The sequence below is a fragment of the Camelus ferus genome, chromosome 19, assembly GCF_009834535.1.
Source record: "Camelus ferus isolate YT-003-E chromosome 19, BCGSAC_Cfer_1.0, whole genome shotgun sequence".
In the NCBI taxonomy this organism is placed as follows: Eukaryota; Metazoa; Chordata; class Mammalia; order Artiodactyla; family Camelidae; genus Camelus; species Camelus ferus.
This window is the reverse complement of record NC_045714.1, coordinates 2,626,141-2,688,199: the sequence shown is the minus strand read 5'-3', so window position 1 is coordinate 2,688,199 and position 62,059 is coordinate 2,626,141. Positions and strand designations below refer to the sequence as shown.

The following is a 62,059-nucleotide window of genomic DNA, read 5'->3' as shown; positions in this document are numbered from 1 at the left end:
ACGACAGCAAGAAGCTGCTGAGATCAAGCCCTGAGGTCCTGACAGTTGGGGAAGGGAGGCTCCAATGTGATCCAGTTCCAGATTGCCTTCCTTCCCCGCCAAGGCCAAGCCTGAGCTTTTCAGAGACCCGGTTGTACAGTTTAGATAACACTCAGGCGGTTTCCAAGGCAAGGGGCCCCAGCCCTAGGAAAGCTGTGGAAGGGAGGCTTCCACCCTGAGCTGTGGTTTCCACAGGGAGTGGCTCTCTGGCCATTCTGGGGGCAGATGAGAGAAGCCATTTAGTCCAAGAATAGATGAGGGAAACGGGGCGTCTCCTCTGGCCTCCCTGGCCCCGCAAGTGTCTGATGTGGTCTGATGCTCCCTTCCAGTTGGTCACTGCCCGAGATGTGTTGAGTGAGTTCTGCCCCTGAACCTTGAGAAGCAGTGATAAATAAGACAGGCCCTTTGTCCTTAGGGAGCCCATGGAAGAGTAGAGGAGGCAGACACATAAATCAACCCCCAGCTCCGAGGAGACAAGGGCTTCACTGGGATGACCAGGGAAGTGGGCGTGCAAAGGAGAAGGCTTCAGAAGAGATAACAATGAGGTGAATTTTGTTGGAAGAAGAGGATTTTCCAGGTGGGCAAGGAAGGGGGAAGGGTATGGCCTGTGCTGAGGCCTGGAGGTGTGAAAAGGTGTATTTCATCTGGAGAAATAGTCAGCCCAAGGATAGGGGCTCACAGATGGAACCTGGGCTCTGGAACCCAAATTCAGTCCCTGTTCTGGGTTAGAGCCCAGCACCGCCAGGTGGTATTTGAGTCACCTCAGGATGGGGTAGGGGGCACCTCTGGTGGTCCCCTCCAGCCTCCCATCCATTCCCTCTGATGCCCATTTTTCTACTTTGGGCAGCATGGCCAAGAGCCAGGATGTTTATACCTATACCAGCTGAGTCTGCAGAATTAGATCCCAGACTTCTCCAAAAGAGAAACCAGGGTGTCAGCTAGCAGCTTCCTGAAAGTCTGAGACCAGAGGAAATGCTGACCTGCAGAGAGGAAGGGGAGGACCCTAACTGATCCTGGGTCCCAGCTGAGGGGTTTCTAGAACAGTTGGCTTCTAACCCGGAAAGCTCAACTCTGGCTGGTAAACCCTTTTCTAACAGCTTGATTTGGCATGATTTACATACCACAAGATTTACATACCACTGGTTTCAAATAACTGTTCAGTGATTTTTGGGAAATTTAGCCAGTTGTGCAACCATCACAACTCAGTCTTAGAACATCTCCCTCACCCCCACCAAAAGATCTCTCGTGCCTGTTGGCAGTTAACCCCTCTTGCCATGCTCCAGTCCCAGGTCACCACGAATCTGCTTTCTGCCTCTATAGATTTGCCTTGCCTGGACCTTTCATATAAATGGAATCATACAAAAATATAGTCTTTATGTCTTGGTTCTTTCACTTTGCAGAATGTTTTTGAGATTCATCCAGGTTTTAGCACAAATCCGTAATTCATTCTTTTTTACTGCTGAACAGTATTCTGTCGTACAGATATACCACATTTTGTCTTTCTGTTTACCAGCTGATGGACATTTGGATTGTTTCCACTTTTTGGCTGTTATGAATAGTGCTGCTGTGAACACTCATGTATGCATATTATGTGAACATATATTTTCCTTTCTGAGTGGAATTGCTGTATATATAGAGGATTTATGATTAACTTTATAAGAAACTGCCAAATGTTTTCAAAACAGCTGCACCATTTTACATTCCTAGCAGCAACATATGAGGGTTCTGGTTTCTCCACATCCTTGCAAATACTTATTAGTGTCAGTTTTTTATATTAGAACCTGCCAAGGAACTTTTTCAAAACACCCACTGATGCCCAGACTCTATCCCAAAGCAATTAAATCAGAATCTTGGGGGATGAGGCCCAGGAATAGGTATTCTTAACATAAGAAAACAAAGCAGAAACCTCCCTACTTTAAAAGCTACTGATGTGCAGAAGGGTCGAGAACCAGCGATCTAACTTGAGGCCTGAACTTCTATCTGACTTCACTGAGAGGGAGCTCCAGCTGGTCAGCAGCCTCTCCCACACCAGGAAACATATGAACTTGGAGATGAGAACCAAGAAACCTCCCAAGAAGGCACATGCAGCCCCAGAGCAGAGGGGCTTGTTGGAAGGTGAGGTGAAGGAGCCTGGGGGTGGGTTGGGTTGGGGTCCTGATTTCTGCACAGCCAGCTGACATCCTAAGGGGGCATCTTAGGGATTGTTCAGGCCTCTAAAGAGATTAAGGAAAGTATGCCATTCTTGGCTGCAGACCAGCTCCAGAAAACCCCCAGGAAACCCAAGGAGGTGGGCAGTGCCAGCAGGAGGTGTAGAGAGCTTAGAGGCTCAGGGGGGAATTAGGCCAGGGCCATACTTTGTGATAAAATCTCCTCCTCTTGAAAGATCTGCAGATGATAATAACTGCCCACTTTCTGTGTACCAGACCCTGTGCTAGACATGAGAGACAGCCACAAATGAGCTCACAGTCTACTGGAAGAAACAGACAATAAAGAATTAAATAGAATGGTGGGTAATGATGGGGAGGGGGCCTCTGAGTGGGGGTGGTGTTTGAGTAGAGCTCTGAGCCAGTAAAGGAGGCTAATTATTGCAAAAGTCAGTGTGCAAAGATGTGGCTGGTAGAGGGAAGAGTTAATGGAAAGCTTGAGTCTGCCTGAGTTTGGTCTGTTTCGAACAGTAGTGGAAGGTGGAATTGGAGAGGAAGGCGGGCAAGAGCTAGATCAGCTAGTCTCTCGGGGGTCATGGCCAGAGTCCAGGTTTTATTTTGCATGCAATGGGGAGCGAATGGAGGGTTTTGAGCACAGTAGGAGATACTACAATTTCTACTCTTAAATGATCAGTTTGGTTGGTGTAGGGAAACTAGACCTATAGGGGCAGTAGTGAGGCCAGGGGACGAGGCAAGTTGTCCAGGTAAAAGGAAAATGACTTGGATCGTTGTTGATGCAAATGGAGGGACGTATGGATGTGGGACATCGTTTGGAGTTAGAGACACTAGGATTTGCTGACATGGGGTAGAAGGAGGAAAGAGGGACAAGAACAACTCCTGTGTCTGTGATTTGGGCATCTAGGTAAAGGATGGTGCCATGAACTGAGACGGAGAACCCTGAGAGAGGAGTGGAATTGGTACCAAAGGTGGGGGTGCTAAAATAGAGCTCTAGCTCTGTGGAGGGGAGGAGGGAGGCCGGAGCGCTGTGCTGTCCTCTTGATTCCTGGCTGGGGGGGTTGGCCATCCGTGTTAGATCAAAGCCCATGCTCTTGATAGCTTGTGAACTCCAAACATCTAGACAGCACCACTGCAGACCCTCCACCCCTTCCTCAAATCACTGAGAGGCTGGGAAGCCCATGCTGAGTGACAAATGCAGCAAGGATAGGAGGCTGAGAGGACCATCGAGAGAGAGAGGCACCCATGAGTCAGAGTCAGCTCGCAGGCTGCAAGAGGCATAGAAACTGGAAAGCAGGGTGGACCATGAAGAAAACAAAGAAGAAATCAGGGAGAATGAGTGAGCTGCCCGAGGTCAATATCGGAGCTGAGCTGGAGAGGTATCAGGGACCGGGGGGCAAAGGACCCAGGAGCTGGGGAAGCAGCATCCTGCGAGAACTGTTAGAATCCTTGTTTCCAACCTGGAAGGACCTTCAGGGACCAGGTGGTCAACTCCTTCCCCAAGAAAAGGAAGAAATGAGAATGAAAAGGAGAAACCAAAAAGAGCAGGTCTCCAAGTTTTAGAAGTCACAGAAAGGCAGTCAACAGCTCCATCCTGGCTGAACCCAGAAGGTCCCAGTCCGTTATTTCCCCCTGTCCCTTTGATAAATGTCCAGCCCCCGTAGGGGAAGTTCTGTCCAGCTGCATGCTGGAAATAGGTGGTTTGAGTAGATGTAATCAGGGCCTCCTGATCTGACATCCGTTCCCCCCACCAACAAATACCCCTCTGCTCATTCCAACTGGGCCACCATCACACGTTGCCAGGCACACAGGCTGCAGTGCTCACGGGCTCAGGCAGAGAGAGAGGGAGGGGGGTCATGTCCTGAGGGGTAGCTTGGGTGGGCATCAGGGGTGGGGGAAGGATCAGGAGGGGAGATGGGCTGATGCAGCTTCTCCAAGCCATGCAAGGATCCAAAGAAAACACAGCTGGAAGCAGGGAGAGGGAGGGGGAGCCAGGCGACGCATGTGTTGACATCTTGGGCAGAAATCCAACTTGGGATCCTGTGGTCAGTGTATTTATTTACTGGGAACAGTTACTTCCCCCTGCTGAACTTCAGTTTCCCAATCTGTAAAACAAGGGCCATACCCGCTACCTCAGGGGATTGCTGTGAGGATCAGATGGGACCATTCAAAGAGAAGGGCAAGAGAGTGGAGTGGTTAAGAGCAAGGGCTCTGAAGCCAGACTGACCGCAGCTAATGACTTCACCCCACTGGGCCTCAGCTTCTATATCTGTAAAGTGGGGGTGATGATACTGTAGAGGGTATTAGGCGGCTTTAGTGAGTTCATATTTGCAAAGCACTTTTTGTTAGACAACTAGTTCATACTAACAATCAGAGACATTCACTGAGCCCTTTGGTGTGCCAAATATTAGATCCAGCACTTAACTTTATTTAAATTTTTTTGGGGGGGTATTTATTTATCTACTTATTTATTTAAATGGAGGTACTGGGGATTGAACCCAGGACCTTGTGCATGCTAAGCACACACTGTACCAGTGAGCTATACCCTCCCCTCCTAGATTCAGCACTTTATATACTTTATCACATTAAAATATCACTGCCACCCAGAGAGGGAGGCAGGTACTAGAGCATCCCCATTTTACAGATGTGGAAACTGAGGCTCATAAAGAGCTTTCCTTTTATTCCCCCCTTTTTAAGTATATTTTTGTTTAATTGAAGTATGGTCAGTTTATAATGTTGTGTAAATTTCTGGTATATAGCATAATGCTTCAGTCATACATGTACATACATATGTCCTTTTCAAACTCTTTTTCATTATAGATTACTATAAGGTATTGAATATAGTTCCCTGGGCTAAACAGTGGAAACTTGTGGTTTAGCTATTTTATATATAGTCGTTAGAATCTGCAAATCTCGAACTCCCAATTTATCCCTTCCCACCCCCATTCCCCCTAAGTTTGTTTTCTTTGTGTGGGTCTGTTTCTGTTTTGTAAATAAGTTCACTTGTGTCATTTTTTTAGATTCCACATATAAGTGATATCATGTGGTATTTTTCTTTCTATTTCTGGCTTACTTCACTTAGTATGACGATTTCCAGGCCCATTCGTGCTGCTTCAAGAGATCTACTTTTTAATTTATTCTAAAACAGGGGTAGGCAAACTACAGGGGGTAGGCAAACTACAGCCCATGGGCCCACTCCAGCAAGCAGCCCATTTGTATTAAAGTATCATTTCTGGCTTCTTTCCTGCTCAAGTGGCAGAGTTAAGCTGTGAGAGAGATTGAAGGGCCTGCAAAGTCTGGAATATGTACTCTCTGGCCCTTTACAGGAAAAGCTTGCTGACCTCTGCCCTGAAAAATAGCAGAAGCAGGATTTGAACCAGGTCGGCCTGGATCCAAAATGCTTAGCAGCTCTGCTGTCCTGGTTTTTTGCAATAAGGCTATAAAGGCTAGAAAAGCATTTCTTTCCTGTCACTTTGAGTGCTGGGAAGGCTTCCCTTAACTTCTCAAAGCCAGGGGTGAATGTGGAAAGGGATTTGGGGATTCTGATCTCTCCATCCCTCAAGCCAAGTGGCAAGGACTCAGGGAGGCTGCCAAAGCCCCTCCCTCCTGGGCTGCACATCTGCCAGCATCAGTCTGAAGTGTGAGGGTTGGGCACATAAGTTGTGGGAGAAAGGGGAATCCCATGTGACAGAGAAGGGCAGGCTGAGCAGGCGAGCCCCTGGAATCCAGGTTAGAGACACACCTTCTTGGCCTGCAGCCCAGGTCAAGGCTGTGTTTAGAGTCAGTTGGACTGAGACTCACAATGTGCAGGAGTTGGTCAAGAATCCCAGGGTGGTGTAGGTATCGCCTGCTCCCCAGGGACACTCAAGGGCTCCAAACCAGGTCAGTTACTCAGCAAATATTTCCTCAGTATCTACTCTGTGCCAGGCATTGTTCTAGGCACTGGGAATAAGCGGTGAACAAGATCCCAGCTCTCATGAAGACAGACAATAAACTAAGATTAAGTAGAAATAAGATCTATAAAGAAAAGAAACCAGGCTCATGTGCTTGAGAGTTAACTTCTAGATAAGCAGGGAAGGCCTTTCTGGAGAAGAGCCATTTAAATGGAGACCAAAATGACAAGGAGCCAGAGGGAAGAGCAGAGGGGAAAGCATTCTAGGCAGAGGAAACAGCAAGTGCAAAGGATCTGAGCAAAGAAGAATTTCACTTGCATGTTCAGGAACCAAAAATCAGTGTGGCTGGAGCAGAATGAAAAGGGTGAGAAGTGGGAAAAGAGGCAGGGAAAGGCCCTTTCCCATGCCTAGAAATCAGGGCGTGGAGGCAGTTTATTCCAGGTGTAATGGAAAGCCACTGAATGATGGTTAATGATGCTAATAATTGTAGCTAACAGTTTTTGAGCCCTTACTAAATGCCAGGTGCTTATTAAGCCCTTGAAATGCATTAACTCATTCCTAAGAGGGAGGTCCTTTGATTGTCCTCAGTTTATAGATGAGGAATCAAAAGCCTAAAGAGGTTGCCCAAGGTCACATAGCTACATTTAAAGTTCACTGAGGCTGCAGTGGGGACAGTGAGTTACAGGGGCCAGGACTCTGCAAGAGATAACAATGATACAAAGACAGCTTGCATTCCAGTTGAGAGGAAAGGAAACCAGCGTTCACCAGGTTTTCTGCTAGAGCCAGACTCCAGGAAAAGCAAAGGTTACTAGAGTTCAAAGGCACAGAGGCACTTCCTCCTCTGGATAGCCTTAGCACTTTCTCTGTTCCCCTCCTACACCCTTTCTGCCTTGTTTGCTTGTGATCCGTGCCCCTAATAATAGCTAGCATTTATTTGGCATTAATGGTGTGCCATGTATCATGCCCAGCACGTGCGCTGTGCCTATTTCATTCATGCTTGCAATTACCTAATTGTCCCCATTTTAGGATGGGGAAATTGAGGCTTAGGGCGGCTAATGTAAGGAGTCCAAGGTCATACACCTAAGAATTGATAGCCTAGGATTTGAACCCTGGTCTGTCAGATGCAAAAGTCTAAGCACTTAACTACTGGGCTGTAAACACCCCTTCACATCCTGCCATGAACAGTCTGTGGGTTCCCCAATAGCAGCCAAGGATGATCTTTCCCTCTAGGTTCCTGCTAAAGAGGGTACATAGTAGTGCTGACCTCATAGGTTGTTAAGAAGATTAAATGAATCTAGATCTAGGGTCACCAACCATCATGGTTTGCCTGGGACTGTAGGGGCTCCCAGGAAAGAAAACTTTCAGTTTCAAAATTTGGGAAAGTCCTGGGCAAATCAAGATGAGTTGGTCATCATGCCTGGATGAGTGCTTTGTGCTAAATATGTGTTCAATATTGTTCTTCTTTCCACTTTAATGAATTTGATAACAAAAGTAGCAAGCACCTGCGCTGTGCCAGTCCTAGGAGCTGGAAACACTGGCAGACAGTACATGGGGGTACTGCGCAGAGACCCTGGCGCCAAAGGTTCACCCCAAATCCACAGTCCCTGAGGAAATGCCAAACCTCCCTCAGGGTGATTCCAGCAATCTGGAATGTCCTCTTGGGCTGGTAGCACTTTCTCGAACCCCAGTGGGAGAGGTCTCTGGGCTCTTAAGGTCTGCAAGTAGTTGACACAGAAACAGTCGGGTGGTTCCCAAAGTGAAACCTGACAAGGAGAGGTCTTGAGATGACAGTGGGTGGAAGGGAAAGGAAAAACGTGCCTTGGGCATCGACTTTGTGAATTGCCCTGGATCTAAGGTAGTTCCTATTATCACAGCACATTTTGCTTGATGAGATAACTGAGGCTCAGGGACCGAAGTGAAGTGTCTTGCCCAGGATCTTGCAGGAAGAGATGGGTAACTGGACTCTGAACCAAGTTCCCAGCAAATCAGGGATTGTTGGGGTTGGGCCGTCTAACTTCTGCACTTTCCTCCCTCCTGATGGGCTTGGGTCCCCTACTAGTCTTGACAGCAGCTGGGCTTGTCACGGGGCTCCGTACAGCCCTCTCCGCCCTCTCTGCTGCCAGCGTCCCGCCCCATCCCTTCCCAACTCCCGAGGGAGGAGGGGAGAGCGAGAGAGAGGGGGGGGGTCGGGGAGGCCCAGCTTTATAAAGGCGGCAGGAACAGCGCTGCCCCGCCAGACCCCGCCGCCCGGATCCCCTGCGCTGCCCGCCGCCCCCACGTGACCGAGCCGACCACCAGCTCCACCGCAGAGTAAGTTGGGGCGCGTCCCTATCTACCCTCCAGACCCTCGCGCAGCCGCATGTTCTACTGAACCCGGGGTGGGGAAGAGATACCCTGAAAGAGAGCGCTGAGATGGGGGGCACCAGATAAAATCCCGATGACAGAGATTTAGGACCTGGTGGAGCAGGCTGCACCCTCTATTCCCCCGGCGCGGGGCCTAGGAGACCGCAAGCCACCCCCCAGGAATGCGCGTGCAGCAGTTCCCATGGTAACGTGCAAGCCGCGCCCTCCCTCCGCCGAAGGAAAGGGGAGGTTGTTGTTGGGGGTGGGGGGTGTTGGTCCCCTGGAGGTCCATACTCGTCACGTGGCGGTTGCACGAGGAAACCGAGGATATTCCCTCCCTCTCCTTCGTGCCCCAAATCCTTTGGGAGCCAGAGGTCACGTCACATGGCCTCTCTGAGCCTCAGTTTTCGCATTTGCCAAATAGAGGCAATGTTACTGGTTCTAAGTTCCCCGAACAGCTATCTCAAGGGTAACGATAGGGGCCAGCCCCCTATTCTGCTTGGATATCCGAGGAGTGGGTTTTAGCGGCCCAGATGACTCCCGCGACCCCACTCCACCCCCAGGCCCACTCGCCATGGCCCTCTTCGGGGCTCTCGTCCTAGCGCTGCTGGCAGGCGCTCACGCCGAGCTCCCCGGCTGTAAGATCCGCATCACCTCTAAGGCTCTGGATCTGGGTAAGGCGCGGGGGCGGGCGAGGGCCTATGTGGGTGGAGTCGCCCCAGCCGTCAGTGCAGGATCTAAGGGTCTCACTGATACTTCAGTGAAGCAGGAGGGGCTGCGCTTTCTGGAGCAAGAGCTGGAGACCATCACCATTCCGGACCTGCGGGGCAGAGAGGGCCACTTCTTCTACAACATCTCTGAGTACGTGGGGGCGGGGCCTGGGAGGGGCGGGGCTTAGGAAATACTACTGAGTCTCGGGAGACTGGATGCCCATGTGGAATGGGGGCGTGTCCAAATCGACGAGGCAGGATTTAAACAGAATAAAGCCGGAAAAGATAAAGGCCAAGCCTGCCTTCACAGGCGGGACCAAGACAATGGGCGTGGCCTAGAAGATGTGGGTGGGACCAAGAAAAGCAAAGCCAAACCTGTGGAATTGAGGCGTGGCCAAAGAGCGACAGAGAGGCGGGGTCAAGAAACTTGACAATGGATGAGAGTGGGGTTGTCCGGCACCGGGGTGGAGCTAATGCCAGAGGTCCGAGGAACAGGAGATAAAGGCCTGTGGTTTAGGATCCTGGGGACAGGGTCTGGCATTCCCAGGCTCGGGTAGGGAGGGGAGTGCAATGAGACTTATAAGAGATTGGGTGAAGCTGACTTTTAACACCTGGGTCAGGAGAAGCTAATCTCTGAGCCACCCAAGTCCAACTTTTAGCCACCCAAGTACAGGCTGGGCACATGAGGGGCAATGGAAGAATTCATTCCACACCACCTCAGTTTCCTCAACCTGGACTGGAGGAGAAGGGAATTAATTTACTGTGACTGGTTGGGGTCCCCTTTTCTTGGTCCTGCATCTGACCTTGAGGCCTCCCGCAGCGTGAAGGTCACGGAGCTGCAGCTGACATCCTCAGAGCTCCATTTCCAGCCAGAACAAGAGCTGATGCTACAAATCAACAATGCCTCCTTGGGGCTGCGCTTCCAGAGACAGCTTCTCTACTGGTTCTTGTGAGGACCTGGTACTGCCGGGAGAGGGTGGATTAGGAGGGCTGAGGGTGCTGTGGAGCTGTGGGCAATCCTATAGCCTTTCTGAGCCTCAGTTTCTTCATCTGTACAATAGAGACATTCATACCCACTTCATAAGAGTTGATGGGATTTGGTAGAATGTCTGGTAAATTGTTCCAAAGTGAAGCCTTATTAACAGGGGTCATGATGTAGCGGAGTGAGGAGGGGAGCAGTGACAACTTAATTAAGCTCCCAGCTGGAATGAACATTAACACCCCTACCCCTGCCGCAGCTATGATGGGGGCTACATAAACACCTCCGCCGAGGGCATGTCCATCCACACGGCTCTGCAGCTCTCCCGGGATCCCACTGGCCGGATCAAAGTGTCCAATGTCTCCTGCCAGGCCTCTGTCTCCAGAATGCATGCAGTCTTTGGGGGAACCTTCAAGTAAGCCCCATCCCCAACCCCAGTGCTCCCCACTTGAGCCCCACAGCCCCTTTGCCTAGTGCAATGCAAAATGCACAAGCTTGGGAGTCAGACTAGCTGAGTCCAAATCTCAGCACCACCACTTCCTGGCTGTGTGACCTTGGACAAGTCACTGAAGCTCTAAGATGGGGATGGTAATAGAACCTATTTTATAAGATGTTGGTTGTGAGGAGTGTTTGTGTTAATCTAGGTAAAAATATTTAGGAAAGTACCTCGCATATAATACGCAACTAGCCACTTAAGAATAATTGTGAGGACTAGTGTTTACAGTGGGCATGCACTGGGTTCTCAGTAATTCGTAGCTCTTACTACAACTAATAAAAATAGTCACATAGTTCTAGGTTTAGGGCTGAGAAGGGGACTTTGTGCTGGTTCTGGAAAAGGGTAGGGGAGAGAAGATGGTGGATTTATTATCTGGTGTTGGTACACTGTCAATTATTTTATTTATTTAGCAAACAAAGTGTATGCCAGGCCCTGAGGACTCAGAAAGGAGCTTAAAGCCTGGCTGGAGGGACAAAACATTTGTCGTCAGGGCTTTGAAAAAGGGACCAGGAAAGTACTCTGGGGAGTTCAAAGAAGAGTAATCTGGCAGGACTGCCTGAAAGAGGAAGCATCTGTGCCCAGACAGGGGGAAATACAGGGTAGGAGCATTGAAGGTGGGAGGGAGGGCATGAATAAGCACATAGAGGTGGGGGCGCTCAGAGTAAGTTTGAGGAACTCTGCTTAGATTAATTTGGTTGGTGTGGGGCAGGGATAGGAAAAGTCTTGAGAATCAGCCTGGAGAAGGGGATTTGAGCCCAAGTCATGGAAAACATCTATTAAAGAGGTAGTAATTTAAGTTGAAATGGAGGTATTTAGCCCCAGCCCCAACCATCTCCAGTCACTGTGATTTCTCCCAGACCTGGGTTGGTGTAGGGACAGGGGATGGGCTCACCTGGCCTCTCCTCTCCTCACAGGAAGGTATATGAATTCCTCTCCACATTTATCACCTCAGGAATGCGCTTCCTCCTCAACCAGCAGGTATGGGCCGAGGCAGGTTGGGGGCGAGCTGCTGGGGCCAGCAGGGGTGGGCATGCCCTCTCTTTGGAAGACCTTGACTCTGGCCCCCACCTACCAGATCTGCTCCGTGCTCTACCACGCAGGGACAGTGCTTCTCAACTCCCTTCTGAACACGGTGCCTGGTGAGTTGGCACCGCTGCGGGGCTGGGAGGTCTGGGCCCTGGCCCTGGAGCTGGAGTAGGGGTGGGGAGGAGGCCGGGTGAGCGCTGTCACATAGCACCAGAGTTGGCCCCTTCCAAGCCCTGCCATGCAACAGCCCTGGGTTCAAATGTGGCCTCTGCCACCAATTTCCTGTATGTCTGGAAGTAAGTACTCCTCTTACTTCCTTGGTTTCCTTGCTTGGCTGATGCCACTTCCACTGGGGTTGCTCTGAGTGTTAACTGAGGGCGTGGTTGTCAAGATCCTTAATATGTGATTGCTGTTGGGGCCTCATTTGGGTTCATCACCTGGCACTTAATAGGTGCTCAATTAAGGTGAATTCTCTTGTCTGTGTTCATCACCTGGTACTCAGTAGGTAATTAATGTGGGTTCCCTTTTCTTAAGCTGTGAGCTAGATCGTCACTCCGCATACATAGGGCACAGGATGGGAAAGAGAAGGCAGGGGAAACCAATGAAAGAAGGGACTCCCTTGCCATCTTGTTTAGTGACTTGATGAGATCTCTGTAGTAGTAGTAGTAGTAGTAGTAGTAGTAGTAGTAGTAGTAGTAGTAGTAGTAGTAGTAGTAGTAGTAGTAGTAGTAGTAGTAGTAGTAGTAGTAGTAGTAGTAACAATGACAACAACAACAATAATAATAGCTAACATTGTTGAGCACTTATGGCACGCGAGGCACTAAGTGCTTTCCACAGAAAACCACTTTGATCATCATAACAACCCTGTGAAGGGAGTATTATAATCACCATTTTATGCACAAGCAACTGAGGCCCAGAGAGCTTAAGAACCTTGCCCAGCATCACACAGCTTTGAGTGACTCGAGCCCCTCCCTGCAGTGCGCAGAGCTGTGGACAAGCTGGTCGGCATTGACTATTCCCTCCTGAAGGACCCTGTGGCCTCCACCAGCAACCTGGACATGGACTTCCGGGTGAGCTGCCCAGCTGGTGTGTGTAACCAGAACCCCCTTCTCCCCGAGGTTGCTGGTTTTAGTCCCCTAAAGCAAAGCTCTGATGCAGCCAATCCATTGCTGGGGATGCTCTGGCTCCCCGTTGCCTACAAGATTAGGCTCAACTCCTGGGTGTGATATTTGAGCCTTAGTTAAATCTTGTCTGGCCCCGAATCTCTAACTTCATCCTGTTCCTCTGCAGCTACTCTTTTCCAAACATGCCCTTCACTTCCTACCTCAGGGCCTTTGCTCATGCACTGTCTTCCCCTATCTCCCCTGAAGGAATTAAATATTCAGCTCTATGCACATAATCTTATTTCATCTTTTCACAACCCCATAAGTCTGGTACTGACGTTATGCTCATTTTAGGGATGTGGAGACCTGCTCGGGGAGGTGATGTCACTTGTCCAAGGCTGCACAGCTAGTTATGTGGCCATTACCATTGCTCCTCCCAGTGGACTGGAGCAGTTTCAGAGCACAGACTCTGGAGCTAGAATACCTGAAGGTCAGCTCTGCCACTCTCTAGCTGTGTGATCTTAAGCCAGTGGCTTAACCTCTCTGTGCCTGTTCCCTAATATGTAAATAGAAATAATACAGTAAGAAGACATACCTCCTGGAGAATTGCGGATTAAAGGAGTTTGTCTAGGTAAGGGGCACGGAAGAATTGCTATGTATACGTAACCACCAGCTACGATCATTGCTGCCATCTAGCTTTCAAGGCCCACTCAAATGCCACCTCCTCCTTGAATCCTTTCCTGAATCTCCTTTCTCCAGTTTGATGGAATTGCTCCTTTCTATGCTTTTTAAGAAAATACCTGGTTGGGGATGGGGTAATAGCTCAATAGCTCAGTGGCGGAGCGCATACTTAACCTGCATAGGGTCTTAGGTTCAATCCCCAGTACCTCCATTAACAACAAAAAGTACCTGTTGAGTCCCCCAAGGATAGCAGCTGGGTCCAAACTGATGCAGGACCTGGAGACGTCTGGGTGCTGGGCCAGTCTGCCTTGCCCCTGACCCTGATCCCCCAACCCCAGGGGGCCTTCTTTCCCCTGGCCGAGGGAAACTGGAGCCTGCCCAACCAGGCGGTGGAGCCCCAGCTGCTAGAGGAAGAGCGGATGGTGTATGTGGCCTTCTCTGAGTTCTTCTTCGACTCTGCCATGGAGAGCTACTTCCGGGCAGGGGCCCTGCAGCTGTTGCTGGTGGGGGACAAGGTATGCCAGGGTCTGTTTGTGGGATGGGAAAGAGGAGGGCCTGGGATGGAGCTCCTGCCTTACCCTCAATTCCCCTGTCCAGGTGCCCCACGATCTGGACATGCTGCTGAGGGCCACCTACTTTGGGAGCATCGTCCTACTGGTGAGTGTTGGCGGGAGGTAGGAACGTGGCCAGTCTTCCTATTTGTGTCTCTGGGCTCCCTGAGGGTAGAGTCTGAGTCACCCCCTCCACCCCGGGGACTCACCAGGGAACAGACCTGGGACTTAACCCGCCCTCCCTGTTCTGTCCCCAGAGCCCAGCAGTGATCGACTCTCCGCTGAAGCTAGAGCTGCGAGTCATAGCGCCACCTCGCTGCACCATCAAGCCCTCTGGCACCACCATCTCCGTCACTGCCAGTGTCACCATCGCCTTGGTCCCACCCAACCAGCCTGAGGTCCAGCTGTCCAGCATGACCATGGTGCGGGCACCAGAGTGGGGACTGCGGAGGGTTGGGGAGAGGTGGGCTGCAGACCCTTTGGGTCAGTAACACCGCCCTCCCCACTTGCCTACACAGGATGCCCGTCTCAGCGCCAAGATGGCACTCCGGGGGAAGGCGCTGCGCACACAGCTGGACCTGCGCAGGTGGGCAGGTGTCTGAAGGTCTAGGGCCAGCCCGTAACCTCTCTGAGCCTCAGTGTCTTCAGGATAATCACAGCTGCCCAACAATCCTGGGGAGCTAAAATTCAGTCCTACCTATAAGCCACTGGAGAGCTGGGGTCTTTGTCAAGGCATAAAAAGTGCTTCATCATAGTATAACTTTTCTGCCTTCTCTCCACCCAGAGGCAGGCAGAGCAGAGATGAGACATGTCCGTAGTCACAGCAAAGCACATGAGAACAGATTTTGGTACAGCTCAGCTTTGTGATCTTAAGACAACTCATTTTACCTTTCTAAGCTTCATTTTCTTCACGTTCTAAATATAGATAATAGCATCTATAGTAGTTTCTCAGGCTGTGCTGTCCAGTGTGGCAGACACATGTGGCTACTTACCTGTCACTAATTATAATTCGGGAGTTCCTCAGGTGCACATTTCTGTGACCACATGGAGCTAGTGGCTATTGTGTGGGCGGTGCAGATACAGAATGTTTTACAGAAAGTTCTATTGGACAGCGTTGTTCTGGGGTTAAATGACATAATGCAGGGTTGTGGTTAAGAGCCTAGATTCGAGAGACAGGTTCTGCAATTTATGAGCTAAGTGACCTCATGCAAATTACTTAGTCTCTCTGGGCCTCATATGCCTCATCTATAAAGTGCAAATCCTAAAAGTGCCTACTTAGGGTTGTTATGAGGCTTAAATCAGGTGGCCTTTTAAAATATTTTAATATTTAACCTTTTTTTTTTTTTTAACATGCATAGTATCTGGCAGGGAGTAAGCACTGTAAGTTTTGCTAAAGAAAAACAAACAACACTGGTAAAGCTGCCAGCAGAAGACTGGCATATAGGAAGTGGGCCACGAATAAAAGTAGGTGACTTGGAGAATAGGTGGTCCAAAGAGGGAGAAATGACTCACCCAAGGTTACACACCTGGCAAGTGGTAGAATGCCCTGGAAAGGTGTGTGGGAGGAGCATGTGGGACTGAAACTCTGGAGGGGAGGCCTGGGTGGCCTGGGGAAGGGGGTGCTTGCAGGGCTCCTGCCCACTGGACCCTTCCTTCTCTCCCATAGGTTCCGAATCTACTCGAATCAGTCTGCGCTGGAGTCGCTGGCAGTGAGTTGAGAATGGGGGTTGGGCAGCGGAGGCAGGCCCACCCCCTACTTGCTGCCCTGACTTCAGACCTCCTCCTTCCCAGCTGATCCCGCTGCAGGCCCCTCTGAAGACTATGCTGCAGATTGGGGTGATGCCCATGCTCAATGGTAGGGGTGGGGGATGTGAAGAGGGAGGGGGAAAGGACAGGGGAGCTGGGTGGGTCCAGACTGAGCCGGCTGTTCCCACCCACAGAGCGGACCAGGCGTGGGGTGGAGATTCCACTCCCTGAGGGTATCAACTTTGTGCGTGAGGTGGTGACGAACCACGCGGTGAGTAATGGCGCGATAGGGAAGGAGGGCAGAGCCTGCCCCTCCTCTACAGCTCTCCAGTTGCCCCTTCTCATTTTAATCTTAATCAGACTCCTCCAGCCCCTTTGCACAGGCTGTGTCCTCACCTTGGACCACGCTTCCCTGACTCCACCCCCAATGTCTACTAATCTTTCCGGTCTTAGCTAAGAGCTCACCTCCTCCAGGAAGCCCTCCTTGACCTCTACAGGCTGTGCTCCTGCAGCCTCTATTTCAGTACCCTTCACAGGGAGTTCTAAGAACTGTTTTGCTGTTCTGTCTCTCCCACTTGATTGAGGCCTAGGACTCAATCTCTATCTCTAAACTCTGGTCTCAGTAACGGAATGAACAGCCTCCCTTCTCTGCCCTCCTGCACAGGGCTTCCTCACCATCGGGGCCGATCTCCACTTTGCCAAAGGGCTGCGAGAGGTGATTGAGAAGAACCAGCTTACTTACACCAGGGACCCCCAGGCATCCAGTGCCCCATCCCCATCCACGGCAGCTGTCTGAGCCCTCATCTGCCACCCTGGCAAGCTGCATTCAGGACTCCAGTGCCTCTCATCCCCTCCCTCACCCCCTCACAGCCTTTAGTGTCCTCTCTAACCCCCCCGAGTGCCACAGAGAAGACGGGTTTTAAGCCTTACCCAATTTAATTCCATAATCACAGTCAGTTCATCAATTACAGTCCGTCCACCCTCCCAGTGGGCTGTCCTGAGCTCTCTTGTGTTCCTAGAATGCAGATCAGTGCGCTGAGAGCAATCTTAAAGCAAAGAAGAGGCCAGGCCCCACCCCAGCCAGGAATAAAGTGCGAATTTCCCCCCAGACCATCTATGTGAGGCCTTGGGGCCACGTCTGGGATGCACAGGGCAATGGAGGTGGGGTGGGAGCAGTTCTGGAAGCCGAGACCTGCCCCACAGGGGCATTCTGCATAGAGAAGACCCCCTAGCAGGAGAGGATGGGGAAGTCTGGACCCGGCAGTGAGGCGCTGGGCCCCGTAGTCATCAGTACGGCTGCTTATTCAGGAAGCGGGAAAACATGGTGAGGGCAGCCTGGGGCTTGTCGGTGGGGACCATGTGTCCGGCGCCCTGAAGAGCAAAGCTTTGCGAGGTTCCCTCCCTGTACAACCCCTGCCCCTGGGCGCTTCCTTCATCCTAAAGGTCACTCTAGCCAGTGACCTTCCTTCTCCCCAGTCCTTCCATTTTCCCCATCCCTCCAGAAAACTCGCCCTTCCAGGGTCCAGATGGTAACCCAACATCAAAGGAGGCCGGAAGGAAAGGACAGGTGGGTCCTGCCCCACCAGTCCTCACCAGGCCCAGGCCCTACCTTGATGGTGAGAAAGGCGATGTGGGAGAATTCCTTCACGAAGCCAGCGATCTGCTCCCCGCTGTCCCCGTAGTTCACTAACCAGGGCCGGCGCTGTACCTCCATCTGCCCCACCAGGAAAGGTTAGCAGCCTGCAACCGCCCCCTCATTTCTGCTCATAGCCACTAGCAAGACCTCCAGGGGCCCGGAACTCCTCCAGGTTCGCCCTCTATCCGCCAGAATCAAGCTGCCCTACCCCCCTGCACCCACCCTACCCTGGGGCCAGGACCTCCGCCTTACCTTCTGGTTGAGGGAATCCACAAACCACTCATCCCCCATGAAATTGCAGGCCATGTCCACATCTCCATTGTAGAGCAGGATCCGGTATTTCTGGAGCAGACCAGGGGGATAAACACAGTGTGGAACAAACCCATACCCCAGCCCTTCCCTGGTTCAAGCCTGACCCCTCAGGAAATTCAAGGGGCCCAGCTAAATAGCATACACCAGCAAATTCTTGTGTTTTCTGACCACTTCCTACATGTCTAGTGCCCTGCTAAACGCTTTACCTATGAAAGTAGTAGATACCATTACTAACCCCATTTTACAGATGGAGAAATCAAATCTCAAGATATGTGAAAACCTTGCCCAGGGTCACGTGGCTAGTAAAGGGACCTGAACCCAGGCCATCTGACCCCAGAGCCCAGGCTCTAACTGTTGTACAGAACCTGGTCCTAACCTAGCTCTGCCAGTGTCTCCCTTGGACAGGGCCCTCTCCTACCCTAGACATCCGTTTGCCCACTTGTAACACAATCTGACTAGCTCTTCTCACCCTCAAGGCTCCTCCAACAGAGCGGCATAAGGCAGGGAGAAAGCCAGGTTCAAATCCTGACCTGGCCAACCACAGGACCCCAGGCACAGGACTTCAGTTCTTGGAGTTTCAGCTTCTCCTGTCCTGAGTGGCACCCTAAAGGTGCCCCTGCCTTGCCAGGCTGCTCAAGTGCCGAGGCTGCTAGTGGACCCAGCTGTGCTGCCCCCACTCACCTGGGAGGTGAACAGCTTGAGGTACTGGGAGGACATGCTGTTGTAGAGACGGCGGTATTGAATATTTACCAGGAAGCTGCAGGTGCACGTGGGCAGGAAGACCAGGTCCAGGTTAGGGGAGAAAGAGAAACAATTGATCAGTGCTCCTTCCTTTTCCCCTCCTATTCCCAAGCTCCAGCCTAAGAGGCCGACAGCTGGGATTCAGTCCCTTCTTGGGCGTGTAACCTCTCTGGGACTTACCTGATGGGGGGCTGGAATTCAGAGGTCCCCAACCCACCCCCATTTAGAACTAGGAATGGTTTGTTACAATGACTGGGATGCAACTGGCATCAGTGTGTAGGGGCTTGTGGCGACCAATCAGAATGGACCTGAGTGGCCCCAGCTGTGTCAGGCGTCACCCTCTTACTTGCAGGGGTAGGGAGTGGGAGAGTCTCTCTTTACTAAACACTGTGGAAGTTGTTGATATTTTAACTAGTATGGCCATTTAAGAATGAAGTGGCTGATTATCAATCAACGTAGGGGGTCAGGGATCTTAACATCCTATTGAACAATTCACTGTCACACCCTGAACGCCCAGCACGCCCCCATTGGGAAGCCCTAGCCAAAGGACCCCTGGGAACCTTGCCGATGCCCACTAGCCCCAGGCCAGGAGTGGCCACAGAAACCCACTTGCACATGTCCCATTGGGGCAGCTGCTCAGGGATGTGGAGGGCCTTCCGCACATAAGGATCGTTGAGGTAGGTGGAGGCGGCTGTGGTGTTGGTGCAGGGAGGGTCCAATCGCACCGTTCTCTCGGAACGCAGGAGTGTCTGGGGAGTACAGACAGAAGGTCAGGATCTTTACGTCCCTACCCTGTCCCTCCCCACCCTGCTGGGAGGAAGGCCTTGAACACCTGATGCCACATCTGCTTGAGTGGCAGGAGGGTGAAGATGTTGCCCAGATCCTGGACCACGACAGTGTCCTTCTCGTACCTGTAAATGAAGTGGAAGATGGAAGCCTGAGCCTCCAGATGGGGCTGGGGTTGGCCCCAGGGGCTCCCAGCAGGGCCTACCTTAGGTGGCTGGGCACCCCCCCAGCACATGGGGCGTAGAGGTTGTAGATGTTGAGGCCAGAGCTGGCCACGATGTGGGACACTTCCTGAAGCTGTAATGACACACCAAGCCACCATGCTTTACAGAAGCCTGTCCTCCCCACGACCTCACCAGCGTGCCCCAAGATTCATTGCTCTCCTACTTGGACTTGTCATTACCCTTCCCCGACTCTTCACAGGTAGGGAAGCTGAGGCTCGGTGGAAGGCATCTGCTAGGCCTGGTCCAACTCCCAGCGCCTCTACTCCCTCTCACTGAGACTGCAGGCAAGTGACATCAACATTCTTGGTCTCAGTTTCCTTATCTGGAGAATGTGGACCATATGATCTCCCCTGAAGGAGAATCCTGATGAAGAAACAATCTACACTGCCACAATTCAGCACAGTCCTGGCACATCCCAAACGTCTGCTAAGTGAGACGTCCTTTCTCCTCAAAGGGGTCACAAGATTTGCCCAGGAAGTGGTGGTGGGAACACAGACATATTCATGTGTCCCAGAGAACGCCCGACTGCTGAAGGGTGCAGGATAGGAAACAACAGGGGATGGGGAACAGGGAGTCCCCAGGGAGGGTGTGTGGTCCTGTTCTCGATGGGGGCAGAACCTCACATTGGTCACGCATTCTGGGTCTTTGTTGTCATAGAAGTTACACTTGTTTTGAGAGCAGCAGTGGGTCTGGAGGGAAGACCAGAGCCTGTAGGAGATGAGTGAAAATTCCTGAGACCCATCTACTCCACCTCCCAGCAGGGCCTGAACCCAAGGGACCTGATCCCAGGAGACAAGGACATATATCCCAGGACATGGTGGTACCTTATCTCCACCTCCCAGCAGGGCCTGATCTCAGGGGACCTGATCCCAGGGGACAGAGACATACCCCAGGGCATGGTAGGTAGGTCCCTAACCCAGCTGCCCTGGTGCCATACTGCAATTCTCCTTAGTCCCTTTAAATTATGATATTTATTCTTTAGCCACTCAGCCCCAAACCCTTCTGGCAACCCCAGCCCCAACCTTCAGCTCATAAACCAGAGTAGAGCCTGGGATATCATGTGCCTGGAGGACAGATTTGAGGTCCCATGACCTGCCCCACCCCAGAGATTGCCCAGCTGTCCCCTCCCATACCTGTTTCCCAGAAGGCCATGGTAGTAGGCGAAATAGACCAGGGAGTTGTCATTCTGCTCATAGGAGGAGAGTCCATTTCCTACAGCCAGGCCCTGTGAAACACTCAGGATGTTCAGCTCAGCTGGATGGTGAGGAGGAAGAGCCTCCCTTGACCTCCACCCAGAGCTTCAGCAATCTGGAAGCTGAAACGCAGGCTGGTTTGTGGGAGTGGTTGGGTGGGGGAGGCCACTCGACATAGTAAAGAAACAGCTGGCAGCCTGACAGGTGAGCTTCCGGTCGTGGGAGGCACACAAGCAGAGGCCAGCTAGTGGCAGGGATGTCATGAAGGAAGACTGGGTAGGATGGGGGAGTTGACCTGTTTGACCTTGCTAACTGCAAGGCTCTGACCTAAGTTGCCTCCCCTCCCTCCTGCAGCCTCACTGCACCTGAAGGTTCATGCTGGGGTCCTGCATGACCAACACAGCCAGGGTGGGGATGTAGATGCCAGCATAGCTTTCTCCTGTCAGGAAAAGCTCATTGTCCTTGTACTCCGGGAAAAGGCGGAAGAAATCTTTAAGGGCTTCAAAATTGCTCTCGGCGACCTGGGGATGGCGGGATGGAGGGAATCAGGAAGCGCTGGTGTTGGTGTCATCATCTCGGAGATTCTTTCTAATTCAGATAATGACACCAACCCACCCTGTTTGTGCAAGAGCTGTTACTTGTCTGAGAGCACACCACAGTAGCATGCAACAGAGCCAAAAATGGACTCCAAGACCATGCTCTTTCTCTCCCTGCACCATGCCAACCAGGGAGGCTAGGGCATGTGGGCAGGCACCGGACTCACCGCTGTGTCATTAGTTGCATAAGACTTGTCATCAGAGTAGGAGAAGCCGACCCCAGCTGGGGACTCAAGGTATAACACATTGGCGATCTAGAGGGGAAGTGAAAACAGGCTGAAGAGGGCACCCCACCCCATCCAAGTGCCCAGACCACCCTCATAAGACCCACAGTGACAGTGATACCAGGTTCCAAGAATAGGGGTTGTACTCCAGGGTGGTACCATCTGGCTGGACCTGCAGAGGAAAGAGATGGCTAAGTCCCAAGGGCCAGGTGGGTGGAGGGAAAAGGCCCCCATGCTGGGTACTTTACAGTCGGGCAAAACCCCTGAAATGCATTGATAGTCGAGCCAATGGTCCAGGTCACAAAGTCCTTTTCTCCCTCTTCCCCGGCCCTTGCTTCGGGAACTGTCCCGTTGTTCCCCCTTACCAGGGGTTACGGAGGCGACAGCGGCTTTCCACTCACCAGGAAGGGGCCGTGCTCCGTGAGGAGGCCGTCTAGGGAGCTACAGCCTGGCCCTCCATTGAGCCAAAGAACCACAGGGCTGCTCTTGGGATCCTTCTGGGACTCCACAAACCTGGGAGGGGAGTCAGGCTAGGGTGGGTGCAGGTGGAGGGGCTCCTTCCAGCCCTCCCTGCTCCCAGGCTCCCTCAGGGGTCTTAAGAACCACCCCCATTTTCTCCCTAAGTGCACATCACAGTGCCCCTCTAAATCGCGCCCTGGGAGGCAGGGCTGCAGACCAGTAGTGGAGGTGCTTGGAGCCGGAGCCTCTGAGGTAGCCGGAGAACTGGCGGAAAGACGGCTGCTTGGCCAGGCCGGGCAGGCAATCGATCTCGTCCTGTTTGGGGGCTGTCTCGCTTCGGGGCGCCCAGGAGAGCAGCAGCAGCAGCAGCAGGAGGAACGGCAGAGACAGCACGGTTCGGAACATCTGCGGCAGGAAACCGGTGCCGGCTGTTTACTGGCTCCGAGGCTGCTTAGCCGCCCCTGGGGAGGAGCTGGCGGCGCAGCCTCGGGGGAAGCCCAGGCCTAACCCCAGCTCCCACCCGCTTAGCCTTCAACGCCGCGCACCGCCCAGGGGCCCCGGGATCCCTTCCAACCTCCGGGATCTCTTCCAGCCTCCGGATTCCCTCACCTCTGCTGCCCTGCGTCCTTGCTCTCCAGGAGGTGCTCGGCGAATGGAAGTCATGTGTATTCCGAGTCACGTGTGATATGGCGTCACGTGACAGTCTTCCTCCCGCCCTTCTGCGGTCTCTGCGGACCCGGCGCAAGGAGGGGGCGGTGGCAGCGGCAGTTCAAGCCGGGTGAAGGTCCGCAGGCCTCACAGGTCGTATCCCGCGAGCCGGCGATCACATGACCCAGGTGTGGACGGCCAGGATCCCCCAGACTCCCGGGCGCCCTGTTCTAGGCTGGATGGCTGAGCCAGCGGCGCTAGGACCCCCAGGCTGAGCCTCGGGGAAGGGAGTCAGGGGGGCAATACCTTACGTGGTCACCCTGTGAGCCTGCTGCCCAAAATAGCCCCCGGCGCTGGCTGGCCTGCCTCATGGCCGGGAGATGGCTGCTGTCTCCGACCCTGTGGAACTGGGTGCGCCCTGGGGACCCGTGCGCTCCGAGCCCCCTCCCACCCGCTTCCACCCAGTGCACGGTGCCAACATCCGCGTGGACCCCTCGGGGACGCGGGCCACTCGCGTGGAGAGCTTCGCCCACGGCGTGTGCTTCAGTCGCGAGCCGCTGGCCCCCGGCCAGGTATTCCTGGTGGAGATCGAGGAGAAAGAGCTGGGTTGGTGCGGGCACCTGCGTCTCGGCCTAACGGCTCTGGACCCCGCCAGTCTGACCATCGTGCCCGAGTTTTCGCTGCCCGACTTGGTCAGCCTCGGCCACACCTGGGTCTTCGCCATCACGCGTCATCACAACCGTGTGCCCAGGGAAGGCCGCCCGGAGGCGGAGGCAGCGGCCCCCAGCCGACCTCCAGCCCTTCTGATGGAACCGTATTTGTGCATTGAGCAGTATCGCATTCCCCGCGACCGCCTGGTGGGCCGCAGCCGGCCCGGGCTGTACAGCCACCTCTTGGACCAGCTCTATGAACTGAACGTGCTGCCTCCGACCGCGCGCCGTAGCCGTCTGGGCGTTCTCTTCTGCCCGCGTCCAGACGGCACGGCTGACATGCACATTGTCATCAACGGCGAGGACATGGGCCCCAGCGCCCGGGGGCTACCAGCCACCCAGCCCCTCTACGCAGTGGTGGACGTCTTTGCCTCCACCAAGAGCGTGCGCCTGGTCCAGCTCGAGTACGGTTGTAGGTATCCCACCCCCTGGGCAGCGACCCCTTCTGGCCCAGCCACTGGACAGGAACCTGCTAGAACTCTCAAGGCCTTGGTCTGTCCAGCATTACTGTAGAAGTTGGGGAATCTGACTTCAGGTTCTGCCTCTACTTGTGATCTTGGACAAGTCACTCCCTGGCTCTGGACCTCAATTTACCCATCTTGGCTGTGATTGATTAGGATGCCCTCTAACTTCTCTTCTGGCTTTGCCAATATTCTCTTTATTAACCTAGGGCATGGATTCTAAACCGATTTTAAATTTTGGTCCTCTTTGAGAATTATGTGCTCTTTTATTAGACAAATGCTCATAGATTTGGGCACACCAGCTGGAAGGCATCACTGACCCCAGATGGGAGCTTCTTAATCCTGAGGTCGGGTCCATGATAGCCCTATTAAGCCCTTTATTTATATCTATGATCACATTTTATGAATTCAGTGAACTGGAATCCACTCTGTGTCAGATCTGTGCTGGAGGTTGGGGTCGCACAGGAGCTGCTAAGTGAGCATGCGGGCTGCTCTCAAAGAAACAGGGCTGCGGCATTATGAACGTGTTGCAAAAGAGGTGCTTATCTCAATTACATGAAGAGCCCTGTGCCAGGCTGAGCCTGGAGGCCAGAAGGGACTTGCCCAAGTTAACAACAAAAGGGAGGGGACCAAGACCTAGATCTTCGGGGCCTCAGCCTCAGCCCCCACCCTCCTGTTCATTTTGCCTTTGACAGCTTTCTTTTCACAGTGCCATCCCTGCAGACTCTGTGCCGCCTGGTGATCCAGAGGAGCGTGGTGCACCGGTTGGCCATTGATGGGCTCCACCTGCCCAAAGGACTTAAGGATTTCTGCAAGTATGAGTGAAGGCCTGCAGCCACCCTGAAACAGGGCCATAAGAATGCTTCCTGGCCCTAGCACTGTGGCTGGTCTGAAGCTGGCCATACTGCTACCAGCCAGGATGGAAATAAACACAGCCGATGCTGACACTGATCCTTGCAGGGTCTCCTTGCCCTTGAAGCCTGTGAGAGGCACTTCTTTTACAATACTAGGGGTCAGTAGGTCAGAGCAACAGAGAGCATTTTGACATCACTTAGACCAGGGGTTCCTAGCCTCGCTACTCATTATCTGGGATACTTAGAGTGCTGATGCCCCGGATCCCATCTCCAGAGATTATCATTTGATTTACTGAAGAATTAGGGCTAGACGTTGTTTTTGTAAAAGCTCCCCTAGAAAGTCTAAGGTACAGCCAGGGTTGAGAAGCATGTCCCTAGAACAAGATCTCAACTTTGGCACACATTATAACCACTTGAGGAACTTTGAAAAATACTGATAACTGGGTCTGCCCCTGGGATTCTGATTTAAATGTTCTGGGATAAGGCTGGGCATCAGGATTTCTAAAAGCTCCCAAGAGAATCTAACTTGCAGCCCAGTGTGAGAACCAGTGCCCTAGACCAACTACTTCATTTCATGGATTGGTAACTGATGCCCAGAGATGGGAATGTATTTGTCCAAGGTCACACAGCAAATGAATGAATGCAGAATATTCCTTCTCACAATACAGGGCACAAAGCACTAGGCTCCTTTATTTGTATCTCTAATCACTTGCTTCCATACAAAGGATTTCATTCGATCCTCATAACTTCTGGTGAGGTAGTGGGCAGTCACTACCCTCATCTTACAGACAAGGACATCAAGGAATAAAACTGTCCAGGTGACTTGCCCGAGGTAAAGGCAAGAACCTAGAATGCCCAGGTCCTGGTCCAGCACTCTTTTAACCCCACCCATTGTCATATATAGGTTCTAGAATGAACAGGCAATTCTGTGAGGTGGGTTCCAGGTGTAAAAGGGAGGGACTATGAGGTAACATTCTGGAAGGGTGGAGAAGGTAGGACAAGAGGCAGACTGTTCCCTCACAAACAGGAGCTTTGGGGCAGCCATGTCCTATTTCGTGTCTCCACAAACTCATCCAGCTCTTCTGCCTTCTGGCCAAGGTGAGAGGGGACTCCTGGGCTGGAGGGTGTACTACAACTTCCCCTGAGAACTTCTTCCTGGCTCGGGGGAGATGGAGGTTCTGCTGGGCATTTTGGGGCTGGCCCTGGAGTCATTTCTCTTCAAAGACAAGCCATTCCAAAGTCCCTGCCAATAGCTCCCCACTTTCTCATTCATTCATTCATTCACCGAACACTTCTCCATCAGCTACCTGCCTTAGGGACTGACTTGTGGTGTGGATAGAGTAAAACCTAGTTCCCAACCACTAAACAGCCCTCTTGGGCTGGTCTTAATTGCTTCAGTTCCCAATGCTCTGCTCCTGTGCCCTGCCCCTCAGGGCCCCCTCCTCAAAGAGATCCAGAATAACATGCCATCTCATTCCTGTCTCTGCAGGTGGGGCTGCTTCTCCGGGCTCATCCCTGGGCCTCTATAGTCCTGTAGAGCCAGTGGTGGTGACCTCTGGTGGACAAGGCCCACTGAGCCAGAAAGCTGAGCAGGTGGTACCTGCTGCCCCAGCCTGGGGCCCAGCCCTGGCAGTGCTGGAAGCCAGAGGCTGCCCTGGGGGGGCTAGCTGGGAGACACTGCAGCAGAAGGAATACGGCCGATACTGCCACAAATTTCCCCACGCGAGGCAGCCGGAGAGCTTGGGCTGGGAGGATGGCAGGTCCAGGGGCAGAGCTCCCCGCCTGGCTGACCCCAGCAGGCCTGGGCCCCTTCTGCTATGTGGGCTGCCGCCAGGTGCTCTGCCAATGCCCTCTGAGGCAGGGGGGAAGGAGGCCAGCTCCCAGCCTGACATCTGCATCCTTACCCTGGCCATGATGATCGCTGGCATCCCCACTGTGCCTGTCCCAGGCCTCCGGGAAGAGGACCTGATCCGGGCGGCTCAAGCTTTCATGATGGCCCATCCGGAACCCGAAGGGCCTGTGGAGGGGGTGCGGTGGGAGCAGGCGCACACCCACACAGCCCCTGGGCCGATGGCCCTAGTGAGATCCAGGAGGGACCAGCCTCCTGGCGCCTGCTTGTAGCTGGATGAAATAGCACCAGACACACAGGGTGGCTTCTCTGTATGATTTTTGGGCAGGCAGGGTTGGAGGTGCCTATGGCAGGGATGGGGATAGGGTGGTGGTTGGAGCCACTCTGATGAACACCAGTCCTACATCAGGGCCCAGACTCCAAGAAACATCCAGAAACCATGAAGCCAGGAGACAGGTCTTGTCAGAGTAGTGACCATGAAAATTAATTACCTGAGGCTGGGTGCCCTGCTGAGAGAGGGGAGGCTTCTTTTGTATTGTTTTGGTACTGAGTCAAAAGTTCTTGTGTGAAGTCCCAGGCAGTGTGAATTTTCCTCTTACCTTAAGTTTCTCAGCCTGCTGAGGGCAGGTCATGGGACCACAGGCAAAGAAGGAAAATTAACTTATTTGAGCACCAACTGGCATTGGGCCCATTACAGGCCCAGTCTCCTTTAATCCTACCAACCGTAGGGGTCTCTGTTTTCACAGGTGAACAAGTTGAGGCTTAGAGAGGTGATTTGCCTGGAGTCCCATAGCTAGGACAAAGCAGAACCCGGCCTCACAAATCAGGCTGGGAAGAAACCAGGATGTAATGTCAGACGCCAAAGTCTATTCTTTCCATACTATTTCCTAAACTGCCTTCTACAGGACAAAACTAGACGAATGCTAGAACAGGCAACATTCAACTTTAATGACTTCAGGATGGGGCGGGGTGGGGCGGGGTGGTGAGGCTGGGAGCCTGGATGAGCCACTGCCTCTGAGGGGCCTCTCCTCTGTGGGTCAGATGTCATCTCCCGACTGGGGAAGCTGTTACCAAGCCCCAACCCTTGATCTCCACCCAGTGTCTTATCTTTTCTCTTAGAGCAGGGGTCATCTGTTTTTGTAAGGCCCTTGAGCTAAAAATGGTTTTTACCTTTTGAAAAGGTTGTTTAAAAAAAAACAAAGCAAACCCATAAAAACAAAACAAAACAAAAGAACCAGGAATATACAACAGAGGCTGTACATGACCAGCAAAGTCTAGAATATTTCCTCTCAGGCCCTCTACAGGAACGGTTTGCTGACTCCTGTCTTAGGGAACTAGACATATTTTAGGGAGCAGGCTGCAGAATAGAAGACCCTTGTCCTCCTTTCCTGGAAGGAGGGCCGGTGGAAGTACAGTGTGAGTGTGTGTGTGGGGGGGTGCAGGGGTGGATGTGGACGTGTGTACATACATCTGTATGAATTTCTCCGGGTGCTGAGGGTAATCAGAGTTGGACCTGCTCATAAGGGCCGATCCAGCTGTCAGCCAGCTCCCGCAGGGTGCTGTACCGCCGTTCAAACTCCTCCTGGCTGCAGTGCTGCAGAAGCTGACCCACCTCCTCAGTGAGGAGGGCCACAGCCAAGTGCTTCTCCAGGGTCTCACTCCACTTGCTGCCCAGGATGTCATCAAGACTGGTGGCACAGCCTGCTGGCCACTGAGCTGGCAACATGTCAGGTTGGAGCACCTGATGGCGGGCACTGAGCATGGCGAGGATGTGGCGGCAAGGCAGATGGAAGGCCTGGTTAAAGTAGCAGCTGCAGCTGGCCGGGGGCTGGGGCTGCACCCTATGTGTGTCCTCCAGGATCTGTATGTTCACCTTTTCTGAACTGGAGCCGATGAGGTGCATGGATTTCTGGACCACGGCGAGCTCACCCAGGCAGAGCTGCGCTGCCGGGCCTGTACAGATGGCATTGAGAGAGTGCTGGATGTGGGCTTCTACCAACTGCTCCACTTTGGGGCTTTCAGGGCTGACGTCTGAAGGCGCATGATGGTTCAGGGAACTCAAGCCCAGGCTGAAACTTGCCTTGTCTCCAGAGTTCTGCTGCATGTATCGGAGCAGAGCAGTCACGCCTTTTTCCACAGATGGGGTGGTGCCAAAGGACTGGCTGAGGACGCGGGTGGTGACTTCCAGGCCCTGGAAGTAGCGGCTGCTCTCGGCTCGGCTTCTCCAGCGGTGGGCCAGCCAGATGCGGTCGTTGAGCAGCCAGTGTAAGTGGAGCTCTGGCAGTTGGGCCGGGGGGATGTAGGTGCTCAGGAGTGTATACAACTTTCTCAGGTTCCCAGCTGTGGCCGAGCACATTGTGTTCTGCAGGGAGGTCAGGAGCGCCCTCTCCATGGGCTGCTCAAGGGACAGCTGATAGAACTTGCCCTGGAGGAACTTACAGACATGGAAGGCAGAGAGCAGGACCTCAGCTGCGGGGAACTCCATAGCAAGGGTGGGCAGCGGGAGAAAGTGGGGATCCACCAGGATGGTACAGACTCTCTCCCATGCTGGGTTAAACTTCTTGAATACCTGGAACATCTGGGCCAAGCCTTCAGCATCCTCCTTGGCAGGAATGGCAAAATAGACTGCCCGGGCAAGATGACCCTCCAGCTGTACCCGAGGTCCGTCCACCAGGAAGGTATATAACACCTTGCCCCTTGGGTTATAGGTCCGGTGGATAAATAAAACCTCAGGGAAATGGGCAAAGACACCCTGCATAAAGCAGCTCTGATAGTTGAGGGTATCTAACTGGGCAGTCTTGCTAACCTGATAGAGCAGCAGAGGTGGGCTTGGGTCCTCAATCAGGAGCTCATTCAGCATCTTCAGAGCCATGGGGGAGATGGGAGATGTCTAGACGCCAAGGTCAAAATATCTTCAATGTGAGGCTGCTATACAGAAGGCTCTCAGTCTTTCAAACTCCAACTAAGTTGAGGCTTGAGGCTGGGCTGTAGTTCTCAGATCTTGTTCCAAAGATGGGCCTATGGAGAAGAACAGAAGTTTTAAGCAGACAGAAGAGGCTTGGCTCTTCAATTATTCATCCAGACAACATTTTATTGCTTACTATGTATCAGCACTGTTCTGGGGGATACACAATAAACACGTAAATGAACAAGGATATATCAGATAGTGAAGTCTGGCAATAACTTGGTTCCATGAGATTTAAATGGATGGGAAGGCCAGAGTGACCTTTATTTTTCCTCCTTGAAGAGCATTTAAAATATTTGTATAGCACTTTATATTTACAAATTACTTTTTGGCATCCATCCTTTCATTTGGTCCTGGTATACTATATACAAGAGAACTGCAATTGCCCCTGATTTGCTGTGTGATCTTAGGCAAGTCAGTGACACCCTCTGAACCTCAATCCCTTTAGCCATAAAATAGGTTTAACAAATGTGCATAGCCTCTCCAACCTCTACGTAAATCCCTCTATTAACTGCAATACTTTGTTCAAATGTTTCCTCTATGTAGCCCCCAAACCAGGTTATTGTCCCCACTTTACAGATGAGAAACTGAGGCTCAAAGAGGTTAAGTGACTTGCCCACCATTACTCTGTAAGTAGCTGGAAGCTGAGTCTTTGGCTTGGGCTCCTGACTGCTTTCCACAGTACCTGAAGTCCAAAAACTGGGAACAGAGAAGGGACGCCGCCTCTGACCTCTCACCTCTAACCTGGGTGGGAGGATGCGGCTGTCTGACGTTCCCATTTGGAGTCTGCCCGGAGCCAGAAGAGAAGTCAACCTCCCAACCCTATGGGAACTGTGTCATGGTGACTGCGGTTACCAGCTGCCTCACACCTCCACCCCTTCAGAAATTACTCACCCACACCTTGGCTCCGTCGCCATTTCTCCCTATTTGACCCTGTCTCTGACTCTGACTGACCTCTAGGCTCACCAACCGCGGCGCCAGCTTCGCCGTGACTCGGGCCAATGGCCTGAGGCGTTCGCTTTCGGTCTTTAGAGGGCCGACCAATCGTAGCCCGGCGGCTCGTAGGCGGGCACTGTTACCAGGGTTACGAGGGGGCTCGGCTGGCGGCAACCAATGAAGGCCTGACGACACTTGAATCCAGGGGAGTCTGAGCCCTGAGGCTGAAACTCTGGAGCCTAACACCTGAGAAGAGCACGTTATTATGGAAACCCCCTCAGCCAAAAAGGAAAAAAGAAAATAAATATCGGTGTTTCACGGATTTTTTTTTTCTTTTTCGGTCAAATTCCAAAGCCCAAGGGATAGGAAGGGGTGTCTGTAATTGTACTGTATCTTCTGCCTTATGGGGCAACAGAGGCCCAGAACAAAATTATGCCTCTCCAAAAGGGTCAAGGGGCCCAGCCCTTGGAATTGAGGAGCTCCAGATCTCCTTGAGAGCGCAGAACCTCAGCTCAGCCCCCTCTAGTATTTTACAGGAGAGCGAGAGAGAGATCCAGAACGGCTCTGTGACCATTTAAGGTCATGGTGAACTAGTGCAAGAACCAAGCCTGACTACTATCTTTTGATCTTGGTTGCCCCGAAGATGGCTCCTAGCAAGCTGGGTGGCTACCAGGCTTCACCTGATTCAGATTACAAACTAGCAACAACAACAAAAGTCAGTGTTGGTGCTTAAAACTGCATTGAATCTAGAGGGGAAACTGGAATTAGAACAGGCCAACTAATTTTTACAGATGAGGAAACTGGGGTCAAAGAAATTAGGGGCTTGCTGACAGGCCCTGAGCAAGTTGCTGGCTGTTGTTTCGGACTCAGGTTTCTTCCCTCCCAAACTACCTGGCTTCTTCCTGCCAGAATATGAGGCAGCCTAAGGTCAATGTTGAAGGCTTGGTGGAGGAAGAGGATGAAGTACTGGGCAGACTGCTAATCACTGGATTTCAGACATCAGGTTCTATTAGGATCCACAACCCCCATTAGTTCCTTCCCTGTCCAAGCAGCACACATTTTCCCTGCTTATTTTATTTTATTTAAAAAAACAAAACAAAACGAAAACTTTAATATGAATAAAAATAAATACAAATAACAAATTCTTTGTAAAGAGCAGCAACAACAGCCAAGGATCACCCTCCTTCCCTTTGTCCCTGCAAACTGGCCCTTTTCCCAGGTGAATCTTATCTCTCCTGATAATATCCTGGGGGCAAGGTTTCATCTCTGTAAAGTGGTAAGACCAGACCTCAGGGGTTGAGGGAGAAAGAGGCATGACCTTTCAGCATGGAGATAACTTTGGCCTTGAACAATAAATGAGGCTCCCAAGGAAAGCCAAAGGTAGGGCAGAAAGGGGGTAGATTCAAAGGACTGTCACACAGTGAGGTTCCTCTTCTTCCCACTGTAACGATTTTCCGAACCCCACCTAGGAAGACATTGGTTAAAATGCTAACCCCTTGCATGTCCTGCCCACTATGACCTCTCAGACTTCCAAGGAGAGGGGTTAGTGACCCAGTGCAAGTGTTTCAATTGTGAATTGTGGCTCCAGCAAGAGCAAGTCCCTCCCCTTCCTCCTGCTTTCCCCAGAGGAAAGGGAGGCGGCCCACATCCTTGAAATCCCCAGGCTGCTGACAGGGCTCAGGCGGCTGGCAGGGGGCAGCCCAGATGTCCACAATCTTGCGCAGGGTGGAACAGCGCTCTTCCAGCTCTGGTCCCTCGCTCTGCATCAGTAGGTTTGCCAGCTCCCTGCTTAGGTCCTGAATCATGTCGTGCCTGGTGTGCTTCCCAGGCTGGCCTGTGTTTGGGATCACAACAGGGTCCTGGAGCTCCCCGCTGGGCCCAAGGAGATGCTGGTACCTCTTCTGCCACCGGCGGCACACCATGGCTTCGCCCACCGGCTTCTGGCTGGTGTGCAGCAGGGCCAAAATGTGCCGGCACGGCAGGTGGTACCACTGTTGAAAGGAGCAGCTGCAGCTGCAGCCGTCTTTGCTCACCTGGTGGGAGTCCTCTAGCAGCTGAACGTCCACGGAGGAGCCAGCCATGTCCACCAGGTGGGTGGAGTTCTGTACCACCTCCCACTCATTGTGGCACAGCTTGTAGGCCAGATCGGAGCCACTCTGGTGTAAGGAGTCTAGCATGCCACCCTGGGAGGGCTGCAGCGGCTGCAGCTGTACCTGCTGTGGGTCTGGCTTTGTCTCTTGCACGGGAAGCCTGGTGAGGCTCCCTCCACACATCCCAAAAGCCTTCTTGGACTTTGGTGCCATGCTTGCTGACCGAGTTCTCTTTAACCTGGGCGGAGCAGTGGGCAAGTTCTTCAAGCCTTTGGTATTGAAGAAGTCTATGTAATCCACAAAGCGAAGGATGCAGTCCAGCAGGGACTGCTGTTCCCGGAAGAGGCTCGACACCTTGCTGGTGACGACATCCAGGCTGTCCATGTAGGTGTTACACGCGTGCAGGCCCTTCCTAACATGCATGTACCACAGCAGTTCACAGGAGAACCAGTGGGCCTGCAGGAAGCTGAAGAGCTGCTCATCCAGCAGGGCTTGGGACATCTGGCAGAGATTTTGCAGGCTAGCCTCGGAAGTGACAAATACAGCCTCCCGCAGGGCTTCCTTCATGAGCCTTTTAAAGGACGGATCTGCTGAACTACGATGCAGCTTCTTCTCCAAGAGTCGGGTCGTGTGGTAGATGGAAAGGAGGATGCGGGCAGCAGGGAAGATCTCCTGCAGGATGGCACGATGAGGGAAAGATGGGTCCACAAAGACCACCTTGACCTTGGACCAATCGGAGTTGAACTCTGTAAAGGTATTCAGCATCTTGGCCACAGAGGTGGCTGTCTCAGCCTTGAGCACTGCAAAGTGTACCACTCGCCCCTCTCGTTCCTTGTTTTCCACCAAGAAAGCATAGAGGATGTGGCCCTGGGCGTTCTCCACCCGGTGCAGCAAGAGATTCTCTGGGAAGCGGGTGAATAGGTCGCTCATCTTGCTGCTCTGGAAGCTGAGCCGGTCCAGGTCTTGGCTGCTGCCCACACTGAACGAGGCCATGGAACCCATATCCACCTTAAGAAAGTTCTTCATCACTTTGGCTATCTTGGCGAGGTCAGAAGGAGTCATGCCCTCCTGTTCTGGCTTTGAGGGTGCATGGACCTTATCTAAGCAAAATGACGGTTCAACTGGGGACTTCTTAGCCGTGCCAAGGTCTTTCTTGATTGCGGGCTGCACAGGCTGGAGTTTCGGCGGGCATGTTGTCTTCTGAGATTTGTTTCCTCTAGGACCCGCAGTTTTGGTGTCAACATGTACATGCTGCGTGTTGAGTTCACTGATAAATAGTCTATCCAGTTTCTCATTGTACTGCAGGAGCAAGTATGCTGGGCACAAGTCCGCCTCCAGTGTTTTCTTCCTGTTTGACTGGGTCCGAATACAGACAAATTTCACCTGCACGTATCTAGGGAAGGCAGAGGTCACAATGAAAAAGGTGCTGATCACCTCTTTCTCTTATAAGACAAGCCCCTGTAGGGACTTAGAGCTGCTGTTGAGTTTCCTGGAGACCACAGTGCGGCACAGGAAGTAAGAAAGAAAGACTTACATTCACTCTCTAGTCCTGAAGCACTCAGGCCTTTCTTCAAGACCCCTCCAACTAAAACACCCTTCATTTTCATCTGTAGCACTTCTAAGCCCCAACCCCTTTTATTTACTCTCATTTGCCCATCTGTAGTCGTCAACAATTCAGTCTGAGGCAAGATACAAGGGAGGATAAGCAGCAGCAGCAGAGCTGGTTATTCATTGTTTAAAATGTCCCCTTTGGGGTGAGGGTAGAGCTCAGTGGTAAAGCACACACCTAGCATCCACGAGGTCCTGAGTTCAATCCCCAGTACCTCCATTAAAATGAGTAAGTAAATAAATTTAAAACAATAAAATAAAATTTCCCCTTCATTCCTGCCTTTTGGAGCCACCGCCTCCTGCTCCAGGCAGCAGAGATAAAAGAGGACTTCAGGGGTTCTGGGCTCCCTCTCTAAGAGGGAAGATCTGTGTTCATCTTTTTGTAAAGAAAAACATCCACATCCTAAGGGAGTGAGAAGCCCTGGGCCAGACGGTCTGTCTGGTGCTGCTAGCTTTGCCATTCTAGGCTGACAGTGCTGATTCAAAGGAGAATGGTGATTAAATTGAGTATCTGCTCTTTTTTCTCTCCTAGCCTCATTCAACCCATGCTCCAAGGCCCAAAGCAGGTCCCACCTTCTCCAGGAAACCTTTATGGATGCCCTCAAGCCACAGTAAGTGCTCCTTACTTCGGATTTATAACATTTATTTAAAATAAAATGCTTAGCAGATTTTCTGGGTAGCAGTAGTAGTTAACAGTGGGGACGGACGCTGGGGGCTGACTTTCGGAATTTGAATCCAGACTCTACTATTCAGAAGCTGTTTGACCTTGGGCAAGTTACTTCACCTCTCTGCTGCAGTTTCCTCATCATAAAGTCAAACTATCTAATTGGGGTTGTCTAATTATGAGAATTAGCCACAGTCATAATATTTAGCACAGAGCCTGGTTCAGCCTTTTATTTATTCTAAATAAAAGTCATCTACTGTTGTTACAGCCCCTAAACCTTGTGACCTCTTGGGTGTTTACACAGTACCTTTCCAATTGGTGGGGCTATCTTCAAGTGGCAAGAGTTAAGTTAGTCCTCTGTGTATTCCAGGTACCTAACATAAATGTTATTCCTTCAGCAGGTGCTTATCAAAGATATGCTGGATGAATGACTCAGGGAGCATAGGTGGGCAGGACGTGGTCACACTCTGCCTCCTCAGGGAGTGTCCCAATCCAAAGACTGGGGAAGAGAGAAAAAATCTCAGCCCTGGCACGACATGACACACAGCCTGGGCATCTCACCCACCCACTTCCAAACACTCTAATCCAGCCAGTCCTGTCTGCTTGCCCTGTGGGGCAAGCTTAGAAAAATAGGATATGTCAGGCCCACAAGAACAGGGTGGAGAGGCCTGAGGCTGAAAATGCCTGCACCTGCTGTGTGCACAGTGCCAGAGCGGCAACGTCATCTCTAGCTCAGCAAGACCAGCAAGGGGAGACCGCTGCACGGCCCCTGCCTAACTCTCCTGCCTCATTTTCCACCGCCCCCGCCACCTTGTTTTATTGTACCCTAGGACCCTACAAAGACAAACTGTCTACAGCTTCCCATGTTCACTATCCTGTGTCTCACCTCCGTGCCTTTACTCATGTCTCTGTTGTGCCCTGCCCACCTGTCTTCATCTCAGAGCATACTCATCCTTCAGGACTTCGTGTAATCACCATCCTTCCTAAGATGCCTTCCCCAACGCCTCAGATTGGGCCCTACCCTTCTGGGGGCTCAACATCTTAGCATGGCTCTAGCTCATCAAATTATATTGACTTTATGTGCTCATAGTGTATGTTTGTTAACCTCATCCAAAAAAAAAACAAGAAAAAGAGAAAGGAAAGGAAGGAAAGAAGGAAGGAAGGAAAAAAGAAAGAAGAAGAAAGAAAAAGAAAGAAAGAAAGGAAGGAAGGAAGGAAGGAAGGAAGGAAGGAAGAAAAGATACTCATGAGTGCCAACCATAAAGCTCTTTCTACCTTTCCTGGTTCCATTAATGACGGCATCTCGCAGGGGGAGACTTCGGCATTCTTTTTAATTCCTCCTTCTCCATGTCTATATCCATGTTATGTTAAGTCTTTTAAATTCTTTCCTACCACTATTACATGTATTAAGGATTATTATATGCCAGGCTACATGTAAGCACCTTACACGCATCATCTTACACCAAGAAAAGGGTTCTACCATCCACATTTTACAGATGGGGAAACAGGCTTAAGGAGGTTCTCACGGATGAGAATCTGGGATTTAATCCTTCAGCTAAAACTGGAGGATCTGGGATTTGAACTAAGCCTGTTTGGCTGCAGTCTATGGAGTTAACCATTATGCTGCTTGTCTTTTTTCAAAATATTTCTCCTTTCTCTGAATTCTCATTTTTACCCTCTTCAACTTGAGCCTCAACACTCTTGACTGTTCAGATTCAGTAACTTCCTCAGACATCTCTAAGCATGCCGTCCTTGCTGGCATCATGCATTTCATACTTAACGGGTACTAGGTTGAAGCCTCTTATTTTTTCCCTTCCTGCTTCCTTTAATCTTCTGTATTGAGACACAACTTCCATACAGTGAAGTACACAAATCTTCAGGAAGAATTCTTTGGGCACTGTAGTCATCTAAATCTCTACTTATTTCTATGTACTCCCAGTGCCTGGCACTGCCCCTGGCAGACGGGGTGCTCTGAATACATATCCTGAATGAACATTAAATTAGTGATTGTATGACACAGAAAATCCTTCTTAAAACATGAGTGGTATATTAGGAAGATCACTGAGCCACTGGGAGAGTTCTGTCACGTGACTTCGCTTCCAGTCCTAGCACTACTGTAACTTTGGACAAGTCCTTTAATTTCAAACATTCATACAGTCCTACTATGTACCAAACACTATACTAGTTGCTCAGAAGGCTTCAGAGACAGATTAGATAGTCTCTATTGTCAAAGTCTAGTGAGCAAAGAGATGGCCAGTAAAGTCAAAATTAAATGAATGGTTAGAGGTACAAGTAATAAATACTCATAACTGAATAAAGAGTGACTTCACCTTGACTATAGGGATTGGAACAGATTTAAAGCTTTTAAGTTTGCCTAAGATCTGTGTCCTTGTTTTGTGTAAATTGAACTTTGAGCAATAAATAGGATTTTTACAGGTGGAAAAAAGCTATTTTAGACAATAAAGCTTGAGTTAGGAACAAGACTCTGGAGCCAGCAGATCTGAGTTTAAATTCCAGCTTTACCACTTAACTGTGTGAACTTAGACAAGTCACTTTACTTCCTCTAAGCCTCCAATTCCTTATCTATAAATATGCAAATAATAAGAGTATTGGTCTAAGGATAATCAGTACCTGATCCAAGAATAATCAGTACCACCAAAAATGAATTCATTTAAAAAGCTGTGGCAGAGAAAGATAAATACTGTATGGTATCACTTATATGTGGAATCTAAAAAAATACAACAAACTAGTGAACATAACAAAAAAGTAGCAGACTCACAGATACAGAGAACAAACTACCAGCGGGGAGACTGGAGGGGCAATATAAGGGTAGGGGATTAAGAGGTACAAACTATTAGGTATAAAATAAGCTACAAGGATATAGTGTACATCCTGGGAAATATAGCCAATATTTTATAATAACTCTAAATGGAGTATAACCTTTAAAAATTGTGAATCACTGTATTGTATACCCATAATGTATATAATATTAGACATTAACTGTTCTTCAATAAAACAGAAAAGAGGCTGTGGCAGGATCTGTTGGCGGCCAACCCAACATCCCTGAGCCCCCTTCTTCCTCCCTCACTGAAGGCCAGGTTGGCACTCCTCCCCCACACTGCTAAGTGCTTCAGGGCTAGTCTAAGCCAATTAAGGCACCAGTTAAGGCAATCTCATTAGGAATGGCCAAGGATACTGGCCCAATTCTGCCCCAAGAGACATGATAGGAGATCTGCAGGAAACCGAGGCAGGCTTTTTCTCCTGGATGTGACTGCCACATTTGTGCCAAGCCGTCCCGAGGGCAGAGCTGAGCCCTGAGCGTGGCCAAGCGGCAAGAAGGGAGAAGCCTGGGCTGCTGAAACGATCATCTCGTGGCCAAGAAATAAGGCATTTTGAGTCAGGGTTTTCAGTTAATTGCAGCCAAAAACTTCTCCAGAAACCATATTTCAAAGAAAATGGTGGAAAATTGATTCAAGTGGAATTTTATCTTTAAAAAAATGAGACTAGGATTATGAAAATATTATATTTAACAAAATTGAAGTTATAATGGCAGCTACCTGCCAACTCAGATTAATCAAGAATAACTTAAAGTGTCAACCTTCCCCTGCCCTGGTGTATTTTTTCCCCAAACACTATGATATTTTATTTCCTGTCTCACTTGTGTAATATGTAAAAGTCAATTTTACCAGAATATTCCTGGGCTTTATCACGTTTCTCAAGGGCCTAATTTTTTTGTTATGCAAATCCTTTGCTTTTCAAGTTTGTATCATATCTTTGTCCCTGTTGATTTCCCGTCTCCATTTGTCAACTGACACAAGGCTGAGGGTGACGTAAGGATTTCTCTGTCATTACTCGCAGGGACTTCAGCAAGTCCTCCAGCTCTTGGAAGACCTGCAGTTTCAGTCCACAGTCAGTTTTATTTGCACTGTATTATCCTGTTTTGTTTTTTTTTTATCCTGTTGTTCACCACATCTATTCATTAGCCAGAAACTGACTACCAAAGTGTTGATGGGACTGCTAGGAATCAGCAGGAAGGAATGACTAAGTAGGGGCTAATTTTTAAAAGTGGCTAGTTTATTAGGGAGATTTTTGCTTTCCTACACAATCTTGTGACTGTGGATACATGGAAAATGAAAACTCAGATAACAAAGGCTTAGTTGAAAGAGTGTGATGAGGATTAACTAAAACAATGCCTGTAAAGTTCTCAGCAGAGTGTCTGGAATGCTTTCCAGAAAAGTGTTCAAAGGGTAACTATTTAATAAGTAAATAAATAAACCAAAAAAAAAACCCCAAACTTAAAAAAGAAAAAAAGGAACAACAATAACAAAAAAAAAAAAAGATAGCTATTAAACTGAACAGCAATGGAAAGAGACATCAGAATACTTTATGGACTCTGAAGAATATCAGTTCCCCAAAAGACATAACAGAAAGAAAAACACAATAACCATGTATAAATACATGGGAAGGGAAACTGGGCATAAAATCACAGAATCTCCCAGTCGACTGGGAGTTTTGGTCATTTAGCATGAACTCCCACAGCACATTTCTTTGACTCTTACAAATACCTCCCGCTTTCCATCATGTCCTACAGTTATGACTTCGCAAATATTTACTGACCTCTATGTTTCAGCCAGTACATGTATTTTATTTAATCTTCACCACATTCTCCTCATTTTACAAAGGATGAAACTGTGCCATAGACATTAAAAGTCTTGCCCAAGGCCAGGGTTAAAGCCTGCCTTCCTGACTTCAGAGCTCTCACTCTAAAAAAAAAAAATTATATATATATATACATAATTATATATATACATATATAATATATAAAAAATTATATATATACATATATAATATATATACAATTATATATATATATATACACACACACACACACACACACACATATATATATATATTTCAATATATATATAGTGTGAGGAGGGGTGGGTAATTAGGTTTACTTATTTATCTTTAGTGGAGGTACTGGGGATTGAGCCCAGGACCTCATTCATGCTAAGAACTCACTCCACCACTGAGCTATACCCTCCCTGACAAAAGCTTTCACTTTTAACCGTTATGCTGACTTTTTCTGGATTTCAAGGAATCACAAACCACCTTCACATCTGCCATAGCCACTCATATAACATTTGCCTTATTATTTTCAAATGGTTTTCTCTGAATCAGCTCACTTTATGTAATAAGGATCTTTATGTTTAGATATTAACATAAATACTTAGTATTAGAATCATCTCCCCGGACCACCAGTAACATGCGTATCTGGTTGCCGGGAAACACTGCTCTGCTCATTTATCTCCTGAAAACGCTTCCCCCACCTGCCCTCCAGCCCAGCAGGGGAAGTGCTCATCCCACATATCTATGTATCACTCAAAAAGCCCCACACAGTGTGCTCTGCACAGAGCCAGCATCCAATCCGGGATCTAACAATCTTCTTTACAACATCCCCACAAGCAGTCAACCTGCTAAAATCTGTTGGCCTGAGCTGCTCAGAATTCAATTCCTCACAGACTAGCTCAGCACATTATTGTCCTCAAGGGGAGAGACCACAACTGACTCATCTTTGTACCCCACACAGCTCAATGCCTGGGGTAAACATTTTTACCTCTTACTACAAGTTTGTGTAATGAATAAATACTAGAGAGTTGCTAGAACCTAGTGGTTAAATAGGGAAGTTAAGAGCTCTGGCAATAAACAGGCTGGGTCTGATCTTCAGTTTTAACTAGGCACTTGAAAATTTTTTAATTTTTTAATTGAAAGCTGCTTTCTTATAGTTTCTTTAACTCTTCCCCTACTCTCTGCTCCTACTTGCCCCCTCCTTTCTGCCTATTCTCATTTTTCTTGGCTGTAATTGTACCCAATTCAGACCTCCCTGGCTCCCACCTGGTGGTTCTGGGTGTGCCTGTGCTTTTTGTTACAGGTTCTCTTATTATTCTCCTCTTTCAAGTCTTGCTTACTTCTGGCCCTGCTCCTGGCCTCCCCTTTACTGTAACAATCCTCTCTCCCGCCTTTTGCTGCAGCATGTGGAACTCAGGAGGGTAACAGCTTTCAAAGAGTTACATAATGAAACTCTGAGCCTTAATGTAAAGCAGAGAGGGAGAACTATTAGCTCTCTTAACAGTCAACTTTTTGCTGTTTCTCCATCTATCTGCACACTCATATTATTATAATAGCACTAATCTTTCGGAATATTTTCTATGTGCTAGGCCCTGTAGTAAACACTTTACGCGTGGTAACTCATTTCATGCAAATAACAAAACCTACTTCTGACACGGTGATTCAGAGGACCAAGTCAGACAACGAACATGAGTAAACTATCTCTACAAAATGTTAGGGATGGACTGGTTTTTTCTAAACAAGAGCCTGCACTGGTATTAAGTGTCAGCCAACACCTCCACTCCTGTCATTCCCCAACTTTTCCTCTGGAAGTTTTACTACTATTTTAAGTAAGTCATTATTTCTGTGATTAGAGTTTAATATTTGTCTCCCTGACCGGAGGGGAAGCTCCATGAGGTCAGGGACCCAATTTATCGTTTTCAACACTGTGTCTCCAGACACCAGCCTGGAGTCAGGTTTCTGTTAACAATTGCTAAAATCAATGAATTAAAGGGCTCATACGATGGAATAAATGATGTGGAATAATCTCCAAAATACATTGATAAGTGAGAAAAGCAAGGTGCAGAATGATGGGTATAAATAGTAGGCAGCCACCTGTGTTTTAAAGAAAAAAGATACATATGTACACACAAGATATGTTTGTTCAGGCTCACAGTATCTCAGGAAGGTAATGGTGGTTGTATCTAGACTACACACTGAAAGAGACACTGGCTTTTAGACCCTTTTATATGGTTTGAAATTTTAAAAAATTAAATGACTACGTTAACCATTCAAAAACAAACTCATTTTTTAAATGGTTCAACCTGCAAAAACAAAAAGAAATAAAACCAATCCCAGCCTCTAATCTATCAGCTGAGTCCCTCCATTTTTCTTCCCACTGCTCCAGCATAAATCTTCCTTCTGGCTAAGCAGGTCTCCTCACCGCCTTCTAAGTACAGCATGTTAACATCTGCACTAGCTCACACACCATTTCTCCCTCCAGGGTGTTAATCCTCCTGTGATAGAGAGAATGGTCCCCTAAAGATGTCCACTTCCTAACCTCTAAAACCTGGGAATATGTTAGGTTACATGGCAAAGGGGAATTAAGATCGCAGATGGAATTAAGGTTGCTAATTAGCTGATTCTTTAAAGGGAAATTATCCTAGATTATCTGAGTGGGCCCAACATAAAATAGAAAATGGAATATTAAAGTGGAAGAGGGAGGCAGAAGAGGAGCCAGAGAAGAAGATGGGACGAGGCAGGGTCAGAGTGATGTGGTGTGATGACTCAACCAGCCATTGCTGGTTTTGAAGATGGAGGAGGGGCACCACTAGTCAAGGAGTGTAGGCAGCTTCTAGAAGCTGGAAAAGACTTGGAAATGGATCCTCCTCTAAGGACTCCAGAAAGAAATGCAGCTCTGCTGACACCTTGATTTTAGCCCAGTGAGACCTGTGCCTGACTTCTAACCCGCAGAACAGAATGATACTAAATGTGTATTGCTTACACCACTATGTTTGTGGTAATTTGTGAGAGCAGCAAATAGAAAATACACCTCCGGACACCTCCCATTTTGGGGGTGCTCAGCTGAAGCCTCCTTTCTTGCTTCCTTCTCCAGCCCACTGTGATTTGTCTGAGTCCCTGCAGTCCTAATTTCCGTGAATCACATGTTTAACACTTGACTCATTCATTCAACAGTTACTTAATGCCCGCTATGCACCAAGCCCTGTGCTAGACCTGGGGATGATCCACCTGAAAAGTGTTTCAGAGCGAATGTGAGGTGTTTGGACTTGATCCTATGCAAGCAGCACTACGTTCATCAGTGAGAACGCAAAAAACTATAAACCAGAGTCTCTCCCTGGAAGTGCTCAGCAAACCGGGGAAACCTCTGTAAAGTGTATCCCAAAACAACAGGCAAGGAGCTGCACTGGGTGCTGCCAGAACTCAGAGCAGGAGCATCTGACCTAATCTTCAGGCAGTTAAGAAAGGCTTCCCGGAAATCATGCTAATATCTGAAGGAAAAGTAATAATTTGCTAAGACAGAGTTTTCCACAAATGGCCCAAAATGATCTCAGATTACACAAGAATAATAGTTATTTATAATTATATACTATTTTTTTTGCCACTATACTGTAACTTCTTATATATTATTGCTTAGATAGGTTCTAAAATAAGTTTCTTTGAACATTAGAACAACTTAAAGAAAAATGTTAAGTAAATTGTAGCTCAGGATATATAGTACAGAGAGGACAGTATACAAAGTGACAACAAAGATTTACCGTATAACACAGGGAACTATGTTCAATATCTTGTAATAAACTATAATGGAAAAGAACCCCCAAAAAAGAATATAAATATATATGTATAACTGAATCATTTTGCTGCATACCTGAAACTAACCCAACATTGTAAATCAACTACAATTTTTTAAAAATGCAAAACGACTGATATCTGAGGAGAAGCGAGCTAAGTGGATGGGCAAGGTTATTCCAACAGTAGGTGTGGTAAGTGCAAGGACCAGGAAGCTGAGGGCTTGGGACAGAGGCTGAATGTGGAGTAGACCCGGTGTGGGTGGGGCACACAGTGCAAGGTGGAGAGGTCAGAAGGGTCCGAGGGTCTGGTGAGCCAGGTTAATGATCCTGGACTTAATCGTGAGGGCAATGGGAGGCTACTGAACTTTATCTGACCTAGACTGTGGGCAGCTTGAGAGCAGACTATTTTTTGTAATTATTCACTGCTTAGAAAGATGCTACTGGCATAGGTTAAAGTCCAAACACTGCACAGTGGTACCTAAGACCCTTTAGGTGAACTGCAACTGACATGGTCTCGCGCCAAGCACGGCATCCCACACTGCTTCTCCAACTTCTTTCACATATCTGTGCCTCAGCACAGCTCCTTCTGGTCAAATCCTTCTTGCTACTCAACAGTTACCCACTGAACTTGTACACTAGCCCTTCTCATTCATTCTTGGCCCAGCAGAAACCATTACTTCCAGTGTGAAGCCTTTCACCTTTCCACAGGCATTTGTCAAGTCGTCCTCTGCACATCTCTTTCAAAGCACTGATCACATTCTAGTCAGTTTGCCTGAGTCCAACTGTGTGCCATCTCAAGCTCTTTGAGGGCAGGTTTAGTTACTTATTCATCTTTATGTTATCTATACCCAGCACAGTGCTAGACTTCAGGGAAGGGGAAAAAACACAGCCTGCCTCCCGAGACAGGGAGCTTTGGCTGAATGTCTCAACCCAGAGGTCTCAAATTCAGATATATTTTGACTCTCAGAGTTGGCCCACATGGTATGTGTTCAAATTTGAACTGATTTTCCATTTTTAAAGAAAGTGGATAAATTCACATAAAGCCTGGAATCCTGATTCTTCTTGCCCCAAATTCTGGCAACACTGGATCTTCATATTCACATGGCAACCATCAGCTGGAGTTCATTAGATAGAGCCTGTTCTCCATTTTGCCCAGTTCACACATCTGTTCTCCCTAATACAGACTCGGTGTTGGTTGTTATTTTATCATTGTTTTTCTTATAAAGTAAAAGCTAAACTTTCTTACACTGGGGTGTTTCACCAGAGTCCTGAAGGCAACTGAGTTTTCAACCCTTGGCTTAGCCTCCAAGCCTCTTATCTCATCTGCCAAATGGTAAAAATAACATTTGCCTATAATTTTCAACATGGCCTTGCGGGGTAAAGCGTATATAGCATATAGAACGCTGCCTGGGACATGGGAAGTGTCTGAAAAATGGTTGTTGATCTCAGGCGCTCAAGAACCATTTATAGAACAAACAAACGAATGAATGAATGAATGAATGAACGAACTAGTCAACAATGGACCAGTGTTCTTGCTTTGTAAAGAGAAGACTGATGAAGAAAATTCTCGCCAAGGAGTTTTTATCCATTTGTGAAGGCCATAATTTGTGTCTGGGATACTGTGGGTGCTCAAAAATGGGACAAACTGCAGTTATTATGAATTTCAGAAAAGCTGTGAAAGAGTAAGTGCAGGTGAACTGGGTGGTCAAAAAGCGATGCCTGTGGAGGTTTTGTCTCTTTTCACCAGGCACACAGCAGGTGCTCAATGAATGCCTGTGGAATGCTCATAGAGACAGGGGCCCAACTGCACTCCCTCCTCCAGGCCGCCCTCCTGGGGACCTTCCGGCCTCCTCCCCACCCTCCTGCCCCGCCCCCGCCCCGCCCTTACAGGATGTCCTCGCGGATGGAGGTGCCGTGGTTGAGGTTGTGGAAGCGGACGGAGACGCAGTCCCTGAGAATGAAGGAGCACCTGTTCTCCTTCTTGTAGGCGCTGAAGCATTCCTTGAAGTCCTCGTAAGTCTTGAAACAGCTGCCTAGCTCCATGGCCGCCCTCTCAGCCCACACCAGGGGCTTGCCCCCAAATCAACACCAGGGGTCACAGGTCACACTATGAGGGTCTACAGGCTGGCGTGGGCCCAGGATGCCTTAAAGGTCGGTCCCAATTGGGTGGCCCGTTACGGAGCTCAGGAGAAGCCCTAAGCCTGGGAAGGTTGCCACGAGCTGGGGGGCGTCTTTGCTATCTGACAGAGGGGAAGTGACACTCAGCCCTTATTATCCAGTCCCAGGGATCCGCCCCCTCATTGTCACATCCAATTACACACGGGTTCCTCGGACTGGCACTCATTTTGTCCAATCGCTAGAGAGCAGATACGGACACTTACCCGAAGACTGACAGGAGCACCGACCAATCATAACCTGCATCCCACTTTCTCAGTGCCTGCAGGGGGCTTCCGGTTACTTAGCTTCTGCCGGAAGCTGCGCGTTAGGTCCAGGTCTCAGCGTGTGCCGCCCAGCGCAGTGTCCTGGGCCGGCAGCAAACGAACTACATGTCGTCCCCGCGGGCTCCAGAGGACGGACAGGGCGACGGCGATCCTCCCAGGGACCTTCGCAGCGTCCTGGTCACTAGCGTGCTCAACCTCGAGCTGCTGGATGAGGATCTCTTCAGGTAGCCGGCTGCATCTGGTCCGCGGACTACCCCCTACTGGGACGGAGGCTTCTGATCTTGACTGCCGCCACCTCGTTGCCCCTTCTTGTAGCGCCCAGGATGAGGATGGGCTCTGCGCGGGATCCCTCTGCCGCGATTGGGAGGGAACTTGTGCCTGACATAGCTGGCCCGGCTTCCTCCTCGGCGCAGTGGTCTGCATATCCCATCCCTAGGAGGTCCCGGCAATCTGGGCAAATAAAGGGGTAATCTAAGATATCCTCAGCAGACTCCCTTGAGGAGTCACGTCCCTGGGGGAGCCAGCTCCAAAGGACAGTGATTTGTCCAAGGGCACAAACTTATCTGCAGTTCATTGCATATTCACTGTCATTTTCTCTTATATACCCCATCCCCACCACCACTAGGTGGGGGTCTAGTAGGTCTTTATTCATTCTGAGCCCTGTGCCAGTTTCCTTCCTGATGCCACTTAAATTCTTGACTGCTGGAGATTTAACAGTTTGGGCTTCCAAGGCCCCTCCTGGCTGATTGGAAGCTATTTTAGGCATTAACTTGTCTTCCCTGCCCACCCGCCCCTCTTAACAAATTACAAATAACTCCCTGGAGAGCTATTTACAATGCATTATATGAAAAAATGCTAGGCTGGGCAGTGGGAAGTTGGAAACCTAAATCTTAAGTCTCCACAGGGCTCATGCACTGGGCAAAACTTTACACTTTGGGGGCCTCAGTGTCCTCATCTGTACACTGAAGGGGTTAGACTTGAAGTCTGAGGACCCTTTGAACTCAATCTAGTTCCTAGAAGAACTGTACTGTCGAAGTTGAGGGACATAGTGGCAGGCCTTAATGCAGTCGACTCCCAGCTTTGGTGGTTTGTCTTGGTCTACTCAACGCCTCGAGAAGTTTCTGCCTTACCCTGTTATAGGCAATGGAAGAAACACTGAATTTGGGGTCAAAAGATCCAGATGCTGCTCAGGATGGCAATATTTGAGCTGTGTGATCTTGCTCAAGTCAACTTCTCTGTCTGATCCCCTGTTCTCCTAGTGTAAAATATACAGTTGGTTCATTATCCTTAAGTGAAATCCACAGAAGGGTTGGGCGATCCTTCAGGCTTTGAAGAAGTTGTATGTAGAGTGATGTTAGGAAATCTGCCTGGAGAAAGGATCCATGGCTTTCACCAGATTCTCGAAGGATCCCAGACCCCAATCAGGTTTTGAGATCCTGCACTAGAGGCTCATTGATAGTTGCAGGATTTGGCCCAGCCCCCAAGTCTTCCGTGCTTTCTCTCTCTCCCTACAGAGGAACACATTACTGGGTACCTACAACCAAGCGGCTGTTTGGGGGTCAGATCGTGGGCCAGGCCCTGGTGGCTGCAGCCAAGTCTGTGAGTGAGGATGTCCACGTGCACTCCCTGCACTGCTACTTTGTTCGCAGAGGTAAATCACCCCCTCCCTACCCTGCCCCAGCCCTGGTGGCCCAGCAGCTACTTCTTCCTGGCCTTGGGGGTGCTGACTGAGGAGGAAGAGGGAGAGAGATGGAGGGGGAAGAGGAGGAGAGAGGGGTGGTGAGGGAGAGTTAGTGGATCACCCTCAGGGGACCCTAGAGAGGAATTAGGCCTGGAACCATGAAGGGCCTTAGATCTCATACCTGCTAAGACACTGGGGACTTCTTTTCTGGCTCAAGAGTTTGTTATTTAACTGTTTCCCGTGGGTCTTTGGTTCTTTATTCCTTACACACCTGGTGCCAGTGCTGTGCTGGGTCCTCAGAGGGGTGCTGTAACCTGAGTGTTTGGAGGCAGGCAGCTTAACTTGGAGAACAGCGCACCAGCCTGGGAATCTAGAGACCTTGGGCCTAGTTTGAGCTTTACCTTTGATTTGCCCTGCGACCTCGAGTGAGATAACCACCCTCCCCGGCCCCTCCTTCATCCCATCTGAAAAGTGGAGGAGGGATGGGACCGAGCGAGATCTCTATAGCTGCTTACAGGTCTGGGGTCAAATAAAGAAGGAGAGAGTAATTTTTTAAAACCCAGGCTCTCTTTTGAGAAACATCAAAATCTCACTTGCTTTCCCTCCCTTGCAAGCCAATGCTCCCAATTTTGACAGTCTCTTCTTCATAGTTCCATCAGCTGAGAAGAGTTTATGGTACTTTATAATATGTGATCCATATCTTAAAAAATGGGTTTCCCCCCTTATTTTACAAATATAAAAATAGTTAATAGTAAATACACCTTTTCATACTACATTCCCTTGCCCCTCACTTCCCATCCTTTTATTTCCTGTCCTGCCCTGACAGTCATAAAGTATTTGAATGCTTATCTCGGGGCAGGCCAGCCACCTTGTTAACCTTTATGCTAGTTGGGAGCAAATGTGCTCTTTGTTTCCTCAGTTTGGTTGAAAACTCCAAAACTGCTAGCCTTTTGATATTGTAATCCTTCTAGCCTAGTGAGACAGTCTTGTTTTATTTTGTGGGGGTGGGGACATTACCTGATCCCTTACTCAGTTTCATTGTCTTGTTTCTGAAAAGAATTCTAAGAGTCTTTGCAGGCAGGTTAAATAACTAGTGCAGGGCCTGGCATGTTATGGGTTTTCCATAAATGATTGCTATCAGTATTTTTTGATGATGAATTTATGGGAGTAATTAAAATATGCATGTTACAGAGCACAGCTTTGTACCTTGTTTAATCCTCATAAGTAAACAGAGGTGGTGAGCATTCTTGCCACCATTCTACTTGTAAGGAACCTTGGACCCAAAGTGGTTATGTAAGCAGCTCCCACAAGTGCTCAGAGCGGCAGAGCCGAGATTTGAACTTGAGTTTGTGTGGCTCCAAGCTCTACACTCTGGCTTCCTTCTGCGCTTTTCTCTTCCACTCTTGGGCAATAATTCCAAACCATGAGAGAGCCCATCCCAGCTTCCAGGGGAAGGATCCACTTCTTTGGAAATTCTCCAGCCAGGGGCAGTCTGAAATGAGCTGGGCTCACACTCGTATTTCATAATAATCACCAATTATTTGTGTCCCTACCTGCTTCTTGGAAGCCTGCAAGATGGCTTAAAATAATTGACAGCTATTATAGGCCTATTAAAATAAAAGTCAAGGCAGATTAGGAGTATGGAATTAACAGATACAAACTACTATGCATAAAATAGAAGCAACAAGGATTTACTGTATAGCACAGAGAATTATATTGAATATCTTATAATAACCTATAATGGAATATAATCTGCAAATAAAGATAAATAACAAAGTATGGAAAAAATAAAACATTTGGTACAAAATTTTAAAAAATAATGGTAAATAAAATTCAAGGGCCAAGAGGCTAGTAGTAATGGGATTTGGTGGAAATGATCAAAAAATTAGGCTAAGGCATATTGTTGCAATTTTATATAAAAATTAGTTCTGAGCTTCCTGGCAGCAAGGCAAAAAGGGAAGCTCTTTTATTAGTTTGTGATGTGACCCCCTTGATGACCAGGTACATCAAGATTTATGAACAGTGATGGTGCTCCAATGTTATTTGAAAATAAAAGATACTGGGAGTCCTTGGCCATTTATCATATCAATTCTTTTTGTAAAAGCCTGGAATAGAATGTTGGTCAGTTAGGGGTTTTGGTTTGTATTTTGATTTACAAAAAAGTATTTATAGGATAGGTAGAAGAGTGTAATCCAGGAGTCATCTGACTGGTATAGGTTTAGAACTTGGAGACTCTATAGCAGTAGTCAAAAAACATTCTGTAAAGGGCCAGATAGTAAATATTTTAGGTTTTGTGGGCAAAAGCACTAGCAGACACTATAAACAAATGGGCTTGACTGTATACCAAAAAATGTTCTTTAGGGCATCAGTTTCCTCATCTATACAATGAGGGTAAAGCCCACTTTGCATAGTTAATGTGAGACCAACGGGAGAAAAGATACCATAGTAACTGTAAAAGATTTGTACACAGAAACCTCTACTGAGTTGGGAGGCCAGAAGGGGAAGATCTCACACCCTACAACAATAGCAGAGACCAGCAGGAAGAGAAGAGACTTCTCTTCTTTCCTGCCGAGGACTCAGCCAATGAAAAGCCACGTATTCTTTGTTTTTTATAGCCCTCTCAACTATACTATACTATAGCCCTCCCTTTTCCCCTCAATAAGAGCATTCTCCTTCCTCTGCTGTGCAGAGGACTTGCACGTGGATTGTCATAGTTGCAGATCCTGAATTGCAATTCTGTTCCCTAATAAACTCATCTTTGCTGGAGAAATATCTGGCAGCCTCTTTGTTGCCAGTCAACATGACTAATGCACTCTAACTGTTAGCTCCCTTCCTTCAATATATTGCAGAGCCTACCTGCTCTTCTCCAATAAGAATTTTGAAGAGCAGGTCTGGAACTCGTTCACATTGAAGGGTAAATCACTAGTAACTGAAAGTACTGCATTTTGCTGCAGCCCAAGGATTGGATGAAAGCTAATTTTTTTTTTTTTAAGTTCATTGATAGGGAAGGGAGACCTCCTTCCCAGCCCCTAGAATCAGGCTGCACTTGTAGCTATTTCCAGTGTCTGGACTCTTGGGAAGCCATTCTCAAAGGCTTTTGACCTTGAGGAACCCCCATTCTGATAAAAATGCCCCTTTGGCGATGTTGGGTAATAAACCTCCGAGCCAACCCCCTGGGCTTCAGGGTTCACAGTGCTGTTTATTGCTGTTGAATGAGCCTCCAGTGTCTGGAGGGTTCTCCATTTGGTTGGGGTGGAGGAAGTAACACTTCCCTAGAACTGCTTCTTTCATCTCAATGTTGAAAATCATCCCATCTCACTACCTACGCGGCAGGGTTCTCCAAGGTCGGTCTGACTCAGACGAAAGGAATTCAGGGACACCAGGAAGACTCGCTCCCTCTAAAGACCCTCTCCAACCTGTTTGTTGGGGGCTGATAGTCCTCACCCTAGGGCCAGTGTCTTCCATCCTGCATTGGGATCACAGATACTGAAGGAGAAAGGCCAGGTGGCTTCCATTTGCATTAAGGATGAAGTAACTGACAGCAGCCTTTTCCTGAGAGAATGAATATTCAGACAATGGCCAGATCATATAGAAAATAGAACTCTGACCCACAGTTGGTAGCAACTAGCACAGGAAGCCAACCTGTTGGCTACAAATGGGACTTGTGGGAAGTCAGACCATCATCTCTAGTAACTGATCCAAGAAGCTGGACCATAGCCCCTGTAACAGTCAGCCCCAAATGGCCTGGACTTGATTAATAACTGACAGCTTCCCTAATTTCTGCCCCTGCTTCCAACTTAGGACCAACCAGGGAAAGCCAAACCTGTACCCCTAACCAATTACATAGGCTCCTGCTTCTAGTTAGCCTGCCTACAGCTTTCCCCCAGCCAACAGCCTCCAAGCAGGGCTTACCTGAAACCTTTTTTCTCACTGTCAAGCTTTCCCACTCCTCTGTGTGCCTTGGAGTCTCTGCCAAACTTTAAGTGATAGTGGATGACTCCCTTGCTGTACTAAACTCTGAGTAAATAGCCTCTGCTTGTTCTAAAAAGAAGAAGGAGAAGAAAGAAAACAGAAGAAAAAAAAAGTCAGCAGGCCAGATCTGCTGTCCCCTGATCTAGAAAAATGGTACTGGACTATGACAAGATCCTAGTCACACAGGGAACAAGACAAAAACTGAGGCTATTTATTTAACAAACCCCTACAGAGCACTTACTATGTGCCATATATTATTCTAAACACTTTATAACTCTGAATTCATTTAATCCTCATTAAAATCCTGAAAGGATCCCAGTTTCGCAGGTTAACTGCTCAGAGAGGTTAAGTTACTTTCTCAAGGTCACACGGCTGGTGAGCGGTAGAGCTGGGCTTTAAACGCAGGGAATCTGGCAATGTCCCTTCTGTTCTGTACTATTGACAGAGAGGGGCTCCGCCTGCACCGGGAGCATCTAGATGACAGAATCCGGTGTTCTCTGTATCTCCAGGACCTGGGCCTTAGGCCTCAGTCAGTAGCTACTGAGCAGAAGAGAGGAGAACGAGCAGCAGAGGTGCCCCCTCACCCCACCGCTATGGTGATGGTGACCGGGACTAAGGGGCTCACTCAGGCTCACCGTGTCCCCTGTGCCTGCTGCAGGGGACCCGAAGGTGCCGGTGCTATACCAGGTGGAGCGGACGCGAACAGGGGCGAGCTTCTCTGTGCGCTCTGTGAAGGCCGTGCAACATGGGAAGCCCATCTTCATCTGCCAGGCCTCCTTCCAGCGGGCCCAGCCCAGCCCCATGCAGCACCAGTTCTCCATGCCCACTGTGCCCCCACCGGAGGAGGTGCTTGGCCACGAGACCCTCATTGACCGGTATTTAAGGTGAGAGACCTGGAGCCTTCAGGACTGTGTTCAGACTGCAGTTACTGCCTGTTAGCGGGTCTTGGGGTCCTTTAGTGGATCTTGACCAGCATTTTAAAAAAATAGACTAGAAAAGAAGATACTGGAGGGTCTGGCCTGTCATAAGGGCAGGAATCCTGTTGTGTGTGAGAGCATGTGTATTGGATTGCAATGTGAAATACAGGGCTTGTGATTCAGACAGTTCAGGTAGTGGTACAGCTTTACTGGTTGTTAAAATATTGAAAAACTTCTATAACTGCTTGGTAAATGCTCACCTTCCCCATCCCTGAGTGATCTGCCCCCTACTTCGGGGTCTCCCATGATGCAGCAGCCTGGCAGGGGTGAGGGTCCCTGCTGCAGAGTGATGGCCCCGCTGCCTTTCCTGTAGTGTGTTTAAGTATTCTGAACATCACCTGGTCAAAGAGATTACTTACTTGGATCACAGCTAAGAAAGTTGGAAAAATGCCAGGGCAGCAGAAGGAGCTCTGGGTCCTGACACAGGACAGTCACATGGATTTGGGCCAGCCCACCTGCTGTGTGCCTTTGCCCAACTCCCCAGCCTCTCAGAGCCCTGCTTCTTCATCTGAGAAACGGGAACAGTTGTCTCTGCCCTGCCTGCTTCACCACTGTATCATAAAAAGAGCTCCGCTCCTTCTGCCACACGAGGTGGGGCAGGATGATGGGATGGGAACGGAGGTAGGCTTGAACCCGGGAAAGCCCTAGGTTCAAATCTGGACTCTGTCACTGCCAGCTGTGTGAGTTTGGTGAGTTGCTCTCCCACCCTGTGCTCTCAGTTATCATAATTCCTAATCATAATTCCTACCTCAGAAGACTGCTGTGAGGATTAAATGAGAGAATAGGTAGTAAGGCACTGGTGAGTGCTCAGTAAATTGAAGTTATAGCACTATTGACAGAGAGCACTATATAAGCATGGAGCCTGGGAGCCTGGGATGTGGTCAGAACCCAGAGATGTTTGGGAAATGAAAGGAAGACATTGTTCCTAAAGGTCTCTAAATCTACTGGTGTGCTTGAGAAGCCACTAACCATAGGTGGCTATAAGAAGTTGATTAATGTTTAAGAGAATTAGCAGTTCTATTCCTCAGTCACACTGCCACAGCTCAAGCCCTCGAAAGCCACATGCTGCTAGTGGCTACCATAGTGGACAGTGAAGATCTAGAAACTTCCATCATCACAGAAGGTTCTTTTAGACGGTGCTCAAGAGGATAGGGATGGAAATGGAAATACCAGGGAAGAGCATGAGGGGTGATCGTTACTGGAGCGAAGGGGGTTCCCTGGCTGGGACACAGTGTCCCCAGTTACTCAGGTTATACCTGGGTCCAGCAGGGAGCCTGTTTTCTGAGTATTTAGAATAGAGAAGTGGTTAAGAGTACGAACCATGGAGCCAGACGGCCTGCGTCAGAAACCCGCCTTCTCTTCCCGCTTCTTCCCACTCCCTGAGCAAGCTACCTGCACTCTCTGTGCTGCCTTCATTTATCAGGCGGCAGTGATGCTAGCACTGATCTCACAGGGGTGTGGAAGGTGTGTGAAATGCCTGGAACGGTGCCTGTTACAGGGTACGCCATGGGACTCTATGATGTGTTGACTTTAGATGCATTATCTTGTTTTCTCCAGTTTGGTTACTGGCATTATCCACATTTTGCAGATGGGAAGGCAGGCTGAGAGATTACTAACTTGCACAAGGCCACAGGGCTCTTAAGGGGCAATGAAGGGATGCAAATACTATCCTGTCCTGCCTGCCAGAGGGAGGGAAGCTCTGGGGATAAGTCGGGAGTCCCTAGAGAGGAATGAAGGGGGTCAGAAGAGGCAGCTCAGAGGAGAGGCCCCCCATCTCCCTGGGTCTCCCCCAGTCCATCTTCCCTTTACTTTCAGGGACCCTAACCTCCAGGAGAAGTACCGAGTGGGGCTGAACCGAATTGCTGCCCAGGAGGTGCCCATTGAGATCAAGCTGGTAAACCCTCCCACTCTGGGCCAGATGCAGAGCATGGAGCCAAGACAGATGTTCTGGGTGCGAGCTCGGGGCTATATTGGTAAGAGGACCCTGTGGACTGGAGGAAAACACTCTGGGGGTCTAGACCTGCACCTCATTTGCCCTGTGTGGCCTTAGGCATGTTACTTCCCCTCTCTGGGCCTGTTTCCTTATCCACATGATGGGGAAGTTGGCTCAGCCCCTTGCATGGGGAGAACGGGGAGGTGACTATCATCCTAACGTCAGCCCTTTCTGGGGAAGGCAAGACACCTTGCCGAGTGAAATTCTCCAGGTCCGCTGTTAACCGTAAGGTGCCTTTGTGCAAATTGGAAAAACTTCCAGGGTCCAGGGAGGGACACCTGGGGAATGAAGACTGGATTTCAACCCTCACTCACCCCGCCCTCCCCCGTCCCCACCTCCCTTATTCCCCGTCACAAACAACCTCTGACCAGGTGCCCTCATGCATTTGAACAGTCTGCATATTTGTGCATGGCAGCCCCTTTCGCCCCACCTCTCTGCAGGTCCTGAGCTGTAAAGCCCAGGAGCCCAGGGATGATGGGGCCGGAACCTGTTGCAGGGGAGGGCGACATCAAGATGCACTGCTGCGTGGCCGCCTACATCTCGGACTATGCCTTCCTGGGCACAGCACTACTGCCCCACCAGTGTCAGCATACGGTGCGCTTCATGGTCTCCCTGGACCACTCCATGTGGTTTCACGCTCCTTTCCGAGCTGACCACTGGATGCTCTATGAGTGTGAGAGCCCCTGGGCTGGTGAGTGTCAGGCCACATGGGATGAGGGTGTTGACCTTGGGGTGGCAAGGGGCCTGCTTTTTGGGGTGACGCTTCCCCCGCCCCCGACTCCAGCCCACTTCCCCTGGAGCACCACACAGATCACTTCCTCTCCTGCCCCCCTAGGCTGTGGCATCCTTGTCTTCAAAATGACAGGGTGAGGCCTGAGATTGGGACACCTGCTCAGCTCTTAATTTCTGTATAACATGATGGGAAAGTGATTCACTTTATCTCACAGACTCAGGTCTAGTCTAGAACCACTTCAGGTTCTCTGTATGATCTTGGGCAAGTCCCATCTCTCCTCTGAGCTTGTTTCCCCATCTAAACAAACAGGGTTGTATTAGAGCAGAGGTATCCAAAGCTTGTGGCCCATCAGACCACTACTTGGGAGAGCTTTTTCAAAACATTGTGATTCTACCCCCAAGATTCTGACTCTGCAGGTCTTAGATAAGGTCCAGGAAACTATTTTTAAGAAGCTCCCTGAGTGATTCTGACAATTAACCTGGTTGGTGGTGGTCAGGGCACTCGACAGTCTCCCAGGGCCCCACTACTTGGACACTCCTTATGGTGATAAGAGAGAAGCCCAGAATTCTCAAGGAAGTAACATTTCAAGGGAAGAAAAGCTTTGTGAAACAGGGACAAAACTTAAAGGACGCTTTAAACTCAGGGCAGGGGGGTTCTCAAGTACCAACAGCATCAGGAACAACCACCTTGAAGTTCGTTCTCTTGGGTTTGGGTTTGGCCTGATCATTAAGGCCAAGTTCCTGAGCCTCTCTGGACTGTAGTGTCATCTGAAAAGTGGGACAAAACCAGCTTCACTTGGCTACTGTGAGAACTAAGTGAACGCTACTGCGGTAAGACAAACCAGCAGTTCCCTTCCGAAACATCAGACTCAGGCCCAGGGCAGGCAAGGGAGAATCCCTTGGTGGGGAGGGAGGGTTGCCCCTTTGGGTTGGGCATAGCTCTTTTTCTTTGTTTTTTAAATGAATGACCAGCCTGGAGGGCCTGGTTTGACTTATTATAAAGGGAACTGATTAGTTTCCTAACACAAGTGGCCAGAAGCAGGGCAAATCTATTTAACCAAGCTATGAGGACTGTTCTCAGAACTTCTCCCCTTGAGATCTTTTTGAGGAAGCCAGCAGATACGTGAAAGTGCTTTTAAATTGCCAGGCGGGGTTCCCATGGGAGGTGTTAACCCCAGTGACCCAATGTAATGGACTCCTAAAAGGGCACGTGGAGGTTGGGAGTGACCACAGCACCCAGCGTGCCTGCGATGGGGTAGCCCACCCTGAGTCCCACCTTTTTCAAGGAGCCCGTTTGGCTGTGCTGGAGAGAGAAGACCGTTCTCACCCTTCCTTTTGCCTGCAGGTGGCTCCCGGGGCCTGGTTCAAGGGCGGCTGTGGCGTCAGGACGGGGTCCTGGCTGTGACCTGTGCCCAGGAAGGTGTGATCCGAGTGACACCCCAGGGCTCAAAGAGCAAGTTGTAGCCAGAGGTACCAGCTTGGCCTGGGGCTTCAAGGCTCTCCCTTCTACCCAGACTCCTGAGGCAGGAGTTACAGTCCAGGGCTGGGCCCTCTGTCTGTGGCATCCAATAAAGAGACGCATACCATTGGAGCTGCTGGCCTTTAATTCCCCTGGGCCAGAACTGCAGCCCTCCCTCCAGCCATCAACTCCAGGATTCCAGAGGCAGAGTCCCTGGCCCTTTGGTCAGGCTGCCTCTGGCTTGGAGGCCCAAGGAAAGGGGAACATTGACCCTGACCTGGGGCACAGTCCCCAGATATTCATAAGCTGGAGAGGCTGCATCAGACTTTCTCCCTGCACCATCCTAGCCCAAGCTTGTCCTGAGCCCAGCTCAACAGAACCATGTTTCCTTGGTCTGCTGCAAATTCTCTGTGGAGCTTCTAGGGGTTCCCAGCACCCCCTATAGCCTCCCAGCTGCTGTCCATGTCCTCATCAGCCCCAACTCCAGCGCCCATCTAGGGGCAGTGCCTCTCCCCACAGTGGCCTTCAGTCTGGGCCAGGTTAGTCCAGCACCTCCTTGATGAGTAATTCTTTGAGACTGGGGGGTGGTGTCGGGGTCAGACCTGCCTCCTGCAGGGCCTGGAGCTGGGCCTCTGTTTGGCGTTTGTCCAGGCCCAGGCGCCAGGAGAGCCGCACATGGGCCTCCAGAAAGGGTGCCAGCAGGGGGTGAGGACTCTTGTCCCCCAGCAGCTGGAGGGCCCTCTCACAGCATGCCCGGGCTTCCCCAGGGTCCTCCAGCTCTTGGTGGCACACGGCCAGCCCGGCCAGGGTCAGCAGGGGCCAGTCTGGGCCTGAGGGGATGCCCAGCTGGGCCTGCAGCTGCCAGGCATTGGCCCAGAGCGCCAGCGCCTCCCGATAGAGGCCGGTGCAGGTGAGGCTCTGTGCCCGCCGCAGCTCGGGCAGCACGAAGAAGTCCTGCAGCTCCGGGGCCTGGCGCAGCTCGGGTACGGCCTGGAGGTGGCCCAGAAACTGCTCGAAGGCCCGGCTGCGGCGGGCAATGGTCTCTGCGGTAAAGTTCCGGCGCAGGCGCTTCCGGGGGAAGGAGATGGCCGCCATGGGGCCCCGGAACTGCCGCTGCAGGTTTCGGTGCAGCCGCTCAAAGTCCGAGTAACGGCGGGAGATCTGGGCCGGCTGGCGATCCGGCGGCCCCGGGCCCATCACGGCGAGGGTGTAGAGCTGCAGGGAGGGTGGGGGTCAGGGCGGGTGCAAGTTGTCCACGGACCCCTGCCCTCCCCACCCCCACACTTCCAACTCTCGTCCCCCACCTCTTCCCACCGGGGCTAGGCCCAGGAGGGTGGGAGCTGCTGGGGTGGCAGCTCGGGAGGCCAGTCCCATCTTACCTGAGGTTCGTCTGAAATGACCCAGGCCCAAGGCAGCACAGGGAGAAAAAGACAGAGATGAGCTTCAGTGCCTGGACCACCGCCCCTTTTGCCCCTGCCAGGGAGCACTCCCTTCCCATGGGACAGTTAGCTCTAATGATAGCCCTTCTGGAAAACAGCGGTGTGCTGAGACCCAGGCCCATTGCTTGGTCCTCTAAAGCCAACTTTATACCAGCTTGGAGCTTTGTTCTACTCTGGACACACAGCCCCACATCCCTAGCCAGGTTACCCCAATCCAGACCTGGAGGGCCCATCACAGCCCCCATCATGACCATCGTGAAAAGTACACCATTCTCAGGGCCAGTTTCTAACCTCAGGTCAGCTACTCCCTCACTAGGTGAGGTCAGGCAAGGCAGTCCCCTTCTTGGGTCTGCTTCCAGCTCTACTGAATGCAACGCTGGCCCAGCTCAGCCTTTACTCAAATGTGGAATGTGCACTGATGTTGACTTGTAGCTGGCAGGTACTGGAGTAAGTAACAGTGAATCAGAGGCAGGAGGTGGTTCCCCCTCTTATTCTCTGTGAATCTTTCTGACTAGAAATTGAGAGGCTCTCCAGTTTGGTTTAAAAAAAAAGCTCTTCTCCAACACTTCTCATCTCCATTTTTAGAAAAGAGCCATAAAGTGAATCTCAGGTCAGGGCCTTCTTCAGGCAGCACCATTGGGGCATAGCTTCACGACACTTTCCCTTTCACTGCTTTTACTATAATGGTTCTCTTCTCTTTATGGCAAGGGAGGCTTTCCCCATACAGTTGTGCTATAAAGTTGTCTTTTAAGATAATTTAAAAAAATAGGTTGATTTGAAGACAAATGTGAAGCAAAGAATGGTCCAAGTAGCATTTAGATAGGACGAGAATTGGGAAAGCGATACTGGACAAGATGACCACGAAGCCTACCCCTAGGTGTGAGAACCCAAATATGGATTAATCTATAAAGCATTACTGACACCAAACCCAGATTTTTCTCTTGAATTTGTTCTGTGAAACTGCCAATATCCTGGCCACCCGTGGTCAACTAGGTTTGCCCGCTGAATCCTTCTCTTGAAGATTCACCGTGTACGTTAATATTCAGGGTTAGAAAGTTTAACAATAAAGAAACTTATTTTACTCTCATTCGACTCTGCATTCCCCAAACATACTACATATTTACTGCAAAACCTTGTGTTTTTTGTTCATTTGTTTTTTTAAGGAACAGTTATTAAATATTCCAGGGAACCAGACGCACTGGTCTGTAGTGACCCCTTGTGCTCATCTAGCTTTTATTTTTAGACAAAAACCCATTTTATATCCATTAACTCATCTCGTCCTTCTAATGTCCCACTGAGATAGGTAGTAACAAGAGGGAGTTGCTCCACTAACTTAATTAATTAAGGTAGATGTGAGAGTCACACCTACCTTGTGCCACGTGCTGTGCCAGGCACTTCACATCTACTACTTCATCCTCACAACAGCACTGCAAGGGAGGTGTCCTCATCTGTTTGACAGCTGAGGAAGTAGGCTCCAAGAGGAGGCAAAGGGCTCAAAGACTTCCCCTAAGTCACAAAGCCCAGCTGGGATTCAAACCCAGGCCGACCTAATTCCAAAGCCTCTGCTCTTAACCCTCAAGGGATTTTAAATCAGGATTTAGGGTCCTCATTGAACAAAGGTGATTCATTTCCCCAGACATGGGCCAGGCCATACTTGGCTGTCTTGTCATTCTCTTCCCAGAGTTACCCCCCCACTACTTCCTTGCCTCTCAGCTTCTCCTATGTACCTGATCCTTGGTGCCCCCTTCCTGTGCATGACCCCCCACCGCTCCCCTATCAGGACTTTTGCCACTTAAGACTTGATCATCAGAGTCAACGCCTGCTGGAATTTGAGCACTCACCCCAGGGGCGTGGCCTTTTTTTTTACTAAGAGTCTCCAAGATGGGTGGAGAGGCCCAGATGTGGGACAGGGCTCCAGGCCCCCCTCCTGCTGAGTCAGAAATGGAGGAGGGTAGTGAAGAGGAGGGAAGTGAGAGGCAGGGAGCCGCCATTGCCACGGCCAGCCAGTTAGGCTGGGTTTCAGGGAGGCTAAGCACATTCTCCACGTCAGTGTCTCCTTTCCACAGCGAGGAAAACAGGGCCTCCCCAACACTGCTCTTCACCCCAACCCCACCAACCCCCTAAACCCCATCCTTAGGACAAGCTTATTCTGTACAGCTGTGGGTGCTGGAGAACTGACTCCCCTGGGTTGTAAAAGGGCCACAACAGGCCCTAGATGCCAGACATGTTCTACCCAAACTTAAGTAATAATAAAAGAACTGCCATTTTATGGAACACTTCATAATGCCAGGCACAATGCTAACAGCTTTCTGTGTACCGTCTCCTGTAGTTCCTGCAACAATCCCCGGCATTATCCCCATTGCTCTGATGAGGAAACAGGGTCATCAAGGTTTCACAGCTCACCCAAAGTCAAACAACTGGTAATAACTAGGATCTGAATCAAGCTCCAAAACCCATTTTTCTATCCACTAACCAATGCAACTTGGGTCTCAAATCTGACTTGGATAATATTCTTCCCTGTGTATGTTGCATCTTGCTACAATTTGAAAACACTCAGGGGACAGGGGACACATATATCAGTTCTTAGACTCAAAGTCAGGCTAGGAGGCAGGTCCATAATCCCTCAAAAAAGCTAAGTCATTTGCCTGAGGACTTGCTCAAGATACATCCCCTGTCTGGCCTCAGTTTCCCCATCTAAAATGGGGTAGCCATTTCTCACTACACAGCCAGATCCCCCAGGAAGCTGGAGTTTTCCCTGCTTTCTCTTAGCCAGACTTCTTCACTCAGTCCAGGGGTTCCTGGACCCTCACTCACCACGTACTTGGAGGGCGGGTCCTTGACCACGTTGGCGCTGGTCACCTCGAAGAGCAGCCGCTGGGGTACCAGGGTGTTCCGGGACTTCTTCCAGAAATCTTGCAACTGCCGCGCCAGGGGCTGACTGCCTCGCTGCCCATCAGGTGGGGGACTCCGTTCTGCATGAGCACAGGATGGGCCTGGAGCCAGGTTCGAAATAAATTACGTGCCATGACCTCAGTCATCCTCCCAACAGGTGATAAAGGCTTTATCCCCATTTGATATAAAAGGAAACGGAGAGCCAGAGAGGGGCCGGGTGCCAAGCACCTGCCTGACAGACAGTAGGCGTTAAACAAGTATCTCCACCCCTAAAACATAGCTGCCAATACCATTACTACCGTTTGTTTCCCAGACCCTGTACATTTAATGCCCTAAACAACCCTGATATGGGAGTGATTTTCCCTATTTGACAAAAGCGAACTTGGCCCAGAGAGGTGTTGTGACTCTCTCAAGGTCACACAGCCAAGAAGTAGCTGGGGCACTTAAAAAAGTGCGAGTTTCAGCTGGATCAACTCGGGAACGCGGCCGGGGCGGAGGCCTAATCGAGCACCAGGGTTCCCGCCTCCATCCTCCCGCACTCGCCTGCGTCTTCTCCCGCAGCCTGGTCCCGGGGGTGCAACGGGTCAGGGCCAGCCTCGTCGTCGTCCTCGTCGTCCTCGTCGTCCTCGTCCTCGGCGCTGGTGAAGCTCAGGGTGCCGCTGAGGCGGGACGACAGGCCCTCGGCGTCGTCATCCTCCAGTTCCGAGCTCTCCGGGAACTGCTCGGCTTCGGGGCCGGTCGGCGCCTCCCCGGGGCCGTCGCCGGCCAGAGCGTGTCGCAGCCGGTGCAGAAGCCGTGAGGCCATGGCACCCTAGGGGGAGCGTGCAACGCTAGGTCCCGGGCCAGGGCGGGAGGCTGACCCCGGCCCCGCGCGGGGAGGAGGCGGGGCGTGGCCCAGATAGGGAGGGAGGGGCAACTCGGAGGCCCCGCCCCTGCCCGCCGGGGGTCCTGCTGCTCTGCTCAGCTCTCTTTCGCCCCCTGGCGCGCCTCCCCTCCCGCGTCCGGCGCAGCACGCCGGGGCCCCGGCGGGCCCCCGTGCAGCCCCGGGCGGCTGAGCGAGCCTGACCGGACTCCGCCGGGCCCAAGCCTCTCTGAGCGCCGCTCCGGCCCCTTCCTGCCACCGCCCCCTTCCTGCCGCCGCCCCGCCTCCAGCCCCGCCCGCTCCCGGAGCCGCCCGGGAATCCCGGGCCCTTTGCTCCAGGAGGGATTTGGGAATCCTGGGTAGGCCCGGGTGACCCTAGGCCTCCTGCGGGATCTTGCCCAATCTGGAGGAGCTCACACCCTTCTTAACTCCTCCCGCCCCTCTGGGAGACCCAGCCTGGCCCCAACCAGTCTCCAAATTTCCACCCCTCACTCTTCAACTTTTCAAAGTCC

At 50.3% G+C, this 62,059-nt stretch overlaps 8 protein-coding genes across 15 annotated transcripts; 4 read left to right on the top strand and 4 right to left on the bottom strand.

The window, feature by feature from the left end:
• The first annotated feature begins 8,251 nt into the window (after positions 1-8,251).
• Positions 8,252-16,713, top strand: PLTP (phospholipid transfer protein). The gene is made up of 16 exons (XM_006187627.3): positions 8,252-8,401; positions 8,998-9,108; positions 9,196-9,295; positions 9,965-10,093; positions 10,383-10,538; positions 11,534-11,597; positions 11,695-11,758; positions 12,624-12,715; positions 13,768-13,944; positions 14,027-14,086; positions 14,238-14,402; positions 14,499-14,566; positions 15,647-15,689; positions 15,772-15,835; positions 15,921-15,997; positions 16,391-16,713. Exons 2-16 carry the CDS (start codon positions 9,009-9,011, stop codon positions 16,520-16,522), a joined length of 1,491 nt encoding a protein of 496 aa, XP_006187689.1. The 5' UTR covers positions 8,252-8,401; positions 8,998-9,008; the 3' UTR covers positions 16,523-16,713.
• CTSA (cathepsin A) lies at positions 16,644-22,620 on the bottom strand. Of its 3 annotated transcripts, none has more exons than XM_014561744.2 (15): positions 22,507-22,620; positions 22,115-22,302; positions 21,840-21,951; positions 21,560-21,610; positions 21,382-21,468; positions 20,984-21,139; positions 20,559-20,650; positions 20,049-20,133; positions 19,407-19,498; positions 19,248-19,326; positions 19,025-19,164; positions 18,356-18,431; positions 17,615-17,704; positions 17,336-17,440; positions 16,644-17,110 (listed from the first exon to the last, which is right to left on the bottom strand). In XM_014561744.2, the coding sequence occupies exons 1-15, from the start codon at positions 22,558-22,560 to the stop codon at positions 17,027-17,029; spliced, it is 1,491 nt and encodes a 496-aa protein (XP_014417230.1). In that variant the 5' UTR covers positions 22,561-22,620; the 3' UTR covers positions 16,644-17,026. The 3 variants fall into 3 exon arrangements, with proteins under 3 accessions (XP_014417230.1, XP_006187694.1, XP_014417231.1); XM_006187632.3 differs by having other exon boundaries at positions 16,644-17,097; XM_014561745.2 differs by having other exon boundaries at positions 16,644-17,097; positions 22,472-22,565.
• NEURL2 (neuralized E3 ubiquitin protein ligase 2) lies at positions 22,531-24,661 on the top strand. Of its 4 annotated transcripts, none has more exons than XM_032461269.1 (2): positions 22,531-23,659; positions 24,412-24,661. In XM_032461269.1, exons 1-2 carry the CDS (start codon positions 22,926-22,928, stop codon positions 24,539-24,541), a joined length of 864 nt encoding a protein of 287 aa, XP_032317160.1. In that variant the 5' UTR covers positions 22,531-22,925; the 3' UTR covers positions 24,542-24,661. The 4 variants fall into 4 exon arrangements, with proteins under 4 accessions (XP_032317160.1, XP_032317161.1, XP_006187688.1 ...); XM_032461270.1 differs by having other exon boundaries at positions 22,532-23,659; positions 24,426-24,661; XM_006187626.3 differs by having other exon boundaries at positions 22,535-23,667; positions 24,426-24,661.
• A 107-nt stretch (positions 24,662-24,768) lies between these two features.
• Positions 24,769-27,305, top strand: SPATA25 (spermatogenesis associated 25). Its single transcript, XM_006187625.2, has 2 exons — positions 24,769-25,668; positions 26,060-27,305. The coding sequence occupies exons 1-2, from the start codon at positions 25,614-25,616 to the stop codon at positions 26,689-26,691; spliced, it is 687 nt and encodes a 228-aa protein (XP_006187687.1). The 5' UTR covers positions 24,769-25,613; the 3' UTR covers positions 26,692-27,305.
• A 48-nt stretch (positions 27,306-27,353) lies between these two features.
• On the bottom strand, positions 27,354-30,364 carry ZSWIM1 (zinc finger SWIM-type containing 1). 2 transcript variants are annotated; one of them, XM_006187624.3, is made up of 2 exons: positions 30,279-30,364; positions 27,354-29,437 (listed from the first exon to the last, which is right to left on the bottom strand). In XM_006187624.3, the coding sequence occupies exon 2, from the start codon at positions 29,289-29,291 to the stop codon at positions 27,921-27,923; it is 1,371 nt and encodes a 456-aa protein (XP_006187686.1). In that variant the 5' UTR covers positions 29,292-29,437; positions 30,279-30,364; the 3' UTR covers positions 27,354-27,920. The 2 variants fall into 2 exon arrangements, with proteins under 2 accessions (XP_006187686.1, XP_032317156.1); XM_032461265.1 differs by lacking the exon at positions 30,279-30,364 and adding an exon at positions 30,070-30,213.
• Positions 30,365-31,378: 1,014 nt separating this feature from the next.
• On the bottom strand, positions 31,379-45,396 carry ZSWIM3 (zinc finger SWIM-type containing 3). Its single transcript, XM_006187623.2, has 2 exons — positions 44,988-45,396; positions 31,379-33,803 (listed from the first exon to the last, which is right to left on the bottom strand). The coding sequence occupies exons 1-2, from the start codon at positions 45,140-45,142 to the stop codon at positions 31,886-31,888; spliced, it is 2,073 nt and encodes a 690-aa protein (XP_006187685.1). The 5' UTR covers positions 45,143-45,396; the 3' UTR covers positions 31,379-31,885.
• A 142-nt stretch (positions 45,397-45,538) lies between these two features.
• ACOT8 (acyl-CoA thioesterase 8) lies at positions 45,539-56,486 on the top strand. Its single transcript, XM_006187622.3, has 6 exons — positions 45,539-45,764; positions 47,055-47,191; positions 51,852-52,077; positions 53,986-54,143; positions 54,660-54,854; positions 56,241-56,486. Exons 1-6 carry the CDS (start codon positions 45,646-45,648, stop codon positions 56,357-56,359), a joined length of 954 nt encoding a protein of 317 aa, XP_006187684.1. The 5' UTR covers positions 45,539-45,645; the 3' UTR covers positions 56,360-56,486.
• SNX21 (sorting nexin family member 21) lies at positions 56,482-61,795 on the bottom strand. 2 transcript variants are annotated; one of them, XM_032461266.1, is made up of 4 exons: positions 61,229-61,795; positions 60,608-60,786; positions 57,734-57,760; positions 56,482-57,569 (listed from the first exon to the last, which is right to left on the bottom strand). In XM_032461266.1, exons 1-4 carry the CDS (start codon positions 61,488-61,490, stop codon positions 56,895-56,897), a joined length of 1,143 nt encoding a protein of 380 aa, XP_032317157.1. In that variant the 5' UTR covers positions 61,491-61,795; the 3' UTR covers positions 56,482-56,894. The 2 variants fall into 2 exon arrangements, with proteins under 2 accessions (XP_032317157.1, XP_032317158.1); XM_032461267.1 differs by lacking the exon at positions 57,734-57,760 and having other exon boundaries at positions 61,229-61,794.
• Positions 61,796-62,059: the final 264 nt, after the last annotated feature.

Excerpts from the sequence above, each read along its gene's own strand:
- PLTP (XM_006187627.3), top strand. The coding sequence starts at position 9,009 with ATGGCCCTCTTCGGGGCTCTCGTCCTAGCGCTGCTGGCAGGCGCTCAC. Across the intron at positions 15,690-15,771 it reads CTGCGCTGGAGTCGCTGGCA|CTGATCCCGCTGCAGGCCCC; the intron begins GTGAGTTGAGAA and ends CCTCCTTCCCAG. Across the intron at positions 15,998-16,390 it reads AGGTGGTGACGAACCACGCG|GGCTTCCTCACCATCGGGGC; the intron begins GTGAGTAATGGC and ends CCTCCTGCACAG.
- SPATA25 (XM_006187625.2), top strand. The coding sequence starts at position 25,614 with ATGTCCTATTTCGTGTCTCCACAAACTCATCCAGCTCTTCTGCCTTCT. Across the intron at positions 25,669-26,059 it reads TCTTCTGCCTTCTGGCCAAG|GTGGGGCTGCTTCTCCGGGC; the intron begins GTGAGAGGGGAC and ends CTGTCTCTGCAG.
- CTSA (XM_014561744.2), bottom strand. The coding sequence starts at position 22,560 with ATGACTTCCATTCGCCGAGCACCTCCTGGAGAGCAAGGACGCAGGGCA. Across the intron at positions 22,303-22,506 it reads AAGGACGCAGGGCAGCAGAG|ATGTTCCGAACCGTGCTGTC; the intron begins GTGAGGGAATCC and ends TTCCTGCCGCAG. Across the intron at positions 19,327-19,406 it reads GGGGTGCCCAGCCACCTAAG|GTACGAGAAGGACACTGTCG; the intron begins GTAGGCCCTGCT and ends CTTCATTTACAG.
- NEURL2 (XM_032461269.1), top strand. The coding sequence starts at position 22,926 with ATGGCTGCTGTCTCCGACCCTGTGGAACTGGGTGCGCCCTGGGGACCC. Across the intron at positions 23,660-24,411 it reads GTGCGCCTGGTCCAGCTCGA|CTTTCTTTTCACAGTGCCAT; the intron begins GTACGGTTGTAG and ends TGCCTTTGACAG.
- ZSWIM3 (XM_006187623.2), bottom strand. The coding sequence starts at position 45,142 with ATGGAGCTAGGCAGCTGTTTCAAGACTTACGAGGACTTCAAGGAATGC. Across the intron at positions 33,804-44,987 it reads TCCATCCGCGAGGACATCCT|ATACGTGCAGGTGAAATTTG; the intron begins GTAAGGGCGGGG and ends TGCCTTCCCTAG.
- ZSWIM1 (XM_006187624.3), bottom strand. The coding sequence starts at position 29,291 with ATGGCTCTGAAGATGCTGAATGAGCTCCTGATTGAGGACCCAAGCCCA.
- ACOT8 (XM_006187622.3), top strand. The coding sequence starts at position 45,646 with ATGTCGTCCCCGCGGGCTCCAGAGGACGGACAGGGCGACGGCGATCCT. Across the intron at positions 45,765-47,054 it reads CTGGATGAGGATCTCTTCAG|AGGAACACATTACTGGGTAC; the intron begins GTAGCCGGCTGC and ends CTCTCCCTACAG. Across the intron at positions 52,078-53,985 it reads CTCATTGACCGGTATTTAAG|GGACCCTAACCTCCAGGAGA; the intron begins GTGAGAGACCTG and ends CTTTACTTTCAG.
- SNX21 (XM_032461266.1), bottom strand. The coding sequence starts at position 61,490 with ATGGCCTCACGGCTTCTGCACCGGCTGCGACACGCTCTGGCCGGCGAC. Across the intron at positions 57,761-60,607 it reads ACCCGCCCTCCAAGTACGTG|GCCTGGGTCATTTCAGACGA; the intron begins GTGAGTGAGGGT and ends GTGCTGCCTTGG. Across the intron at positions 57,570-57,733 it reads TCATTTCAGACGAACCTCAG|CTCTACACCCTCGCCGTGAT; the intron begins GTAAGATGGGAC and ends CCCTCCCTGCAG.